The sequence below is a fragment of the Amblyomma maculatum genome, chromosome 3 (genome assembly GCF_055883805.1).
Source record: "Amblyomma maculatum isolate TAMU_Amacu chromosome 3, ASM5588380v1, whole genome shotgun sequence".
In the NCBI taxonomy this organism is placed as follows: Eukaryota; Metazoa; Arthropoda; class Arachnida; order Ixodida; family Ixodidae; genus Amblyomma; species Amblyomma maculatum.
The window spans coordinates 158634231-158706319 of NC_139346.1; the positions used below are offsets into that span (position 1 = coordinate 158634231).

The window sequence follows — 72089 nt, forward strand, 5'->3', positions numbered from 1 at the left end:
CACCAGGTCTTAATATAGGATGTAGTACGTAAAACCTTTACGTACAGAAGCGAGCGTACTACAAGAGGTACACATTTCTAACCTCTTTGATCACGCATGAATGGTCTCTTCTTGTGCTATCGGAGTTTCCGGGTCTAATTATTTTGGAACACGTCTCGTTACAGTTTAATTATTAACAACTGTCATCGTTTCGTTGTGTTTGCTTTGATTTTCTGGCGTGAAAGGTGCAACTTCGAGTTGTGTTTTCATTTTACTTATATTTATAGTTGCTTTAACTGTGTTTGACTCTAAACTGCCTTAGGCTCGCGCAGGGGCTGAAACGATATAAAAAAACAGAAGTTTTTCACTCAGTACGTTGGGAAAGGAGAACTCTTTCTAGATCTCCTTTTGCCACGTGGGCGTTAGATTTATGCTGTTTATATATATATATATATATATATATATATATATATATATATATATATATATATATATATATATATATATATATATATATATATATATATATATATATATATATATATACATTTTCTTCTTTTTTCATCTTAGTTGATTATGATTACCTCAAAATTAGCGCAACCTGCCCGTCTGTGCCTCGGCAGTGTTTTTGCGCACTTTTACAGGCTTAAATACTGGTAATGTTTCCCATAAGAACAGATGGGAAAACGGCGCAAACTGGGAAGGCCGAAGGCTAGAATATTGACTTTTTCCTGCGACCAGAGGTAGCAGCGCGCCCTGCCGTCGCAGCAACAGCTGCTGCTAGGACGCGTAGGCGGGCGATATTCTCGCAACGTGTGCACCGCGAGATTCAAAAGGCGGGCTTACTTTATATCTGAACTCCGCCTAAGTTCTTCCCTCGACTTATTCGGTCTTGAATTCTTCTACGTGAGCGCGCGCCCTTCTCCATTTACTGTTCCGCTTCTGCCTATATTGGTTGCGAAGCTGTTGAACTTGGAGAGCTGACTTTGACGGGGATGGGAAGCATTCATTTAGTTGGTTACTTGGGTGCCGCGAGCGAACTGCGCCGATAGTTTGCGTTCGTTACAGGGGACAGCGCTGAGGAACAAGTGCTAGTGCGGCATTAGCAGGTAGAAAAGAAAACAACTACCTTGCACTTCTTTGTTTTGTCTGTAGCTTTATTGAGTCAGTGGGCGATCTGTAAACAAAATAGGGTAAGAAATAGGATACAAGTTTTAAGGATTATAGCCACTCACTAACACGCAAAAAAAAAAAAATAATGAGGAAAGTGCGACGACGAATTTTCACAGCCTATCACGTAACCCCAGCAAGGAATAGCAATATATAAATAGGGAGGAAAGGAAAAGCAGTATTGGAAGGGTGGAGGGGAGCAAAGCGTTTTTGAGCTATTCCGGATTCGGCACCTGGGAGGTTTAGATAGGTTTCTTTCGCATTACTGGATTCAATATATACGATGCCTCCTACTAGAGATTTCTGCGTTGACTAAAGCCTTCGTGAAAAGCGAAATAAAGACGGTGATGTTGAGAAAAGGCAAACAAGTTTAAAAAAAAAAAAAAACAGCGCGTTTTCTATAGTCATGTCCTTTCTTCGTCCCGTGTTCTGCGCTGGTTTACCTTTCTATATTATAATGTACCGACTTGCCCAAGCCTCCGCCCTTAGCAAGATTAATAGAATCCAGAATGAACACGAAGAAAGTATACAAATGAAGAATAGAATAAAAAAGAAAAAAAAATGTGACATTTTAAGCTCTGAAGCTATATATGCTTCGGAATCGACATCCTGCTAAACAAGTAAGCGTATACTTGAACTAAGCAACCATGCATCCTTTCAAGAAAAAGTCAGAGCTTGTTTTGGGAAGAGAGGAACCACTGCAAATAAGAAAAAGCCGGAGTACTGCTGCGCAGATTGCAGTTTGGCAAGCGCAGAAACCGAAACGCAATTTAAAAAGTGAGTTCCTACCTGTTAGCTTCTCCAGCCCACGCAAGAGAGAGAGAGAGAGAGAGAGAGATAGGCTGGTGTGTGTGTGTGACTTGACACCAACGCCGTGGAGTGAGATTAGTTTGTCGACGCCGGGCTGAAGACTGGCACTTTTCGAAAAGAGCGGGCAAATGCCTAAATTTGCTTAGTCACAGCGCCAAAAGATGTCGTGTTTTAGAATTTCTAAAGAGAAAGTGGCAAAAGCATTTCAAAAGGCAGGCTACAAATTACCAACTGCAATAAGACAAGTACCTGTGATATCTAAAAAGTCAGAAACTGCCCAGTGACTGGAAAATGGCCATTGAAACACCCATGCATGCAGATGGTGACCGTTTAAACTTATGTAATTATCGACCAGTGACCCAACATCGGTTGTTTGTAAAACAATAAAACACATCATATATCCTTTTCTTGTGAAGCACCTTACTGATAACTTTTTTTTTTTTCGTTCATGGTTTTCATCCTTATCTGTCTTGCGCGACTCATCTCGTGGAATTCATGACACAGCAGTAGGCATTGACAGTGATGTTCGAATAGACGCGGTTTTTCTTGACTTTCGCGACAACAGTACTGCGATTGAAGTTCTTGGATGATGTCAACAACAATCATACCAGATTTGATAAAACCGTCTACTTAAAGGATCCTGACTATGTTTCAAGTGTAAATTAGAAGCTATAACTGCTGGATTAATATTCTGAAACGCTCATTTTTCTCCAGTACAATAAATGTGTGAAACGTGTTGCCGCATGAGGCGCTTGCAAGTTTGAACTTCCAAGCCGCCTTAGAAAATGTAGTATGCGTTTGATACCTACTGTTCTTGGACCAAGGATGCAGCCTGTTCCTTTGTTTGCAAGTGCAACTAGAACTGTTATTGCCTTCTGTTCTGTTCGGTTGTGTTGCATTTTATTTGTGCTTTTGATGTAATAACCCGCTACAATAATTCACCTCGGGGCGATCTACGTAGGTGTCTTGAATAAAGGAACAAACTATATAGTTTAGTCAAACAGCTTACCGTGAAACAGATCACCTGTTTTCCGATGTCTGTCGGCGCTGTTATATAACGCCGCAGAAGCTGCATCGATATCTCAAACAGCTGATTTCTGCAAATTCTGGTTAACTTCCGTTCCAACAACAGGCATATCCGAATGCGTTAGTCCAACCTTTGTTTAGCTTACTGCAGTAACGTTCCCGCTAGATTAACTTAGTTACGACCTTTCGTTGGGCGTCGTGTTTTCAATAGCGGTTTTTTGCGAGCTTACAATGCGCTATCCGCATTAGTTAAACAGCTTTGAGACGCCGACAGGAGCAAGAAAAGCTGCCTTTAATTGTGATGGAAATGAGGCATTGTTCGCGGTTGTGTACCAGTAAGAAAAGCAGGGCACGTTGCCGCTTGCGCAAAGGTCGAGTCATGGACTTTACCGTTGCAGTATCCCGGAAATAATGCTATGCAAGATGTATTGTTCTGTGCACACTTGTCTCTTTACGCGAAGGAATTCACCGCCTGTTTATAAAGAAGCCTATTATTTTTTATCTCATCCACCCCCGAGCGACTTCAGACTTACCGCCTGACATTCATGCTCCCTGTTGCTACCAACGGCCGAATTGTATTTCGTAGTCGGCTTTGAGAGCTCTAATATGAAAAGCGGCGATACACCGGGCTGCGCCAACGCGGAATCTTCGCTATCAGGTTTACGACCGCTCAAATTTCGAACGCACTAACTTCTCTGGATTTGGGATTGCGGGCTCTTCTAATCCGCCCTGACAACTGCTTGCAAATGTCGTCTAACCGCAGAGGTCAACTTTTGTGAAGGCGGTTGCGTAGCGCAGTGCTCAAAAAGCGTGTGGCAGTTTCCGCGAGTCAGCTTTAAAAAAGTCCACGTGCAAGCCGTCGTGGGTGGTGCACTGAACGATTCCCTGACGTCGTCCGTGCATTATATTCTTCAACTTTTCGTAGGCCGTGCTATTGTCGACGACATCGCTGCCCGTAACGACTCTTTTTCTTCCCCCATTGCCCAACGCAGAGTTGTAGGCCAGACAGACAACTTTCCGACCGACCTGTTCGCCTAGCAATAAACTCACGTTCCTTTCAAAGCGACGGAAAACGCTGCTGAAAGGGATATGAAAGCTTTTAACGGATTGTGTCACCTTCACATAACAGCATATTTCTAGCTTGCGCAATCCAGGAGACTTAATTTCTCTCTGCTTTATTGAACCCAACGCTTATTTACTTAGCTACCCAGTTCTTTATCTGCACCGCCGGTCATCCACTAAAAATAACAGCGGAGTTTAATGCTGATAAACATTATTTTGTCAGGCAAGAATCCTCGGAGCACGCATGGTTAAAATAAAAAAAAAAGAGGCAAATTGTTGAGCGATAATCATCTGGCCTGATAACCATAAACTGAGGGAGGGGTAGAAGTATAGAAAAACGGCTGTGGAGGATGAAGATAGGGATGGGGACACAAGGGAGATTGGAATATCTGTAAGCGCACGAGGAGCCCGCCTAATTACTACAGCCTCGAAAAACTCATGTTGCGCGTGCGGAGCCAAGGAGCGTCCGCGCTGCTCGGATAACTCTCTAAGTCTCCGGCCAAGCGCAAAGCGGGAGGTTCCGCGAAAGTAGCCTGTTCTCGAAACGCGCCCAAGGAAGCGGCCATAACGACAGCATTTCGCGCTCATATACAAGGCATACTGCAGGTACATGCTCGAAAGTCTTAGTGGCGTAGTAATAAGAGCACTTTGAAGAGTCCGCATGTCCAATTATATGCAGGCGCCACCGAGTGAACGCCACACTCAACCTCGCTGTACCCAAGAGGCATCCCTTGTTACGGTAAATATAACGCAGAAAGATAAAGGCCATGTTGGGATCCAGCCGTTAAAGGCTGCTGCGTCGAATTCCTGGTTGACTCCGCTTTTTGACTGCAGTAGTCCTCGGCATGCCCTGTAGAATTATTCGTAAGGCCGTCCCTCTGATGCACACATGCAAGATCTTTAGAATAGGGGCGTGGCGTATGGGGACCGCGACCACATCTTATTTTGCTCGTCGCTCGCAGCGCAGCGCCATTTCGACTAAAAACTGAAACGCGAGGTGGTAAGTTTTGCGATGATTTCTACTTTATTTATGCGAAGTCAGATGGTAAATGAGCACAACTGGCCGCAATTCGTGCTGCTGTAAAGTATATCTCTGAACCAGCTCCTCAAAAATGGGCTGTGTTCTGTGATTCCAAACCTGCCCTAAAATGTCTTCAATCGGTCTTAAGCCATGGCGACCATGGGCAAGTTGTAGCGGAGGTTCGACATCTTCGGAGCGGAGGTTCGAAAAGGGTCACGAAATAATATACCAGTGGATTCCAGGCTATAGTGGAATTGTTGGCAACAACTTAGCTGATGATGCTGCTCGATCGGCTCGCGATACAACCAACATTGTTGAGAAACCATGCATTGACAAGAGCCGACGCAGCAAGGCGCCTTCGACTGATCGCCCGAAACCTGACTAGAAAATCATGGTCTACGCCTGAAAACTGGACGCGCACCACTTTGACCAGTTACTTCTTTTGCAGGTACCATTCAGCCTCCCCCACTGTGATGCTACAATGTTGCGTCGCCTGTGGCTAAGAGTGGCGTTTGCATACGCCTATTCCATCTCATCGGAATGGTAGTCTCCAACTGTGAGCAGTGCGGGTGTGTTGTAACTATTGCGCACATACTTTGTGACTGCCCTCAGTTTGAGCGTGAGCGTGCCAATTTCTGGCTGCTAAACTCTGCCGCTTAGACTCTCGCGCTCTTACTAAGGCTAAGATTCTGGGCCCTTGGACGATGCTTTCATCACAAAGGAAATCAGCGAAGGCGCTGCTTAGGTTTATAATGGACTCGGGGTTGAGTTCAAGACTTTAAGTGTGCGCTCTCCAACACCTTTCACTATAGATCTATGGATGCATGACGGACTCCTTTCCTAGGCGCTCTTTCTTTCCTTTTTCTCCCTTTATTCCCCTCCCTACGTGTAGGGTAGCCTACTGAGCATCGCCTGGTTAACCTCCCTGCCTTTCTATTCTATTTCTCTCTTTCTGTCTACTTTTATTATCACCCGGTCGCTTAATAAGGGGGAAAATATAAACAAATTTTAAGAGAATGAAAAAATGGAAACTTCGTCCGTAAGCACTTGCTATCGCGTCATACCGGTAACAGCGCAGCTAAGTGTCGCCCAAATTTTTAACGGCTTTTGTTTTTGTATTTCTTTTTGGTTCTGCCAACCTTGCATGCCGATATACCATGACATTTGGAACGAAAGCTTAACTACGCCATGTATTGCCCAGTTCACCGCGTTGAGTTGGAGTCGCTAGCGCGCATGCGCCGAGCAACAGGCGCGCCGCCGCACATGACGTCAGAGTTTCACCCCCGCCGCTGTCGCCTTTGTCTCCGCAGCCTCGCTGCGCCGAACACTGCGCCACTCAGCCGCCGCCGAGTCCACAGCCTCGCGGAGCGCGTTGCGCATGCGCAATAAGTATACAGATGCGGTGTGCTTGACGTCAGAGTTGAGCCGCCGCCGACTCTACATGCTCGCTGTGCGCATCGCGCATGCGCAGTACCTATTTATGACGTCATTACACGGCCACTTATAGAGGATTAGAAGCTTTCGTTCTTCAGATAAGGAGGGATAATAAAGATTTTTACCTAAGTTTAACCGTGCTAGCCGTGCGTACAAGTTTTCGTGGCACACTAGGTTTATCCGGAGCTAAACCACTGCAATTTGTGTCAGCCATGGTGGTCGTATTTAGGTAACTTTCAGTCTCCGGCCAATTTTATTTATTTGCTTGAATCTAATAACAAAGGTCACCCTTAAGTGCTACACGATTCGGTTGCTGTTGTTGCGTGGCGACGTTCTGGAGCTGGCAATTAACGAATCTGCTATTCCTGGTGGCGCTGTAAGCGTTAGGAATGCTATAGTTCTTCACGCGCGCTATGCCTGCACGTGCGGCGGTTGGTGACGCACGGTGACATTACACAGTTGGAATTATTGAACGGTACTTGCTAATTACTTAGAATTCAGTTCGATTCTTCCACTTTTTTCATTTTTATTCGATTTGACAAGCAAGTTACACTGCCTGCGGTCGGTTCTGTTCTTCAGCAGTGGTCTTCGGGCCTGGTGTTGGTCGCTGTACGGATTGCTGGAATATAGCTACCACCCATTAAGCAAGAGGTATAAATTCGTGTACCTTTTAGGCCAGGCCTGCCGACACCAATCCACTGTTATGCCGTTGTCATCTACGATCATCTCGTCTACGGCAAGGCAAAGCCCTGTCTCAGTGATTGGTTTGGTTTGGTTTATGGTGTTTAACTGTCCCGAAGCGACTCAGGTTATGAGAGATGCCGTAATGGAGGACTGTGTTTCGAGACTTTTTTTCGTGTCATGTTGTTCATGAAAATCCGTCAAAGACGCTTAATACGTACATGTAAAAAGTTTCTTCGCTCTGGAGAACAATGTGCAGCATTCAGAACCAAGATCATGGAGATCAAGGAGATCATGGTTAACCAAGATCAAGGAGATCATGGTTAAAACTGCCTAATTTTAGTCAGTATTTATCTTTTTACCATGCGACCCTTTTCGCAAAGGGTTCTATGTGCAATCGGATGCATGCAAGGGTTTTATTCCGGCAAACGAAAGCCGGCTATCATTTTAAGGCGTAAGACTGATTTCACTAGTTTGGAAAAAGCGAAAGACCTTACATTTTAACTTTTTCACGGTGTCCACTTCATCATCACCACACCAGCCACCACCAACACCACCTGAATCTGTCGCGCTCCCCATGTGATCTTGTTCATTCGGTATGCTAACCATACTGAAATAAATAAATATTTCGAATGGGAACTGATCTACTTTTTAAATGGCGCCTGTTCAATCGCACATCACCGTACCTAATTCAACGAATTAGAGGAAGTATTGCAATGGTAATTAAATATTTCAATTTGGCATAATTTCAGTTGTAACTGACACAGTAGAGTCTGCTCTCATACTTTTATTAGTAGGTGCTTTTTATTTTTTTTTATTTTGTCCTTTTCAGTAACATCTCATATCTCATGCATCAGAGAGCCTGTAAACAAAATAAACTTTTGGATTTTAACTTTTCTTTCTAAATCTGTCAGTTCGTAATCGCTTATTGAAGCACATATAACCCCCAGCCTCTAATTTAATAACTTAAAGAAAAAAAGCGTCAAGGGTGTACCTGTCTCTCGTAATCTATTTTGCATAGGAGGTATATTTCCAAGTCAGAAATGAGCACCAAAAGAGACTAAGACTACGTATTTTACCGAACGTGTTCTTTCGTGGGCTTCCTCAATAGGCGAGTTCTAAAGCCACACGAACACGACAAGGAATGTTGGCACAGGCGGTTATGCGAAATGTTGCTTCTGTGCCTTCCACGTCTATAGTGAGAAACGACACTCCCCCACGCCTTTCGTCTCTGGTGTAGCGACGGCCACACAAGCGGCAGGCAACATCTCCGGTTGCGCTTGTTTTATGGCCTCCGTTGATGTTCTTCGCGGCCGCTTCTTGCAAGAAGCGGCGCTGTGGAAGAGGAAACGGGCGACGATATCTTGTGTAGACAGGTTGAATAACGGTTTCCTCGTCGCTCTGAAATGCGAGCCGCCGCTATTAATGTTTGCGAGGCCATTACGTTGCGAAGGAGTGTCATTTGTGCGTGCACTTCTACACTGCTTTATACTGAATGCGGGCGGACGTTCTGCACGCGTGCACATTAGATCATACGCTGCAGTGAAACCGCGGGGTCGCGTGCGAGACTCTGACGTCACAGCAGAGCGGAGGAAAGCGCTGTTGGGGACAGTTTAATTACGGGACATTCAAAGTCGTCGGGCGAAAGCGCATCGCGTTCTTTGTCGACAGCTTGTTCTCAGAGATGGCAATGGTATTCAGAGAATAGCTGTCGCCGTCATCCTCATAGCCCGCTAAGTTCAAACTGCTTAGTCACTAAAGCCAACGCGCAGTTTTGAATTGCGACCTTCATCCCATGGAGGAGGTCGTTGATTGTTTTAGGGGGTTTAACGTCCCAAAGCGACTCAGGCTATGAGAGACGCCGTAGTGGAGGGCTCCAGAAATTTCGACCAACTGGGGATCTTTAACGTGCACTGACATCGCACAGCACACAGGCTTCTTGATTTTCGCCTTCATTGAAAAGCGGCCGGCGCGACCGGGATTCGAACGAGCGTGCTTGGGCTCACCAGTCGAGCGCCTTAACCACTCATCCACCGCGACGAGGTTGAAGGAGGCGGTCAGACTCCTACATGATTCAATTGCTTGGATTACCGCAGCATGTCGCATTTGTTTTTGTTTTTCGAGACATTCGCCTCGGCGCTTCGAAGCCACATCCAAGTAATTACGCATGCAAGGCGATGGCTGTAGGCACAAAGCTCTTTCTTTGGTATCTGCCAACAGCGCAGTGGAATAGGTGGGCTGCTCACTGCAGCACACACACACACACACACACACACACACACACACACACACACACACACACACACACACACACACACACACACACACACACACACACACACACACACACACACACACACACACACACACACACACACACACACACACACACACACACACACACATATATATATATATATATATATATATATATATATAATGAGCCTGCCATGGATCTTCTTTCATTTGTACATACCATAATCTTCTTTCTTTTGTACATACCATCATCATCGTCCCACGGCGCCGGCTCCAGCACGCGCCTGGGTTCACCATCAGATTAAAACGCTGACACGGCGTACCTTGCCTTGCCGTCACGACTTTGGCGTCTCGACCTGGCCTTCTTTCACAAGTGGTGGAGGTTGATCCCCTACCTCTCTCCGATGGGGGTAACCATTGGATTATAACAGCTGTCGAACACCTAACACGCTACGCTGAGACAGCACCTGTACCGACTGGTTCCGCCGAAGAGGTAGCTATTTTTTTTTTTTTGCGATCAATTGTCCTGCGTCATGGCGCACCTCGGGTGCTTCTAAGTGACCGCGGGACGGCCTTCTTATCGACAGTCGTTGCCGAAGATCTTCATGCGTCATCTACTCTTCCTCAAGCTACTATCCACAGACTAACGGTCTGACTGAGCGATTTCATCGCACTCTATCCGATATGATATCTATGTACATCACACCGGATTACCGAAATTGGGACACTATTCTACCATTCGTCACATTCGCCTATAATACAGCAGTACAGCGGACAACCGGTTACTCTCCGTATTTCCTCGTTTTTGGCCGTCCTCCCACTACAATGCTCGACACTTCCTTCTTCTCTACGCCCGACTACTCCTCATCAGTACCAGCCCAGTTCTTATCCCGTGTGGCCACATGCCGTCATCTTGCCCGCCTCAATACAGGAACGCGCCAGGAACACCGCAAGATTCGCTACGATTCTACGCATCTTGCGGTCTCTTTTCGTCCCGGTGACGAAGTCCTGCTTTAACACCACTGCGCGCCCCTGGCCTTAGTGATAAATTTCAGCGCCGCTATCTTGGTCCCTACAAGGTCGTCAACGAAACTTCCCCCGTGAACTACCAAGGTACACCTGTTGATCCCCCAGCCGATCGACGCCACCGTGGAACTGAAATTGTTCATGTCTCTCGCTTGAAGCCGTTTGTGCGCCGCGGTGCATCGGTTGGTTAGGAGCGGCCAGGCTGGCTGCTTCCGACCCCCCGGGAAGATTGTGTGAGCCTTCCACGGATCTTTCATTTGTACATACCATAATCTTCTTCTTTCTTTCGTACATACCGTCATCATCGTCCCGCGGCGCCGGCTCCAGCACGCGCCTGGGTTCACCATCAGATTAAAACGCTGACACGGCGTACCTTGCCTTGCCGTCACGACCTTGGCGTCTCGACCTGGCCTTCTTTCACAATATATATATATATATATATATATATATATATATATATATATATATATATATATATATATATATATATATATATATATATATATATATATATATATATATATATATATATATATATATATATATATATATATATATATGTATGTATATATTTAGACTGGCGAAATAGAGGCAGCGGCAAACGAAATTATTGCCATGGGAATACAGCGCTTTAAAAACAAGGACAAAACAAAGAATGGATACTCAGTTTTATTCAATACATCATAGGTTTTCATACACTGTAGGAGCATAGACAAAACATGGTATTGGCATGCTATCGCGAAGGCCGTCACTGTTGCGTCTGGTCGAGAAGGAATGCTCCAGGAATCCTCCCAAATGGAGCCCTGTCGGGTCAAAGTTCCGAATAATAACAGAACAGCTCACTGCAGCCATCAAACGATTAATTCTTTGCTCTCAATTAAAATTTAGCAATATATTGACGGCACGAATAATCATCTCGCAATGTACCCGCCTATTTATGCGACCTACCGGCACTTGCAGAAAGCTACAAATTGCCGAATACTAGGACGCTTCGCAATTACTTACCTTGAAAGTATTGTACGCTTTCGAGCAATTGTTTTAGGGTTTTTGACTCTGCTAGATTTGGTCTGCCCTGCTGTGGACCAATCCAGAGTGAAGGCAGAAAATGCTAAAGAGGAGAACAGCCTCACCTGTACGGTTCCATGCACGTAAGCACGGAAAAAAATATCGACACTGCCAACATTCCATACGATACTGACATCGATTGAGTCATTGTTCTGGAACATTGCGTTAATACGCCCACTCTCGATCAGCTGTCTACTGAAGGCAAAAAAAAACGGCTCCCATAGCGCCTCATAAGGACCACAAATAATACAATTTTGTTTTTCGTAAAATTCTGTTATTTCAGTTTTCATGGCTATATTGACATTAAATCTGAGGCAAATTAGGTAATTTATTATTGTTGAGAAATTGAGATCTTGAAATCGAATACTTCCCTCCCTCCCTGTATCCTACCGCTTTCCCCTCACCCGAAAAAACCCCCAAGGTGGTAATTATATAGTGTGACATGGACTCTGTGATAACTGAATTGTATCAGATGGCCGTGCACTCTATATCCTCGAAAAATTTCACATTGAAAAATTGTTTACGTCATTATAATTTGCTTTTTAAATCACCTGGAGGCGACGATATCTGCATTCGATATTATATCTTTTTCTTGCTTATGATTTTCTTTTTTTTTTCCGAGATTAACACGGCAGACAAGCGATTCACCAAGTGTTACAGCAAAGCCCGTCATTATTTTCTTTTTGTTTCTTTAAATATAGCCTTTTTGAGTTAAACAAAAAGCAAGACAGTTTTTTCAGCAAAATATCTGTGTTGACGGATTTCAGAAAACTGGTGAATCACATTAATTATAGAGGGCTATCTAAATGTTAATAACTTAATTTTCCTTAGCGTAGATGTTACATTCGTCGCAGATGATAAAGGGAGAGCCCGGGGCCCACGTAATGCATCTGTTCACATTCACGTGGTTCATAAAAGCTGGGACCAAGAAATCTGATGTGTCCTTTTGACCGGTGTTTGGCGGAATGTATATACACGCTATCGCCACGTCTCGTCCATTCTTGAAGTAATACCTACTAAAACAAGACACAATTTTCGAAACTCCTCTGAGCCTTACCAGGACACTTATGGTTGTCGTCTTGGTGGACGTAACGGTGACAGACATTGAGAATTGAAAATGCAGCCGTCAAATGCATTCCTTAGTTGAAACTTGTAGCTTGCTTGGCTTCGCCTGTAAGGCCGTGACGAAGTAGAAGTAATGGTTCACGTCTGCCGGCTCGAGCCCCTTGCCAGTCCCCCTTCGAGTACACGCACTGTGACCATCGCTTAATCACTAATTCCTTAATTTGTGCCTCCGTTATATCATACATCATCTTAGCATACATTCCTAAGCTACCAACGTATCTGAAAGTCCCACCCGACAGGTTTAAATCACCACTTTACCAAGCCTTACGAATGTTTTTACGCCGAAGTAGTTTGCATGGCTCGAGATCCAAAGGTCCCAGGGATTCGATTCTTCATCTCAGCCTCCCATTTCAGAGGGGAATTCTGCGTTGACAGCATCTGCCAAATCGGCCTGCCAAGTCGACCAGCTGTCAGTGACATGCCCGTGGTGTTTCGGTCACTACGCTATTAACAGTCCCGAGGCCAGATTTTCCAGGGAATGAGGCCTTCAGCTCTGTCGGGTTAAATGCGCATTACGTGAAAACCAAATGAATTTGTTTTTCAAAGCATATTTTTGACGTTCTAAACTTGAGTCATCTTGACGACTAAGAAAAAAATTAAAAAGGGGGCTTACCTTTAACGCCGACACTATTTATTATCGCTATATGATATTAACCCTTAAATTAAAGAAAGAAAACGTTGAATAGATAGGAGACAACCGAAAGAAAAGAGAAGTTGCTAAATATGGGTCACGGTATGCGACATATGCATTACGCCGCTGAAAATCAGTGTATATTTTTTTTTTAATTTCAGGCTATCAAAGAAGTCGGGGGAAGCTAATTCCTTAAGCTTGTAGACTGGTCTGATGATTAGGCTTTTATTTTAGTAACAGAAAAATAGTAGACTGCATTATGTCATGAAGAAATTGTGCGTGGAAGTTACCGCAGACTAGAATTGGATCCGAGTGCAGTAAATTTACTGACATAATCAAATAATCATTAAGCTCTGTAACGAACGCAATGCCCACCTATAACTGTTCAACCTAGCTACATATGCCGAGTCGAGGATTCTCTCATAGTTCTAAGGCGATAGCCTTTCTTGGTTTATGCGTGACGTCAGCGGAAATTGTGATCAGAAAGCGTGCTTCACACTGGCACTTAAAGAAAAAATTGTCTTCGCCGGAAATCCAACCATACCCCTCCGATCCTAAGCCGAAAGCGCCAAACACTACTCCCCGCCAGGCTTGTGAGAAGTACACATCGTAATTCGGCTCGGATGACCGTAGCGATGCTAATGACAGTGCAGTTAGTCATGACGATAATGATTATGTACCGATGACAATGACGATGTTATTAATGAAAATAGTGCTTTAAAGTTGTTTTCGCCATTTCTGCTTTTAAACAAACTAAGCCAGTATTAAACTTTTCAAATACAAATATGTAAATACTAAAAAAATTACCCGGTATTCAGTTTTTTCTCTGTGTATTAACGCACTGAACTCGATACTGGCATTCCCGTCGAGGCTGGGCGAGAAAAAAAAAAAAAAAAAAAAAAAAACGAGGTGAAGTTCGCTGGATTTGTACGAAGTACAAGGAAAAGTCATGCTCGGCTCGAAAGCCCACGCCTGCATACCACTGTTCTTTCAGAGCTTTCACCAATTTACTTAGCTCGACGAATCCTGCATTAATCTTCGGAAAACTGGAGGCAAAAAAGCAAATGCTCTCTCTTTCTTCGTGTGAAGCCGGGGGCGAATAATGTGGGGACGTATATGCATCACAAAGTGCCTTCTTCGAGCGAGATTTTCGCCGGACAAGAAAAGCTTTGTTACCGGAGAGCTGCGACTCCACGAACACTGACGAGGTTGACTAAGCTCCGTTCCTCTTTTGTCTCAACAGCCCCTCCCATTCCCTCGCAGGTTTCTTGCGATTCCGCGGGCTCGAAAGAATGGTTTCGTGGGTGGTTTTTCAGCCTCGCTTCGTCTTTGTCTACTCTTACTATGAACTTTAATATATGCACTGCTGAGCAGATAATTCCAGGAACTAAGCGAGCAAGCGAAAATCGCACATATGATGAAGTTAAGTGAATAGTAGAAAACGGAGAAACATAAACAGAAAACCGTCGCTTTTGTGAAATTTTTGATTAGCTTTTATCATTGTACGCAAATTAACACGTAAATGTGAACCGCAATCAACCTCACTTGCGAAAAAGAAGCAAGGAAATTGCCGTTTGTCAGAGCTCGTGAGAAGTTAACCATTTCCCTTCTGACGGAGTTGGTGGGTTTCATGAAATCTTTAGTTCGCCCTTGCATGTTCTAAACTTCGGCGATTATGCTTTAAATGCATTTAGTCGTCGTTTTCCAATTTATCTCCGTTTCGTTATCTAGCTCTATCCGGCTCCTTTGTTCAGTTTTTTGGTTTTGTTTTTTTCGTCGCTCATACAGGGTGTGAGGTTTGTTTAGAAATAAAAGTCCTGCTAAATGCCGACCGTCATCAATTCTTTGCTGCGGTCCTTGTTTTCGGTAGTGCTGCACATTTGCATGCAATATCCCGATCTCCGAAGACAGTTGGTTTTGTCCGACCGCGTTTGAAATGCTGTTCCAGATATTCGAGAAGCGAAAGCGCTCGCGAAGCTTCCACGTTCTATACTAACGCTTGCATCACGGAGCGATACCTTTTGTAGCTCGCGTACAGTCGGGCAGTGCGCCGTCATTACTTCCGATTCTGAAGAATGAGACTCGAGACGTAGTTAAGAACCTCCTGTCCTCGATCGCCGCTCTGCGCTCCCTCCACTACGCTTCGCAGAAGAGAACCGTCTTTCTTTGAAAGCGATCTTTTTCTGGTGAGATCAATCAGTCGTCAAGTCAAGTTGAATGCTTTTTTTTTTTTTTTTTTTTTGTGGGTGGGTCGACGAGCGAGTGAGCGTGAATGTATAATAGGCAGGCCAGCGATCGGGACAGAATCAAAAGAAAGCGCAAAACAGCCTTCAACGTTAGAGAGACGCTCGGTTCGAACTGCTAGCAGTACGTTGAAAACTAAATAAGGGTCGAAGGAGAGATGGAAAGAGATAAGAGAAGATAGTGCTCGTTTTGGGGCTCTGTAGCGACCGAGAGGGGCTGAATGACGCCACTTTATAACTGTTTTAAGGCAGTACCATAGACATTACCACTCTTTTCTGTATTAGCTGCGGTAGTATTTCACCGCGAGGTGATTGTATCTCGTCGGGGAAGAATATCGCTAGAATACCACCGTCGCAAACCTTTTAGCGATTTGCGACCGTAAGAAAGTGTGCCCTCTACACGGAATTGAAGTCGCTAGGGGCGGGGCTGGAAAATGATGCAAGCCTTGGCTCAATCTCAGAGAAGTAGATGGAAAATGCGCCTTCTGTTCCAAAAAAAGTGTGCAGCGTCCTGAGAGATGTGGCTTGTATCAGCTAGTCAGGAGCGGAATCAACAAAGCTGTTGTCGTTTAATAGCGGTCCCTGATTGGTCGGTGTTTAGAACACTATGTGCTTCACGCTGCGATTGGTCCTTACGCGTGAGAACGCCTGCCGATCACAAATGGTGCTCTCGTGTCAGAACGCGTTTATAAATGCGGACTTCGGTTGGGTGGCACGTCCTACAGGATCCAGGACGGTGCAGGGTTTTTCGCTAGGCACGTGTGGTAGAGAACAAGCTATGGGAAATAGGAAATATGAAAAAAAAAAAAAATAAGAGGATAAAGTGCGAACGGCAGCAAGTTGAATTCATTTCCTTCATGCGTGGCTTTCCCCGCAACATCCACTCCTTTGCTGGTGAAGCAACTTTTATGAGCTGCGGTGGGGTAACGTATACTTGCCTCTTCAACGAGGACATATGCTTATAGCAAAGACAAAATTTCTTTATTGCTTATCGAACGTAAAACGAGGCAACTCCATTCGGAAGAGCCGGCGATGCAAGGCTATCCTCTTTTAGTTTCTAATTATTTATTTTTAAAACGAATTTACAGCCTTCGTCGCGTGCCTATATTTATGGTTTATTCGGCGCGAAGAATTGAGGAGCCCACTCCTCTCTCGCTCCCAGGCATAGAGCGTATTTCATGGTACGGGGACTTCAGCGTTGCGCCACAGTGAAGTAAACTGAGTACATTAAATCATGAGTATATTCGCTCCTTCGAGTTCAAGTAGAGACTAATGCAATCCTCCGTTTCTCCATACGCTTCTCCACCTACGCCGATGACGTGGCTTTCACACAGACGCACGCTAGCACCTGGGGTGTCTGCTCTGCCAAAGCCTCCTAGAATTTTTCAGTGTAGAAGCGTTCTAGGAGGCTTTGGCTCTGCTCCGGACACAAGTTTTGGGAATCACTTGACTCTCATGCGTCTCTTCTGGGCTGCAAAGCATCATCGATCCATGAGAGCAGCTGCCTCAGCATGCCTAGGTCTACATACACCGTTAGAATTAAAGAAAAAACACAACCGCAATAAGGAAACTTCTGTCGGCATGGTAGTACATACATACATACATACATACATACATACATACATACATACATACATACATACATACATACATACATACATACATACATACATACATACATACATACATACATACATACATACATACATACATACATACATACATACATACATACATACATACATACATACATACATAAATACATACATACATACATACATACATACATACATACATACATACATACATACATACATACATACATACATGCATGCATGCATGCATACATGCATACATACATACATACATACATACATACATACATACATGCATGCATGCATGCATACATACATACATACATACATACATACATACATACATACATACATACATGCATGCATGCATGCATACATGCATACATACATACATACATACATACATACATACATACATACATACATACATACATACATACATACATACATACATACATACATACATACATACATACATACATACATACATACATACATACATACATACATACATACATACATACATACATACATACATATAGTTCGCCGATTCTTTATTTTGTCTCTTCACTTAGAATAATCATTTTCTTGTATAGGAACTGCCTATTGACTCTTGTTTAAATTAGATCACAGCAGTGAAGTAGACGAAACTTCTAAAAGTGTCGGGCAAGGCCAAGTGGTGCTACAGTAGTAGTTTTGACGAAGCTACTTGAATCATCTGCTGCTGATATTACTTCTCTCAAGGTTGTGTATTAGTCAAATTTACCACATATACCCAGAAATCTCGGACATTTCCTTCGAAAGATTTTATGAAAATACTTTTTTTTAATATTAACGTGAATAAAAACAATCAATATATCCGCAGATAATCTCTAGGCAGGTTTCTAGTATATTACCGTTGAATTTCGAAAACATGCCCCACTGGTTTTCTTTTGAAGTCTGACTTGTTTGTTGTGAGCGAAAGAACAAACTCGAGAAGTAAAATTTTGGCAAACATCCAAGTTCACATCATACATGTCACTACGGTCGTAAAATTGTCTTACAATATTCCTCTATTGTGTCGAGATTGTTTAAAAATGCACCCTCCCTCCCTCGCCCCCACCTGGTTTTCTGTGGAAGCACTTAACTACTCGTTATGAGCGCAAGACAAACTTCAAAATAGCCGAAATTGCGCTACCTATCGGGCGCTTGGACTATTTCCATCAATATGTTCATAAATATATCTTACAATATTCCACAGTTGGCTCACAATTATTTTCAAAAACGCAGTCCCACAATTGGCTCAAAATTATTTTCAAAAACGCAGTCCGTTGATTTTCTGTGGCAGTTTAAACTACTCGCTGTGATAGCAGCAAGAAGTTGAATTGCAAATTTATGTCGCCCGTCGGAGCGTAGACCATTCCCATCAACGTATTATAACAGTGCCTTATAATATACCTCAGTAGGCTCAAAATTAAAAGGTGTTCCAGAATGCTGATTTATTGCAACTGCTATGCGTATAATCTATACTAAGCGTACCTGACACTGCTCTGAGATATGGGTGATAAAAACGAGAAGCAACAGAGGCGCTGTTTGCTGCGGCGTAATCTCCAGAAAGCCAGTCGTGTTTCTGGAGATTACGGAGTATATAGTAAGAGACGGAACGCAAAATGCTGTATGCAAAAAGGGAACTTCTATTATCAACCAGTACCACACTCAGCCGCCCGATAAATCTCTTCCAAAGGGCCACACACACATAAGCTTTGCACTCTCTCTCCTCACTTTGTGTCCTACTGGAAACTTTTGCCTCGCGTTTTGTCGAAATGCATGCAAATGGGAATATTCGTGTCACTTCAGTCGAAAATTTTTGTCGCTTACAAAAAAGCTTACTAATTGGTGACAATGAATTAGGATGGCCGCAGCCGTTTATGGCCCTTGTGCTGAAATGTGGTTGACTATTGCGCGTTATTGTGCACATGGTGATGTCACCAGGCAGGCCACAGCAATGTGAATCAAACGCGGACCTTAACTAACTACAAAGCGTCCCTACAGTGGAGCAATAGCAGACATGAAAACTGCAAGGCTAATCCCACCATAGCTAGCAAAAACATCAGCTTAAAACGCTCTCATTGTAAGCGACAAAGCTTTAAAAAAGCGCAGAAACGGTCGACCGCGCTCACCAGCGCTGCTAGTTTCTAGTTACCGTAACCCATCATTTTACATGTTTACAAGAGGCTATCACTGGCTTCTGTTGGGGTCGGCGGTTTCGGAGGCTCCGTCGTAGGCTTACACGGCTCGGTTAATACGCAACGTGATGACTGTCTTGCATGTAGAAATGTCTAGTTTGTGCGAATGTGAGGCCATGAACGCTAGTGAAAGCATGCATGATTTGATTTATGTATTTATTATTTCTTAAAGGTTCAAGAGTGACAGTACACGAGGTCTGGGCTGATGGTATTTTTTCAGACATACTTGATCTTCGACGGCAAATCTGAAGTGAACGGAATTGACGATGGTCGCCACCTTAGACGGAAAGCCATTCCAACTGTTGGCCTAAAAAAAAAAAAGAAAAAAAAAAGAGGGAGACTGCTGATATTTCACAGTGTGAGATTGCTCGGAGGAGACAGCATTAGGGTGGGGCTCGCGGGATATACGAGGAGCGCGTATCATATATTGGGAAGCGTCGTGGTTAACGGTGCGACAAAATATGATACAAGGAAAGAAAGCTAATTTGTTGACGACAATTAAGCTAGCGAGCGTGTAGGTTGAAACAGGGCCACATTCATGGGTGCAACGTGAAATTAGATACCAATATACATATTTCCATCCGGAAATAAAGATGTCAAAATGACTGCTCTCTGGACTGCCGCAAAACCGGTACCGCAGCTGCTTCCATCACGCTAGTGTTGAGTGGACAAAGCAGTCCAGCAAACAATATGGCGGCACCCAGCGACCACTTATTAGAAAGGTGCACAGCTAGAATGCATCTTATTTCATAGCCCGTGCAACCACTAGTCAAAATCTCTCCCCCTCCCCCCCTCCCTTCCTTTGTGTTTAATTCGCCGCGTACTTACCATTGCGTTTTAAAAGTACAGAATATTTAAATTACCTAAAAGATTTTCTCATTTCGCTGTATGATGTACTGGACTTTTTATAACAATGAGCCGACCTTTTAGGTGTTCTGTATTTTTAGAAAGCTAGGTACGAACAAAAAAAAAAGCGGGGTATGGCGCTGCCCTCTAACAGTTTTCACGCGATGTCTAATCTAGAGTGCCAGCCACGGTACATGCCGGCTAGCAGTGGACACTAGACCATTTTCTGTAAACAGCAATGTATCTCTGTGTCTAATAGGAAAGGCATCATCGCACATGGAAGAAAACAGCATTCTTAGTCCTGATGTCCGCACCTGCAAAACTACATCTAAAGCTTTCGTTTACACGTGGCTCTATGGGTCTTACTCCAAATTTCTACCTCCTGGTGACATCAGCGGCACCACATCCGCTTACATCACCAATTAGTTTTCATCAATGTGGCAACGCTGGATCAGTACGTATAAATAGCTCTATACAATCATCGGCAACAATCAGCAGGTGAATATCCGTCATCGGCGTACCGTTCTGATATACTGATTATGGCCAGTATGTTTGTGACGGTCGATGTGTTTGACTGTGGTCAATGGCTGACAAAGAACGAGACTTTGCCACCAATGGCCGTACACTGAAGGTTGATCAGCACGGGATGTCAGGAGGACCATGGTCAATACCTTGAATAAGCAGATGAAGTCCATCGAGTTTATAGTCGATGTCGATACGTTGAAGTCATTCTGGGTAATCTGATAGCGAATTTAGATGAAATGGAGATAAATCTTTATGGTGTACAGGGATATAGAAGTTGGCGGGAGTAACGCGTCTCAGGCCTGCAACTGTGAACTAGAAGAAAGGGACAACAAATATAAAAGAATTAAGATGAGTGTGGAGACGAAGGGTATAATGATGGTCAATTATATGATAGTGGTCGGTACGTTGATGATGTCCGATGTTTTCACTGTGGGCTGTCACAACTGGAGGGATGATACCAGGTGGCGGCTATAACTTACTCAATGTTGCCTTCCCTTGGCGCAGGGAGGCACGTCCTGGGCGGACGAAGAGCTCGAGTACGCGGCCAGCGGCATCGAGACGTCGGGAGGCGACGAAGACGGCGGTGCGGACCTGGGCGTTGCCGGCCCGCAGCAGCCGGGTCTGCTGGCAAGCAAGCGCAACTTGGCGGCCCTGGCTCGCAGCGGACGGCTGCCCCGGTTCCACTACAACAAAAAGCTCGGCCCGGCCGCCTCGCCCCTGCAGCCCGCATCGCGGATGCTCATGACTGGCAGCCGCACCAGGCTGCTGCCCGCGGCCGCCATGGCACCCCCCCTGCTGCGACAGGGGACCGGCTGGCGCCCTGACGGCTGGACGCCGGCCGCGGGTGACCAGGCGCTTCAGGGCGACGCGCCCGAGAAGATGGGCGTCGTCGAGGCGCTGGGCCGCCTGTCCGAGGCCGCCATCTTCCCCTACATCGGGCCGCATAGGTGGATAAAGCCGTGGTGCATACACCCCGCTGCTACTCTATCCTGCCTGCTCGCTAGCCCGCCTCCCCGCGCTCGCATTGTGCTGCACCCGCTGCCCGCGCTCAGGGCTAGACACCGCTGATAGCTTCTGTGGCCGAGTCTCGATGTAACGAAATCGTACGGGCTGCTAAGGAATGACCCATGCTACTGTTGTACGCTGCGGGATTATACACCTGCATGCGGTGAGGAAAGTGTCGGTTGTGGCTTGGGCCTCATTTTTCCTGTAACAACATCAGGTGATCTGCCTGCTCGACTGGGCTAGCCCTTTATAAGAGATCAGAAAAAAGTCCCCAGCTTGTCTGGTTCAAACGACGGCTCCTTCACACTTGACCTCCGTTCGAACAGTTTTTCAAGGCAGTTGTCCACATACAGTGTGGTCTTGAATAGACTTTTAAGGATACAGCAGTATAATGCTAGGTATACCTTTCTCTCCTGAGGTTTCTTTTTTTTTTTTTTGCTTCACCTAGAACTTGTTTATTTCCTTCAAACTTTGCCCCTCCTATACATTCCAGTTGTTTTATTATTTTTTCATGTTCTAGGCGTTTTGGGTAAAAATGATGGAGCAGTTAAGAGTTACTATTTTCACACAGTTTGATGCAAAATCACTGACAGACTACAAGCGGACCAGGCACGAAAATTATGCCTGAGTGTCAGCTTTGTCTATTGGTCGACAGCAGCATCAAATAATGGACATGTACCTCAGGAAGAACACATACTACGAATTTTCTACGAACTGTAGCGAAACGTTTGTCTTCCTTTGAGCGCTTCGAACATGATACAGATTTTTCGAATAATAATAGAAGGAAACATTAATTAGACATCGTTTGTATCAGTTAGTCGACATGGTTTCTTCTTAATTACTCCTAGTATTTTGAGCACTTGGTCCTTTGACATTTGTATTCCAGTTAAAGAAAAGAAACCTGTCTGGATTGAACTTATCTTGTTATGCGCTGAAAGTAGTAGGTTTATGTGGGAGCTAATCACCAAGGCTAGTGGAGGCATGCATGTTGTGCCTCCTTTTCAGCAATGACGGCCTCTGTAGCAAATCCCATTGATGAAACGTTGATCCGGCTTTCAGCCAGCACTGACATTATATTACTTCACGTGCATATGCTTTGCACGCTAGTGCTAGATGCTCTTTGTGTGCCTTTCCAATGCCTCCTTTCAATGTGGCTTCTCGCTTATGCTGTCACGTCGCTTTGTATTAGACGCTGTGGTGTCGATAGACAAACATGCATGTCGTTCATCGCTTCACTGCGAAAGACACCTTGTTACAGCAGTGTCCCGACCGCACATTTGCATTTCACACACCTGGCCTGCCTTACCTGTTTTCCTGTGTTTGCTGTATTCACCACCAAAGAGGGCAGCGCAGCAAATAACAGCGTTATAGCTAAGTAAAATTGATAAGTATCCTTAATGACATATGCGAAATATTGGCTAGGCGTGGCAGAAGATCTATAAATAAAAATAAGTATCACTTTAGACAAGGGCTACAGAATACCCCGCCCCCTCCCCCCTCCCAAATATGTTCTTTTTATATTTATTCCTGTATATGAAGCATCCTAATGCTATTGCATTTGTGAAATGACAATCGATTTGAAATTATGACAATCGTGAAATGGCGTGAGCCGTTTAATGGGCATAAGGTTCAATTTAAAGTCAACTAAAAAAATTTCATGGTATCGGAAACGTCACTACGTGAGCTGTCGTGCTGTTTGTCTTTGAGGCTGCCAAAGCAATTGTTGATGTGGCTGTTTGTGAGCCATCCGCGTGCACGCCGATGCTAATGCGCGAAACCTCATGCCTTGTATTTTTAAGCAAATTAATAAAAACGCCATACGGACTGAATGAATTTGTCTTATTTTTCGTCACATTTTTATGAATTGAAAAGCCCCTCAAATGAGGGGTGTGGAACTATTCTAAATGTTTGGAAATCGAAACGAGTATACTCTTGTTCGGTTCACTGAACGAAACAAAGAAAGCATATTCAAAATTACTTCAAAGAAATCGAATGCGCTTTCAGATTTTTGATCAGTTTCGAATAATTGGCATGAAGTTTGAACAAGGCGCGCCACAGTTGCCTCCGACAAATATTCTTCAATAATAAGGCTCACTGGGACACTGCACTACATCTACCGACGTTGGCCGACGTCGGCCGACGAAGACACCCAGGACGGGACGGGCGCTGACGAAAACCAATGAACTAACTAGCCCAGACCAAGATCCTAATTGAAATCCTCAGGGAGTAAAGGAATACTTGTCCTTTTTCTTCAGTTCTTCCGCGCTTTAGGGCTATCATTGGAGGCATATTGCGAGACACGGGATTTACTCTTCTGACACGCTCCGTAAATGCGAAAGCTGTTCCGAGTGAATGAAGGTGGAGCTTCTGTAGACGTAGACTTCCTTATACACGTTAGGTCTTTTGCGAGAAATGAATAATGTATCGTCTAAAGCTAACTCTTGGTTCCAGTTACCCGTTAAGATGCTTATCCACAGAAAAGGACAGCAGACTTTTCGCTCGTAAACACTTACACATCACATTCTCCTCTGGGACCGCATCCTTGTGCCCCCAAAGGCTTTCAGCACACCAGTGATGTGAAGCACATCTGCTCTACATAAATAACGCTATCATGTTCTAGTACGGTATCTAGCATATCTGCTACAGGATTCAAATGACTTTTAGAACATCAGCATATAATTGTCATTAGCAACAGCCTAACCTGCACACCATTTCCCTTAGTAAAGTTTCAAGTCAGATTGTTTTCTTGCTCCTCGGAGTTTCGCACCAGTCTGTACCACCCGAGTGAAAATCCAGAAAAAGCGGCCCTTTGAAGAAACAAACACACAGACATCACGCTATAGCCTCAGGCAGCTAGCCGTCAGTCTCACCACAAGTGATTGGGTTTGTTTCGTAGCAAACAGTGTGACTATAAGGTCGACACTGCACAGCAGCAGGACTCTTCCTCCTCTCACCACATAGACGCTTTTTCCTATGCTCGAGCTGCACAAAGAACTTGAGGTAAGCCGCATAGCATGAAAGCATGTTTTCAGCTCGCATTCAAACCGAAAAGAAACACAACATACTGAATGTTCGAGGTTCCGTAGCCGACGAAGAAAGACGCATGGTCCAACAACTTTGACCTGTCCTTATCTATTTGAAACCTCTTTCAAATTCCACCCACACGCCAGGCATTTTAATTATTCCACTCCCCTCGGCAAATACTCGCACTCCGCCACCAAACAATGTATCCTTGTTTGTTAAGAATACTACCAAAATATTATGTTAGCCTTGACAGACGACTTCAGATGGCGAAAGCGAAGCACGGGACAATATAAACCTTCGTTCGCAAGAAATTCGCTTTCTGTCTTCGTAACGCCCTAAAAATGCACGTGGGATATGATGAGGGTCGCAGTGGAGTGCTCCGTAAAGTATCGACCACCTGGTGCCCTTTGCCGTTCACTGACAACGCACAGAAAAAGGAGCGTGTTTTCATTTCGCCTCCACAGAAATGTGACAGGCGCAGCCGGGATTCGATCCCGCGACATTGACCTCTGCAGTCGAGACGGCAGTCACTGAACCGCATCGGCGTACACTTCGCCTCCTAAAGATAGAACCCCCCCCCCCCCCCCCCACCCCCGCCATTCTTCCAGAGACTCACTTCCAACATTCCTTATGTCCGGTGCACTCAGCCTGGTTGCGGGACGGCATTCGTGTTATTTTAACCCCATAAAATTCTAAAGTAAAAGAGAGCACGTTGACGACCATACACTGGAGTAACCAATACATGGACTACATCGTGCTCACTACGGTTCCCCAAGAAGGCAATCATGGGGTACCAAGTATAGGCTCGGCGTGCAATACGCTATGATGACATGGAGCGCATGAAAACAGGCACCTGCTGACTGGGCTCCAGAGCATGGGAATGAGTTCCAAATGTTCGTAATGCTAGCGTAAAATCACCTCCATCGTTATCTCATGCATGGCATGGTGCGTGCCACCCAAGCTGCTTAATGTGTAAATGTATGTGCCAATGTAACTGTATGTGTAATGTGTATCCAGCAGATGCAATCACATCTAGTGTTAAGAAAAAAACCCTAACCTTTCTATGAAAGCAAGATTTCTTCTTAAAACCTAACTGTCATACGTAGCAGTGCACAATGTGCATCTGATGCAGGGATCTGGAAAGTATGCGAGAGAAATATTTACCAAAGAAAACAATAAAGAATAGGGGAGGCGGAATCTAGTAATGACGCAAGACATCTTAAAACACAGATGCGAATGCAACCAAGACAAAAAGGACAAATGTTAGAACTTTCGAGAAAACTCCACGGGTGCACTTTAGTGTGCTTAGGGATAGTAAGGCGAAAGCATTTGTCTTACTTCTGCTGAATATATTGTTGCAAATTTGTATTGCTGCATTTGCTGCTCCCTGGCGAGAGCCGCATGAGACTGCTGTGCCTACTACTGCAACCGATTTGACGCGTCACGCCTCCAGCAACGTGATACGCAGTTACAGCATGCGTGAAGTCTCACAACAGACAACGCTATTACGTCCACTCTCAGTACACGTGTCATGTGACAAATGTAACCCCCTGGTGACGTCTACTATACGACAACGCCTATGAAGAGGGAGGAATAAATTTGAATGCTAAGTATTTGGCTGCAAAGCATGACCACTATGAGGAGCCAAGATCTAGACCGAGTTACAGAGGGTGCGGGTACTAAAACATTGCTTCCAGTCAAAAAATTATAAAATATGTTTTGGGTGCCTAGACTGCGACCAGTCAAAGATCCTGCATTGGTCGGTGCACAATTTATTCTATTTTACCCTATCACTCCCTGCCACTTCTTGTGGCCCTGTAGGGATTGTAGCCCCTAACATCTGAAGGCTCTGCTTACTCTTCAAAATTGAATGTAAGCGCATTTTTCCTGATAAGAAGCAGCCAATACATTGCGCCATAGTTCAGGTGTGGCTTTGGAGCAATTCTAATGAACAATCTCTCTGCCCGCCCGTTCGGTAGTGTCCACGGACCATACGCGTCCGCGGTTAATACACTTCCGTCGTGTAGGTTCGCACATAACGCATGTTCCCTTCTGTCGACATCTCGCAGGTTCTCGTTCGTGCCTTCAATGCGCATGCGTAGAGACGTCTCTAGCGGCCCAGGGCGGCAGCAGCGGCGTGAGGGAGCAGAGCGCGAAGAGCGGTCCGGAGAGCAGCAGCACAGCCGCGCCAAGCGCAACGTAGCCGCCCTGGCGCGCAACGGCTGGCTGCCTCCGGCCGCGGTGGCGGCGCCATCAGCGGAGCGGGGAACCAGGGCCGAGTTTTTGCGTCGCTTCTCGGGCTCTCAGGCCCACGAGGCCAGTGCGGACGAGGAACAGTTCGAGCCAGAGGACGAGGCCTCCGACACACCCGACTGCGTCGACCAAGACGACGAGGTATGAACGCCTTCCTTCGCGTCCTGTGTGGGACGTTTTTTGGGATGAGGAGGCATATGTCGGCTCCTGAGAAGATTCCCGAGAGATCCTTGTAGAAATATGTCTCATGGGCCACGCATATACAGGCGCATATTTCCATATGTTTACAGGGTCATGTGATATCCTTCTGAATTTTAAATTTTCTGTATGCAGTGTGCACATAGTTATAGACTGAAAATGTTGCACATGGTTTCCGCATGAATAATATGGGAAAATACAGGAAATGTTTGAAGTCGCAGTAAGAAACGCTCCTGCATGGCAGTTGGGATTAGCAAATCACGGTAAAATGCAGGCAGGAGCCCTGAAAATCAGCTTATTCAGCAACCTGTAGTAATGCGATGCATAGTTATAGAAATGGCGGTAGTGAGAAAAGCTCAGGTCCATGTCCGTCAAACGACCAATCGAGTCATTGTCAGTTTTGGACATAAATATGTATTTTTTCCCCCTTCATGGATCACTGCCTTGTCGTGGCGGAGGGGCTTGCGAAACTCGATGAAGTCGTGAGCTCTGCTGTGTAGGGCCACCCAAGATAGACAGGTCACGGCAGAGAGTTCTGACGAAATGTGATTCACTGGAGAAGGTAATGGCAACCCACTCCAGTATTTCCTGCCAAGAAAACCCTATGGCCAGTCACAATACCATTAATGATATGGCGCCGGAAGATGAGCCCCCCAGGTTGGAAGGCGTCCCACATGTTACTGGGGATGAACAAAGGGCGATTCCTAGTAGCTCCAGGACGAATGAAGCGGCTGGGCTAAAGCCAAAAGGACGCTCAGTTGTGGATGTGTCGGGAAGCGACCGGAAAGTCCGATGTTGCAAGGAGATGTATCACATAGCAACATGGAATGTAAGATCTATGACGCAAGGTAAACTGGATATCGTCAAGCGAGAAATGGACAGATTGAACATTGATATCTTGGGTATCAGCGAGCTCAAGTGGACCGGAATAGGAGAATTTAACTCCGGCGACCATTATGTCTTTTATTGTGGGCACGAATCCAAGAGAAGGAATGGGGTCGCTCTCATAGTAAACAGAAGAATGGGCAAAGCAGTGCTAGGGTACAACCCCAAAAACGACCGAATGATTTCACTTCGGATCCAAGGTCACCCTTTCAACATAACAGTTATCCAAGTCTATGCACCGACCACTACTGCTGAAGAAGCTGACGTTGAGAGATTTTATGCGGACCTACAATGCCTTTTAGACCGCACCCCATCATCAGACGTCATTTTTCTCATAGGAGACTGGAATGCTAAGGTAGGGAGTGAAGAAATATCCGGAATTACAGGCAAGTTCGGTCTTGGTGAGCCAAATGAAGCCGGGCAGAGGCTAGTAGAGTTTTGTCAAGAAAACAACCTGACCATAGCGAATACTCATTTTCAACAGCACAAGAGGCGCCTGTACACATGGACTTCACCGGACGGTCTGTACAGGAATCAGATCGATTATATTATTTGCCGGCAGAGATGGAGAAGCGCTATACAAGCAGTAAAAACAAGGCCTGGGGCCGATTGTGGCACCGATCATCAGCTTCTTGTTGCCAAGATTAAGCTTCGATTGAGGAAAACGCAGAAAACTAGAAGGCCTTTCAGGTATAATCTGGATCAAGTTCCATTAGAATATGCTGTGGAAGTGAGGAATCGATTTCAAGAATTAGACCTAGAAGACAAAGAGCCCGAAGAGATGTGGACTGATGTTCGCGATATAGTACAAGAAGTTGCTACTAAGGTAGTTCCAAAGCAAAAGAAGTGCAAGAAAGCAATCTGGTTATCTGAGGAGGCTTTGCAAATAGCTGAGGAAAGGAGGATGGCAAAAGTTATAGGGGAAAGAGAAAGATACAAGGTTCTCAATGCGGATTTTCAGAAAATAGCAAGGAGAGATAAGAATGCCTTCCTGAACATACAGTGCCAAGCAGTTGAGGACAACAGCCAATTAAGGAACACAAGAGCTCTGTATAAGACAATCAAAGATATCAAAGGAAGCTTCTGTGCTAAGCTGGGCGTGATAAAGGACAAACAAGGCAAGGACCTCACTGAAGCCGCAGAGATAAATAAGAGGTGGCAAGAATACTGTCACGTAGCCGTTTAGGCCCGTAACCAGAAGGTTGGTTTTAATAGGGGGGTTGACCTAGAAGGCACAGAAGAGTAGGTCCAGAGAGCACTGAGAGACAGCAGCCGACTTCAGCTTCTTCTCAAAACGCCACGAGACCACTTCTTCCAGTCCGCGCACGAGACTCTCGATGAGCTGCCGCCTAGCGGCTGCTGTTGCACACGCTACAATACACAGAAGAACTGTACAAGAAGGACCCGAATGTGAAAACCCAACATAAGACTGTTGTGATCACTGATCTCGAGCCGGGCATCCTGAAGAGTGAAGTTGAATGGGCCTTAGCCAGCCTTGCTAAGAACAAAGCTAGCGGAATTGATGGCATTCCAGCTGAGTTGCTTCAAAACCTCAACCATGACGCTGTTAACATTCTGCATACATTATGTCAGAAGATTTGGACAACCCTGCAGTGGCCACAGGATTGGAGGAGGTCAGTTTACATCCCCATTCCAAAGAAAGGCAGTGCCAAAGATTGTTCCAACTACCGCACGATCGCGCTTATTTCGCATGCTAGCAAGGTGATGTTGAAAATCCTCCAAGGTAGGCTGCAGCAGTATGTGGATCGGGAGCTTCCGGACGTGCAAGCTGGGTTTCGCAAGGGCAGAGGAACTAGAGACCAAGTTGCCAACCTTCGCTGGATCATGGAAAAAGCAAGAGAGTTCCAGAAACTCATCTACTTCTGCTTTATTGATTATGCGAAAGCGTTTGACTGCGTAGATCACAGCAGATTGTGGCAAGCTCTCCAAGAGATGGGAATTCCAATTCACCTCATCTGTCTCCTCAGGAACCTGTATGAAAGGCAAGAGGCCGCAGTCAGAACTGGGCATGGTCTTACTGATTGGTTTCCGATTGAGAAAGGAGTGAGGCAAGGCTGCATACTGTCGCCCTGCCTATTTAACCTATATGCAGAGTGCATCATGAGGAAAGCCGGTCTGGACGAGTCTTCAGCTGGAGTGAAGATTGCTGGAAAATGTATCAACAACCTTAGATATGCGGATGATACCACTTTAATGGCAGAAAGTGAAGCGGAACTCAAGAGACTTCTGATGCGCGTACAAGAAGAGAGTGAGAAGTTTGGGCTTAAACTGAACATTAAAAAGACAAAGATCATGGCGTCTTGCCCTATCAAGTCCTGCAGCATCAAGGGACAAGAAGTGGAAGCTGTGACAGATTTTCTTTTCTTGGGCTCCAAGATTACCTCGGAAGGAGACTGCAGCCATGAAATTAGGAGACGCCTGCTTCTGGGAAAGAGAGCAATGGTTAGCCTTGACCGCCTAGTAAAGAGCAGAGACATTAGTCTGTCAACCAAGATCCGTATAACTCGTGCTATGGTCTTTCCAGTTGTGATGTATGGATGCGAGAGTTGGACTGTGAAAAAGGCTGACCGCCGAAGAATTGACGCGTTTGAATTGTGGTGCTGGCGAAGACTCTTGAGAGTTCCTTGGACTGCCAGAAGATCAAATCAGTCGATACTGTCGACCATAAACCCTGACTGCTCATTGGAGGGTCAAATTCTAAAGTTAAAGCTCAGCTACTTTGGTCATCTGATGAGAAGAGAGGAGTCGCTGGAGAAAGATTTGATGTTGGGAAAGGTTGAGGGTCGCCGGAGAAGGGGTAGGCAGCGAACGCGATGGTTAGATGGCATCCTCGAGGCACTGCAGACTAAGTTATGTGATGTTAGGAAGATAGTGAGAGACCGGAAAGCGTGGCGTGACATGGTCAATAGGGTCACGAAGAGTCGGACACGACTGAACGACTGAACTGAACTGATGTATTTTTTCAGCCTTCGTAGGACAAGTAAGCAGTGCTTGTATCATGACGCAGGATGTGGACGATATTCTGCTGGTGCCGTCACTGGAAGAAGTCAAACGGAACTTGGGCCACCTGGCAAGGATGGGCAGGCTCCCACCTTTCAACTACCGTCGGCCCCTACTTGGTGCTGGTGAGTGGCTGTTCCGCTAGGAAGCACCAGCATCGTACTGACTGCAGTGGAGACCAAGAGATAAAAGTAATAGGAGTTCTTCACTCGTACAACTTTTTATCGGCGTCAAGCACCGCATAGTTTGAGCGTAGGATTACAACAAAAGTTAAGGATTAAGTAGCGCATAGTTTTGCTCTAATGTTCTCTTCATTATCGCGAGGTTCTGTGCAATAAAGAATTGATGATTGGAGGGCATTAAATCACACTCATTTTTTTTCTTCCTGATTCAGTATGATTCAGGTGTGGCTTTCGTAGTTAGTTATAGGAGTTTAATTAAAACTAAAGTGGATACTTTATATCTACTATAAGGTCACACGATGAGAAACTTTGTCGGTATTGATCATGAAGTGCTCGCCTTGTTGGCTTCATCGTCTGTGGTCATGTTTGCGCTGAATACCCATCCACTTGACCAACTTGTCACGTTAGTGCATTTAGTGTCTTGTACGTCAGACGATTATTTCTTTCACTGCGCCTCAAGCATCCTCAACCGCACCTCTTCCACCCCCACCCCCCCACCCCCACCCTTCTCAATAAAAAAAGACCGTCTGTGCTCTCTTCGTCTCTCATCGTCTCATTTCCATCCTCTCATGGTGAATACGTCGCGTTATTTTAAACAGCAGCTGAAAAGCAATCTGTTTCATTGTTAACGCATTCTGTGTTTTGAATGCTGTGTATTTCTTAAGTCGATGTTTCCAGCATGCACCTTATAAAAGAGCACTGAACAAGGGTTGAGAGGGAGCCATAGCTCGGAAGCCGAGCCAACGTTTCTTCGAGAGGTCTTCGTCTGGGCAGAGTCATCGTCTGGACAGCGTGATCACCACCGCAAGCCTCAGTGATGATCGCGCTGTCCAGAAGGAGAGACAAGTCCCCTTGTCGAAATGTTGGCTCGGCTTGTGAACGGAGGCTTCCCCTCTACCCTTGTTCAGTGCCTCCTCCTTCATACCGCGTAGCCATCTTCTTTCTCTCGTTGTACACGTTGTATGCATCTTGCGTTTCTAGAGCTTTGTGGTGGTTGTGGCTTCTCTGGAACGCAATTCATTAAACTGTGATCTGTGTTTCGCGTGCCTGATTTGGGTAGCGTACCTTAAGGGCAACTTCGAATGATTTTATCATATCTTCAGTTGACTGTCGCTTTGCCCATCTTGGACCAGCCCGTCTTAGTCATGGTTAACGCTTTTTTTTTTCATACTAATGGGTAAAGATCTAGACACAATTAAGAACCCTGAAACCAAAACAGAAATTAGGATTCGAATAAAATACGACATCATGAATGCTGGCAAGAAAGCATTTCGCGCGCCTGTTGATTGCTTAAATTAGCGACTATAGTGGAATGAACAAACAGTTAACGCACAGTATCAACGGGCTGGTAGCTCGTGACGTCGCACGTGCATTATTACCCGTGTACATTGCCCATTTCGTTAGTTAATTAGTTAACCTCTGCCTTTCTTATCCGTTTTGCCTGTGCGTTTACCAATCGAGAAATTTTTCCATTACCTTGTGCCAAAGCAGTGCGCTTTCTGGCTGCGAAATTTTAGCAATCAAAAAATAATAATAAACGCCGGAGTTGGCCCTTAAGCTTCCCGTAGTTATGCATACTTTGCAGAAAAGAGTATACAGCCCACTTTTCTTCCGATCAATGCTCTGTTTACGCATTTCAATTCCCTCTAAAGCTAGGGCATTGTTTTCCTGATTTTTACGGAGCCTTGTACTTGCTGTGGAGTTAAGAATGACCCACTGCGAAGACTATAGCTGATGGAGCTGCACGTTTCTTTACGCGATAGCGTTAAAGGCCTCGTTACACAGCAAATCCGGCGTTGTCGGCGTCGGCATTAAGGGCGAAAAGCCACGGGCATGGCACCGGCAGGCGACAGCTCCCAGCTGACATGGCCGAGCACTAATTCGTCGATGGTTTGTGCTACTTAAGAAGACCGCATGGTGTCAGAAAGTGGGGAGAAGCTTCCGACTTCGGTTGCTCATTTGAGGTGGGGAGGTGGAATGTGAATGAGCCTTCCAGTGTTCTTAGATGCCGATTACATGAACTCGAATGAGGGACTGTTATCGCGACACCATCCCCCGTAGCCATCCTCCGTAGCATATGCGCGCAACGCCACAACTAGTCTCGTTACTTTCAGGACAGACCCCCTGTACACGCTTTGCGTTTTCTTTTATGCTTTAAGCCTCTTGGCTTACGGACGACACTATAACCGCTTTTTAGAGAGTTAGAGCTGCACTGCTGCTATTCCTGAAGGTCAAATGACGCCGGAATTTGACCTTTAACAAAGGAATGCAGTCGTTAGTCAGGTACGTCATCGCCGTAGCAGGGGTGCCTACCCGGGCTCCTCGCCGTGTGCAAACCATCGATGTCCCGCCTAATTCGGTTATGGCGAACACGACGGTGACCCTTGAATTTAGCCCGGTGCACTCCAAAATGGTCCGGGACACTCCCGAAATTCGGCCTCGGCTGATTTGTATCAAAATCAACGTCCAGCCTAATTCTATGGCGAATGTGATGATGACCTCCAAATTTAGCCGGGGCGACCTCCAAATTTCACCTCGCTGATTGTGATTAAAATTGTACTTCACAGTGTGTAAACGTTGTCATTATTAATAATTTACGCAGCCACATGCAATTCACACAACTTCCCACATTGCTAAGTACATCAGAGCTAAAGTTCGAAATTCAGGTTTTTCTTCTGCTCTAGGAGGACTTTGCTTTGTGCTAGTTCGTAGCCATGTTTGAAACAGAAAACGGCGCGAATGGGACGAGGACAAGAAGGAACATAAACCAAAAGGACTAGCACGACTGAAAGGTGGCATCAGGCATCTACTTATAACATACATATCATCTATCTATCTATCTATCTATCTATCTATCTATCTATCTATCTATCTATCTATCTATCTATCTATCTATCTATCTATCTATCTATCTATCTATCTATCTATCTATCTATCTATCTATCTATCTATCTATCTATCTATCTATCTATCTATCTATCTATCTATCTATTTATCTATCTATATATATATATATATATATATATATATATATATATATATATATATATATATATATATATATATATATATATATATATCTGTCTGTCTGTCTGTCTGTCTGTCTGTCTGTCTGTCTTCCTAAACAGGAAAGCGTTGCACAAAACGACCTATCTCCTCTCTCCGCCCCTTCCCCCCTTCCTATTCCGCAGACGTGTCCCAGGCGACGTCTCCGTGGCCCCAGGCCAGGCCTAAGCGCCTCGCGAAGCGCTGCCGGCCCCGCGGCGAGAACAAGCGCAACGTGGCCGCCATGGCTCGCAAGGGGGCGCTGCCGCGCTCATGAGCGGCTGAGCCCTCTATCTGTTCTCCCCTCCACCCGACCTGCGCCGGGCCACGTACCCCTCTCTATCGTGTCTTCCCAGCGGTCATCTCGCGCTGCCCAGGGGACGCAGGAATGTCGTCTCGCCCGTATAAGCCGTGGCACGCGCAGATTCCCGTCATAACCCGCTGCCACTACCACCACCACCACCACTCGTAGCTGTCAACCCGCAGCTCGGATACTGTCCATTCGCTCGTAGCTTGGCCAGTGTTGCTTCTACTCCCCCAGTCCTCTGTTGTGCACGCTACTCTTTGCAAGAAAACTGGTGCAAATAATTCAGGGCAAGCTCTGTGCGATTGTGTTTTAACCTTTGAGCGAGCTGGCTGACTCCTTCTGCGATGTTTTCACATTGGAGAGCTGGGGTAACCATGGCTTTTTATTGCGTAATGTTTTTATTTGTGTTTATTAGAACGGTCGGGCAGCGGAGCACCTTGTCATCGCTATATAGAGTAATGAACATGGAGCATGACAGCATAAAATTCGGGTCGATAAAATGTGGTGCTGGTTTCTGTAAGTGTACACAGTGACCAAGGGAACTAAGCAACAGTTGTAGCAGTTCGCCCTTGATATGACTCACTACATCTTGCGTCAGGTCTTCCAACGTGTACGCTGCGTTATGTTGTGTATACCATTTTTTTCTTCTTTTTGACACGTTATTCGGTTGACACATTCTAATATATTGCGAAAATTAAGTTGTCCGGCAGCATTTCCGCACCGTTAATTATGATCAAGCGACAGAGTCCCCCTTTATTCAGCCTGCCTTAGTGTGAAAGTTAAAGCTAGAGCAAGCGAGAGACGCAAGTATTGCGTCCCAAAAGATTAGGAAGAAAAGAGGAATTATTTTTTGCCCCAGTAGACCGAGCAGTGGAGTGAAGGTCGCACCAAACGGAGACTTGCGTATCTTAAGCTGTCTCGTCGCTTCGAGATCCGCTTATAGGGATAAGCACCGATTGCATCTTTTCTCTTATTAATAACACAAACATCAAATACCCAATTTCGTGATTCTATACAACGCTCAGAAGTTCCGACCTAATACTTCTTCCGCCCCATCGCCAGCTGCCTAGCCACTTAACTCTTAGGGATATTTCAAATTGGCTGCGCTTTTGACAGGCTTATTAAGCTTCTTCTCTATATTCGGGTATGCTGCCCTGAAACTTACATCCATTAACGTCCAGTAAATTGAGTCATATCAATCGATGCTAGTTGAAAACCTAATTTCTCATAACATCTTTTTTGACGACGACCTAGGTTTCATTTGCTCCGTGATTGACTGGATGAAAACTTACGAGTATCGTCGCTCGGCCAACAATTCGGGGAAAATTCTGTTAACAAAAATTGAGCGTTTTCATTATTTCTTAGCGATTGTTTTTCTCGATGTTTTCCATTGTCTCCTGGCGTCTCTTTCCTTTTGAATTACCATTTATTAGTCATGTTTACTATTCGGCTGTGTTGTCGCATTGTCGCATTGTCGCATTGTGAACCTTAGTTCAGAGAAAAACTGTTTCGCCTTCAAGACGTAATGTTTCTGCACCACCGCACAGAGCTCCGCCCAGAAAAGAGAAAAAAAAAAAAGACCAATATCTACAAGTTTCAGGCGTCGCATGTAGTGGCGCGATGTCATCTATTGTTGCTAGAACTTTGCTGTGTGTTACTGTGCCGCGCGATGTCTCTGTTGCGATTCACTGTTGTAGACTGCTGTACACAAGCTCCAGTGCTTCCTCCATTTTGTTACTAGCGTCTGTAGTTAGGGCGTACGCCTACGTTACTTTGGCATAATACTTGAACAATGCAACCTTCTGTCTCTCTCTCTCTTTTTGTGGCTGTGTGCTTGTTTGCAAGTTGTTTTGCGTCGCCATGTAAAAAAAAAAAAAAAAAAAAGAAAAGATACTGTTTTGAAGAAAACCATACTGCCATGCAGTGCTTTCAAATGGACAAAGAAATTACCTAGCAGAAGCGCCACTCCGGTTTTTGAGCACAAAAATTCTGTGCTCGGAGTATCAAGGTTAAATCTATTATTTTCGACGAGCAGATGCTGGTCGTCAAGTGGGTCTAAAGATACGTTAACTATGCATCAATGGAAAACTTGACTCAGGCGACTACGTCATGCATCTGGAAAAATCTAAACAACTAGTCGCTTGGTGGAGCATGCTGGGAGAAATAAGGCGAAATGAAAAAAAAAAAAACGCACTTCACGAAAAAAGTGAGCAGAAAACTCCAGCTGGACTAGCAATTCCACTGACAACAAATAGTGAGTTATTAGCCAAAATTTTTTCTGCTGTTTCCTCTATGTCGAATTCCGGCTTTTTGGTTCATTTATAATTTACATAATTTTAAAAGATAATTCGCAAATTCTCTATAGCCTGCCTACTAACTTTTCATTTAAATTTTAGTGCTTCTCAAGAATTTGCTTTAGTTTGGCAGCCCTTGTAGGTGTAGAGAAAAGCTTGTAGCAGTCATCCACATCATTGGTGGGAGTCAGGCAGTTCTCTTATTTGCTACGTACTCCGGCGAACGTGTACCCTGATGTTTAATAAAAGAGAACTGCCCGCGCTGGCTTTGATGGTTTTTGTTTAAATTTGCTACCAATAGGTAATGACGGATCTGACGCAAATTTCTGAATACCATTGTGCTATCATGTCATTCTGGCTAGGCTCTAGGCAACTGTGGATACAAGGTAGAGGGGAGCGCAATTCAGAAAAATCTTAGGCAGCCGAATACGCATGGCGTGAATCGATGAGCTTCGACATATTTGGTTTTTGTATATACCTGCCAGGGTTTGCGCAGCTAGACTTTAAAGAGTAGCGGAAGACCAGTTTTAGTAAACTTGCGTGGTTACGCTTTACATTACGCACAGTACTTGTCAAAGAGTTTAAATCTTCGTATCTGTCTCCGACTTTTAACAGATTCATTAATAGTAAACACAACAGTTTGTACCTTGGACTTAATTTGCTCTACTCTGCTACCTGGGAAAAGGAAAAGCATTTCGCAGCTTGTCCTGGCATAAGTTTCAGTCATGATTAGTGTTCGTTTTTATGAAAGTTGAAATCGTGAGATCAGAAAAGGAGGTGGACACTGCTTGATTAGCATAGTAACGCACGCAGTTGTGACGACTTGGGGGGTCTAATATTTTATTAATTCAATTGACCGCATTATTTCGTTCTCTCAATACATTTCGCTTCAGAGCTCTGTATCAGTAAGGATCCTCTGTAAACAGGAAATGCAAAATATTTTCCTTAATATCGGGAAACTATGCAGAAAGCCATGCAGAACAACATCGTTTAGTTTCGTCAATGAAAATTTGTGTCTCACCGTTCAATGTCAAGGTCAGCTCCTGTAGAAGACAGTAGTGCAGTAATGACTTGTACTATAACAAAAATCAGAATCAGAAACTAATCTGTTTTCGTCTATAAAGGAATGTATTTTTGTTTTTTTTAAAAAGGAGATGTCTTTCCGATGCAAGCGTCTTTTGGCTACAAGACCTCCACCAGGTTTGACCAACCAACCTCGCTGCACTCTTCGCACTTTGTCTCCTTTAATGTCGCGCTGCTCAAGCCTAACGAAAACCACTACTTCTACGCGTTATGTGAGCATGCCTGTCAAGTTGATATCAAAGTCCTATCAAACAGGGAACACCTCCTTGGCGCTACAACTCTGTAATTACCCTGTCTCCTTCCATATATGATCTGCATATGTCTTGCTATGTCGTCACTCGCATAAAAGGGGGTTTGTGGAACATGACGTTTGCATGCTTTGTTCTTGTTATGTACTCTCATTTACTCTTTTGTTTTGATTTTTTTTTACTCTATGCTTATATGTAAGCTCTTCTTTCCAACCTGTCTATCTTGCTTTCAGCCTTGTTGTGACGCCTGAAGCTGGTTGTTGCATAAAAGTAATCTGGAGAAAACAAAAAAAAAGCGCGTACAACGTTGTGCTATCGGGCGCCTCATGTACTGACGAACAAAGCGTCCCGAACTTGTAGTTGTTAGTCGATACAATAAACACTGTTATTCCTTAGAACGCACTTAGTATTCAGATGTTGTTGTCCGTAATTTACGCAAAAATGCTGTTTACAGACAGCAGCATTGGCTCTTGCTGCATTCTCTGGGAACTCAAGAGGGGCACCACAAGGGAAGGCATCGGGTTCATTTAGACCGCCTGGAGTTTGTAACGTGCAGTAAGACTGAACAGAACACGGGTATTTTTGTATTTCTGTCGCATTGATATATTGCATTGAAAAACCATCATGGCGGGGCTTGCGAACAAATAAACATTAGTGACAACTCTGTGTTGTGAACACGGGAAGTAAGACTAAGTGTCACTACTTAGCCGGAACCAATTTCTTGGCAACAAAACTTTTCATCTTTTAAAGTGAGAGCTTTTAAAAGCGCCATTCATCGAAAATCCGACATCGACGTTGACGTTGTCAGCGAAACATCACGAGCGTCGCGCCGGCAGGCGGCAGCTGGCAACCGCCATGGCCACGCACTGACTGGACGTAGGGTTGCCTGACGTTATATTTGACAAAAGCTGCCAACTCGGGTCTCCTGTTTCATATGGGAGGCTGATATCAGAATCAGTCTGCCAGGACCCTTTTTACGAAGCGAAAGAATCGAGGAATAGGTCTCGGCGAAGCTACTCTTAAAGACGTGTGTTTAGGACGAAAAAATACAGACATTCTCGCTTTACATCCAACCTGCTCAGATGCTAAAGTGGACTAAAGTATGTACTATGACCGCAGGTTTAAGCCTGTGGCCAATTAGTCACGTATCCTAGGCCTCGCCCCCGTTAAGCTACTGGTTGGTTGGTTGGTTTGTGGGGTTTAACGTCCCAAAGCAACTCAGGCTATGAGAGACGCCGTAGTGGAGGACTCCGGAAATTTCGACCACCTGGGGTTCTTTAACGTGCACTGACATCGCACAGCACACGGGCGCTTTTTGCTTTTCGCCTCCATCGAAAAGCGGCCGCCGAGGCCGGGATTCGATCCCGCATCCTTGGGAACAGTAGTCGAGCGCCGTATTGGTGGGAGTCCGTAAACAACTCACTCTGGCAGGAAGGGAAGGATGAATGAATTATTTATTTGTGTTCAGTAAAGTCATCGTTAGGAACAGAAAAATAAAGCTGCCTTTCTCGTCGGCTTCTCTTTCCGGTGTGACAACTGAGCGGCCGATAAAGTATCAAACGGCGGTGCATACAGTGCACAAAGTTCGGTAAGTCATCTTCGGGCGCGTTTCTCCGACACTGTGAAACATAATTTTTAACCTCTTAGATAGAATTTGGCATAGCCATGTCTCTATAGTACACGCCTTTAAAGCCATTGGTAGTATCTAGTGTGATGTCATGTCAGTGCTAATTCCAAGTCAGTTTCACACAGCACACGACAGATTGGTGCCCAGTGGAAGTACATAAAAATGTTTAGGCACTTAGATTTATTTGATTGATTTGTGGGGTTTAACGTCCTAAAGCGACTCAGACTATGAGAGACGCCGTGGAGGGCTCCAGAAATTCCGACCACCTGGGGTTCTTTAACGTGCGTTGACATCGCACAGCCCACGGGCGCCTTGCTTCTCGCCGCCACCGAAAAGCTGCCGTCAAGGCCGGGATTCGATCCTGCATCCTTGGGAATAGTAGTCGAGCGGCGTAACCACTGCGCCACCCCGGCGGGGCTTAAACACTTGGAGTTCTTCCTCAGAATTGATTTAAAGATCAAGAAATAGCACACGTCAATGCTTTCAACAGGCTTCGCTCAGACTATTTTGGGTCGGCTGTGTAAAAAGGGTTAGGAATAAGACACCGACGTTAGATTTCTTATTAGCTTGCGTGGGAAAAAGCGGTTGCTAAAAACATTTAAGCAATTGCTTTCTTTGGTTTGACGTCCCAAAGCGACTCACGCTTTGAGAGACTCTGTAGTAGAGGGCTCTAGAAATTTCTACCACCTGGGGTTCTTTAACGTACACTGACATCGCACAGCACACGGGCGCCACACACGGGAGCAAAGTGACCGCGCGGCCTGGATTTGATCCCGCATCCTTGGGCACAGAAGTCGAGCCCCCTAACCACTGCACTACCGCAGCGGGGGCATCAAATAAATAAAAGCCATCTGTTTTAACGACGATATCGAGCAGTTTGCTAACTTGTGCTTTGCAAACTTAGTTGAATCGTCCATTTTTATTCAGTATATTTTCGCATAATATTTCCCCACAGAGCCCCTGCTGTTTCAGTAAGATGTATGAAAACTGGCGAGACGCACAGGAGACCACGGCAAGCTACAAGCGTTGCGTAACTGCTCATTTTCTGAACCTCTTTCGTGAGGGAATCGAACTTCACCGGGCCACGAACTAATTACCAGGATTTCCGCTACACCATCACACTACACCTGCATCAGCTTCAAGCTATACGAGGCCTCCCTCTGTTTTCATATGAGTGGCCAGGCACAACCTTCTATATTGGCCAGAATATGCATATCGGTGGTTTCCTGATTCTGCGCAACAGCACACGGCCATATTTCACCGCACGTTCACACCATTTTCTGGATTACTCCTTCCTCTTGTTACGACATAGCCAACAATTTCTACATTACTGGCAGTACTGAATATCATGAATTTCAGCTCGAACTTTGTGTTACCTGCAATGCGTAAATGGCGCCGCTCAAGTCAACAACTGCTAAGCGGGAGCATTTCATTATAACCCGAGTGGGCAAAGAATTGAAGCATTATTGCTTAAAGCTAAAAACACGGGTGAGTGAGCCTAAATGGTGCCTAAGCTGGATGCTCTCAAGCCCAATACTTCCGACGCATCCAGTGCTAGATGCAAGAGTGTAAATTCGATTATTATTGTCTCGGTAGGATTGAAAGCGTTGGTTGTACACTGCATATAGGCAGTGTACAACAATCGAAGACATGCATTGCGACGCAAAGCTTATCACAAAACGAAAAATGTATATCTTGACGCATAAATTCTGGGTTTTAGTTTAAAAAATCTATGACCTCCGAGTGATGCAGCTTCCTCCCAACCTGTGTGCGTAGAACCCGGAAATATAGAGTTTCACTCGCAACTCTTGCACTTCCACTGGCTCCAGTGGCGCAAATATGCTGGGTGCTTTACACAACCTGCAACCATGGAGGCTCCACTATCTCCCAGGCTCGGCAATGCCACTCGCAGCTACCGAGTATCGAAACGTATCAACTCAAGCGCAACCTGCGTAAAACGTTGCGTTTGAACTAAAGACCCTCAAGAGGTCTGGTGTTAGTCGAGAATTCACCGCCCTGCCTCCAACCGCACCACAGATTTACAGCTTCAAGACCTCTGGGGCATCCGATCTTCAATTAACAACCCATGGTCCAACGGACGAGCCGATGAACGCGCAGCCCTGGGATAACAAGGCAACAAGAGAGAGAGAAAGATAGTGAGGGGGGGATTTTGAAACCAAGCTCAACTCGCTGCGCGGGAGCGGACCGTGGCCGGCAAAGACGTTTAAACCGTGTTAAAGTGGTCGCCATACATCGTTACACGTACGGACGGCTATAAGCGGCAGGAGCTGCGAAAACTCTGCAGTGTAGAGAAGGGGCTGTTGGGCCGAGGAACGGCAATGCACGAACACGCAGCGGCAGTTCGCTCTGCTGGGCGGAGTCTTCGAAGAGGAGGCTACATGAGCTCACTCTAATTTGTGCCGGGTCACGTCAGGTTTCTCAAAAGGCAAAGTAATCACTCAGGGTGAGTTTAATGTGGCCTGTAATTAAAGCGAGAGGTCGCAACACCCATTTCCCGCCTTTTACTTATTTTATTTTCGCGGTCGATTTGCGTACTACTTCAGCACGAAGGGGTGGGGAGGAGTGGGGGTTGAGGACATAGGCACTGCTTCGCACTAGCCACTTCACGCGTCGCCAGTTTTAATAGCCCTGCTTCAGGAGACACTGGTCTGCCAAGAGTAGACGGCGAGACGAGGCGCTCAAATTAAATTTCGTTCCAAGCACGACGACACGAGGCTTCCCACATAACACGTTTTAGGTTGGGCTGCAATAAAATCAAGCGCCGGAGTTTGGCTCTTTTAGAGTGAACAAGCGATACACTTTATAAACACGTGGACTTCGTGAGTGCGCGAATGTTATTACGGAAAAGAAAAAAAGATGAAATGAGGACGGAATTTTGAGGTAATGAGGCGATGAAAGTTTCAGCCTGAAAACGCCATTAAGAAGCGCACACTTTTAACAAATCGGCCGTCTACTACTAAATTCGAAATAATGCGACGGCGTATTATTTTGAACCAAGTTGAGTATTTTGTAGGAATGAGCGATGGGCTCGACGGAGAGCGGTCATGTCTCCATAGAGAGCTCGGTTATCTCTTCTCTGCAATTTGTGCCATCACAACGTCAGATTATGGCCTCAATGTGCCATAACAAATGACCGACTTGTGGAGTCTGTGCACTTCTTGACATTATATTAGATCTCAGTGTGCCAGGAATGTGCAAGCAAGAACTGGCTGAAATTTTGTTCCTTACAAAGAAGTCGGCACTAAAATATTCTGCGAACATTTGACGAACGCCTCCTGCTCCTTTTATGTCATAGTAAAGAATTTGAGGGAACGCCTCCTGCTCCTTTTATGTCATGGTAAGGAATTTGAGGGTTACCTCGAGGCGAAACGAAGTGGTGTCTGTGAAATTCCTCCGGGGCTTCCACTATGGCACTCCATTCCCTCTTTCCGCTTTCACGTCCCTTCCTCCCTTCCCCTACAAAAAATAACCAGTCGGTTGCGTACGTAGATGCGGCCGAATATGAAGAGACGAACCGAGATTTCGCGATTTGTGCGGTGACTGGGGCCCGTGAGTCCACGGCTTCCAAAATCTTAGCTTCAGCTACTGTACGCACCAGAGCCTCTGAGGCTGCAGAGGAAGCAGCCATCGCGCTGACCGTCGCTTCTGCCGAAGCAGATGTTATAGTGACTCCAAAACAGCCGTACGAAATTTCGGGAGGGGCCGTCTGTCGGCTGCCGCCAGGAATCCCTGGTAGGACGATAGAACTGGTATGGGTTCCGGCTCACTCTGACAATCCCAGGAACGAGAAGGCCCACGAATATGCCCGAGGTTTCGTCGGCCGGGCGGTGATTATCTCGTTTCCCGCGGGCACGAGGGAGGGCTTGCTCTCGTTCCATGATATAACTCGCCATTTTAGCCTGGGAAAGCGCATTTTTCCTCCCCCGCATAATTCATTAATCAAGGCCCAGAAGATACTCTGGCGTTAGCTACAAGCCCGATCATTCCCCTGCCCCAAAGTATATTTATATATATATTCAAAAAGCAGTTTGGGGACCCTAAATGCTAAGTGTGTGGCGTCAACGCCACTTTAGACCACATTACTTGGGTGTGCGTGGCCTATCCGTCACCCGCCGATTTGCTGCCAGCTCCATCTTTGGAGGAGTGAGAGGCCGTGCTGCGCTGCTCAGACCCGGCCATCCAGGCTCGGATCACTGAGTGGGCCGAAGAGATCGCCGACAGGACGCAACTGGCGGCCATCTGGCGCGGCCAACAATCAAGTTGAACACTCACCTCTTAAAGCCGATGATAATAAACGTTTTCCCATTCATCCATCCACAGCACGATGACAGGTACTGCGCCTTTGCTTTCATGTGAACCTATTATTATTATTATTATTATTATTATTATTATTATTATTATTATTATTATTATTATTATTATTATTATTATTATTATTATTATTATTATTATTATTATTATTATTATTGTTGTTGTTGTTGTTGTTGTTGTTGTTGTTGTTGTTGTTGTTGTTGTTGTTGTTGTTGTTGTTGTTGTTGCCGTTGTTGCTGTTCCGCATTACTTCAGATTACAAATTTACAAATACAGCAAAACCGCCTACAAATTCAGCCTACAACTAAATAAGCCAATTTTGTTCACATGACTTCCCCCCCCCCCCCCCCCATTTAATATCTGAAAGGGCCTTTAGGGGTATGTGAATAAATAAACAAACAAATAAAGGAATAGTGCACATCATGAAGTAGCAGAACAAAAGGAAATCACATGCGCGCGTATTCCGAACTGTAAACCGCACAGCCAAGCAATGAAATCACATCCAAAACAGAACAAAAGCTGGCGTCCTAAACGCAGTCAGTTGTACAGTTTATTTCAAACACTAGAACCTGAATTTGAATTAGCCCCGCCGTGGTGGTGCAGTGGTAAGACGCCCGGCTACTGTGCCAGAGTACCCGGGTTCGATACCGACCGTCAGCGGCTGCGTTTCGATGGAGGGGAAACGAATTGGCATCCGTGTGCTGTGCGATATGTCAGTTGTGGTTGTGGCTGTAGGAAGAAGCAAAAGAAAATGCACGGGGCTGCTACTGGCTCTGTAGCTGAGCCACCTCCGCTGCCTCGTGCGGACAGAGGAGAAAATTTAGGCTCGATTAATTGTTATAGTTCGTTCCCCTATTACCTTACGAATACATTTGCAGCTAACGCATTATGTGAAATACCACCCGACAGAGGTGTAGAGTACTGCTTGACAAAGCCGTGTGAACGTGCATATGCGTAGTAGCGGGTCTGACCCGGAATCTGACCCGAATCTGACGGGTCTGACCCGGGTCTAAGTGACCCGGAGGGCTCGATTCCTCACAGCGCCTACTAATGCGGCCATCTCATGTGGTTTCGTGATGTCACAAAACCACATGGTCAGTGTGCGTTCGTCCACGTCGCTGCCAACTACCATCTGCCGTAGGCACGCCCGTGAATTGTGAACAGATTTTATAAAGAACGGCGCCTTGACGCGTTCGCGTAAATATCCAAAGATGAACAAATAAAAATAAGGTAAGTTAAGGTAAATAATGCTAAATGGGCCAATCCACCTAAATCGCATTTATCTTAGCCAAGTAAATCGGGGCTGCTTTTAATGTGAAAGAGTTATTAGGCCCATTAAAGGAAATTTCGTTAACGACAAAGCCCGCTATAGGAGGATCGCATCCGAGAAGAATGACCCATCAAGACCAAATGCGCTGCAGAGAGGAGAGGCTGCAACGATGTGAACGCGGAGTATAGCGCGTCGGCTGCACAGGCTGCACACGGCCGTCATCTCACGTACGAGACACGCAAACGGATGAAGGAAACTCGTCGTCTTCAAAGTCTTCCTGAGTTTCGGTCCATCATCTCAGGGTGCGTCCTTGCGTTGAGTTTATTCAAGGAGGGTGAAAGCAACTATACGACGAAAAGAGGTCATTGCATAGATGGCTTCGACTGACATTGACAGGTTGCCACGCAATGAGGGTCTTCATAGAGCACGTTTATTTGATCATGCACTGGCTCCTTCCCACGTAGCCATACAAGACAAGGTAAAGTAACACAAGAGTCGGGTCAGCTAATTTCATTGGAGTCGCAATGCCAGAAACCTGCGAGTGCGTTCATTTTCCACAAAGCTTGTACTGCTAGCAAGTCTTCAGGCAATTAAGTCGCGGAAGATATATTTAGCTAGGGTCAGTGCCAAACCCGGCGTCAGCGTAACGCCATTTCGCTCGTAATTGTCCGGAAACTGAGAAAACTGAGGTAACTGCCGTAACTGAGGCAAGTATACAACAGTTGCATCTTACCTGTGCTCACCTATGGGGCTGAAACGTGGAGGCTAACCAAGAGGGTTCTACTTAAGTTGAGGACAACTCAGAGGGCTATGGAACGAAAAATGGTAGGAGTAACATTAAGAGATAGGAAGCGTGCAAAGTGGGTGAGAGAAATAACTCAAGTTACTGACATTCTAGTGGAAATCAAGAAGAAGAAATGGGCATGGGCAGGACATGTAGTGCGGAGAGAGGATAACCGATGGTCGCTTAGGGTAACAAACTGGATTCCAAGGGAAGGAAAGCGTAGCAGGGGGCGGCAGAAAGTTACGTGGGCGGATGAGGTTAAGACGTCCGCAGGGGTCAAGCGGATGTAGCTAGCACAGAACCGGGTTAATTGGAGAAATATGGGAGAGGCCATCGCCCTGCAGTGCGTATAGTCAGGCTGATGATGATGATCATGATGTCCGCGGCACCTGAGTGGCTACAGAATTATGCTGTTGATTCCAAATTCATGGCGTCGAACCTCAGCTGCTGTGGTGGCATCTGACAGGTGCAAACGCTCCCGTATGTTCTACGATGGCCATGCATATGAGTGATCTCAATCTGCCGTGTGTATGTGGCATGATTATCAATTCATGCCATCATTCCACGTTAGGTTATGTCATGCTACGCCGTACGGAACGGCGCGAGGGAACGGCAGAACTCTGACTGCAAGGGTAAATCGGTCTTGCATTGGAATGGAATGAAAGTTTTGCTGTTACTCGGGGCGGAGGATGGAGGACAGCGGTTTTGTGGAGTCGCTGCATCAGCAGGCGCACAAGACAAAAATAAGTGGAACGTCAAGGAACCGTAAATGTGCCCAAGAAGCGCATACCAAACGGCACGTGAAGATGCTTGCCGACAGCAGCGACCGCCGAAAGGGGCTGTCAAAATTTTGGAAAGGTTCCGACTGCCTGTCAGAACAAGCTTCTCGACTCCAAGCTGAACCTTGTATGCTTTCGGGAAACCTTCGAACCTTCGCCTTAGCTCCGTGAGATTAAAATTCAAGTTTCAGCATTTAAGTTTGCTAGCCGGAGCAGCGAATACATCGACCTGTCATGAAGGCAAAAAAAAAAAAAAAAAAAAAATTACGAAAACAATTCTGGATTTGCAAGCAAACCTCAGTTTGTGTGTGTGTGTGTGTTCAAGTCTGCGCGTGCTTGCCATCATGGCTCGTGTGTACAGGCTCGAGTTCAACGTCATATATGGTTTGGTTTGTGGGTTTTACCGCCTCAAAGCGACTAAAGCTATTAGTGTCGCCGTAGTGGAAGGCTCCGGAAATTTCGATCACTTGGGGTTCTTTAACGTGCACTGACATCGCACAGCACACGGGTGCCTTACTTTTCGCTTCCGTCGAAAAGCGGTCGCCACGGCCGGGATTCGATCCCGCATCCTTGGGTACAGCTGTCGAGCGCTCTAACCACTGCGTTACTGCGGCTGTGAGCGCGATGAGAAAATTTAATAACCCTAAAGATCCAAACTAACTCCGAGTCATCTAATACCGTGCGCCTCACAGCCTCTGCAATGCATCGTTTCGGGAAGTTAAGCCAGTTCAGCCGCACTAACCTCGCGTACTGCTACCGCAAATAAAAGTCACTCGAACTCTCGTTGTATTTTCCTCGCTTGCTCGCTTTGCTTGCGAAGAGGCGCCGAATTTTGAAGTTGCGCTCACGCAGCTTGCGGCATCTGTCGGGAGGCAAGAACTGCGAACGCATAGCTAGTGTCCGGGCTTTCGGTGGGATGGCGCTAGCGTCGCTTTTATATCTAGACGAATTTAAGATAGATGGAGTTATTGGAAGGAAAAGGCAGAGAAGTTGGCCCGAATAATTCAAATCTGGCCTGCTACTCTGCACTGGGTAAAGGGAAGGAGAGAATAAAGAAGGTCATGATGGGTGACGATGTGGGAGAAGGCATATGAAATCATATACATACACAGCAGCTTGCTTTACAAGCGCGAATCAAGTCCGCTGGCGCTCAAAAAACGGCAAAGAGCGAGCACTGCCTGGACACCCTTCCCCTTGTCCTTCCAAGCGCCCAGCAGCAGTTCCTCCGACAGACGCCTCTTGTCCAAACGCTTCAAGGAAGCGGCTAGCACACTTCTTTCGCTCGCATACACTGGACACACCAATAATACATGGTCCACAGTCTCTGGGATGCCACATGTTGAACATTCCGGTGAGTCCAAGTACTTGCGCGTGAAAGCCACGTTTAAACGAAGTCTATGTATCAAGCATGCCTGATGACGCGGAATATCACGCGGAACATAAAATTTAAATGTTCGATCGAGCCTTCTTAGACGGATGTGTCGGGCGTCTGGTTGGGCCCAGTAAGCTGATGTAGCAATATTCATACAACTCGTAAGAAGGCACGTCGTATCCGCTCTTGAAAAAGGCACAGCTGTTTGGAAGCCATTGATGAGTGCGCTTTTCGCTTCAACATCGGCCTGTTCATTCCCATGGAGCCCGCAGGGGGCAGAGATCCATTGAAACATTATCATGTGACCTTGCAGCTGGGCAGATGTGATGAGCTCCATAATGTTTAGTGCCAGGGACTGATAGGCAGTGTGGCGTAAAAAGTTATCCAAAATTTGTAATGCAGTCTTCGAGTCCGTGAATATACACCATTTTTGAGGTGGTTCCCCACATATGTAGCGAATAGATTCCCGAATGGCTACAAGTTCAGCAGCGGTTGATGTAGAGGTATGTCCCAAAAGGAAATGCAGAGTCGTTTTCTGAGCTGGTAGCTGCAGCGGATGCCTGTGTTGACACAGATCCATCGGTGTATATGTGAATATAATTAGGATATTCTGACCAGATGTATGCCAGGGTAAGTTGTTTGATACCACTAATTGGTACCATTGATTTCTTTAGTATTCCGGGAACACGAAGGTGCACCAAAGGTTTATCCATCGTCCATGGTGGTTGGGCGGGACGATATGGGAGGGCATATCCTGTCGGTACTTGCGACTGATGGCAGCGGAGTGCACTTGTAAAACTGCAGTCCGGCCTCTCATCCGGAATCTTGCTGAGTGGGTGAAAACGGTGTCTTGTAAGTGCTCGTAAAGCCGATAACAACTGCGCAGCGCTGCGGTATTTAGTTGCTTGTGCAAGCAGATCACTGACTCACAGTGGACGAAAACGACTGAAACCTTTTAAGTAGGCAGAGAATCTGTATGGAGAAATAAAGTGCTATAACGAAGAGTCAAAACACAGAATAAAACGATCTATACAACGAAACAAAAAAGTTTGGATAGTTCGAAAGCACTGTCATGCACACCGTAACCACAACAGCAATGTTTTAAAAAGCTAAGCTACAGTAAGAAATTTAGCCAGGAAGGTGGCGCATGTACAGTGTGAAGTATATCCGCAAGGCCAATTGAACACACTTTTTAAAGTATGGCAACATTCATCCGAATGTCGATAGAAGCGCATTAACTCTCCATGAGGCCCTAGAACTTAGAGGCGAAGGTAGAGGGCGTAAATCTGCTTCATGCACAACGTAAAGCTACAAGTTGAGGTTTAAAAGTTGGTCAGGTTAAATGTCTAGACATTTATATATGAGAGATAAAGGGCGAATTTCCAGACCACACTGGTTACTTGTTCATGTTGTGTACAGAGATATTTAGAAATAAATACTGTGGATAGCGGTGCGTACACAACCCCCTTTCTAACGCGGGCACTCCTAACATTCATCAGTTTTTAAAGTGCTATGAATGATCTTATTAGGGCGCTAGAATTAGAACCCTAATTGGGGGAAAACCAAACGTCAGCGAACTTTATGTGGCCAGCCACTTGCCAATGATGGCAGGTGGCAAAAGGGAGAGGAAGAAATCCCTTACCAATTTTTAGGGAAAGAGAAGGAAAAGGATAGAAGGTAGCTGCCATGAAACGAGCTTCCTTTCCCATCCCGTCCATACAACGTCCATACAATATGACGTTGTATAATTGATAAGAAATGCAAAACTAAAAGCTAGAAGACCTAATGCTATTGCATTCCTGTCGCATAATGATAATCAAGCGTGGTCGTTAATTATCTATATGTGCTGATATATAAAAAGGGATTTCGCAGTGTGGGGATACGCATGATAAATAATAGCGCACATAAGAATTTAAAGAAAAAATCAGTAGTCTAAAATAATAACAAAAATAGAGGCCATGAAGTCAGCAAAACTTCGGCAGGCACTCTTACAACTGCTCACGTATATGCATGCAAAAGAATTCTGTTGATGTGGGTGGAATGTTTTGGAGTGTGGTTTTTGACAAGTATTTAAGTTTTCTTTCTGCTGAAATTGTATTCGGTGTGTGTGTGTGTGTGTGTGTGTGTGTGTGTGTGTGTGTGTGTGTGTGTGTGTGTGTGTGTGTGTGTGTGTGTGTGTGTGTGTGTGTGTGTGTGTGTGTGTGTGTGTGTGTGTGTGTGTGTGTGTGTGTGTGTGTGTGTGTGTGTGTGTGTGTGTGTGTGTGTGTGTGTGTGTGTGTGTGTGTGTGTGTGTGTGTGTGTGTGTGTGTGTGTGTGTGTGTGTGTGTGTGTGTGTGTGTGTGTGTGTGTGTGTGTGTGTGTGTGTGTGTGTGTGTGTGTGTGTGTGTGTGTGTGTGTGTGCGTGCGTGCGTGCGTGTCATGCTTCGTGCGTAGAGTGTCATGCTTCACGCGGCCTCTGGAAGCCACATCCATCGAAACCATCGGGGGGAGGGAGAAAATAAAATAGAATAAAAAGGCAGAGAGCTTAATTAGGCGATGCCCAGTAGGTTATCCTACACGTGGGGAGGGGAACAAAAGAAGGAAAGAATGAGCGGCAAGGAAAGGAGGGCCTTCACTGCTTTCCTTTCTGATGAAGGTGTTGTGAAAGGTATGCATCCAAGGGCCCAGAAACTTAGCTTGTGTAAGAGGGCGAGAGTCCAAGCGGCGGAGTGTATCAGCCAGGAGCTCTCAGTGTCACTCCTCCTCCTCTCTGGTATGTGGGGACGCGGTGATAGCAGTGGGGGTGCCAGGGCATTCTATGCAGAAAGCGCCAGCCCTATACAGCCTTACGCGCACAAAGCGTTTTGAACAGCCAAAAAGCGTGGTAAGTGCTCAGCTCGTACGGGCGGTGCCCAATTTTATTTTTTTTTTACATATATATTTTGTACGCTTTTTTACATACACTTCTTTCGTTTCCTTCGTTTCTTTCCGCCGGCCGTAGATCAGTTGCTAACAAGTACCGCAGCTAGCAAAATCGTTTTCGCTACTTTGCTGCTCGAATTAAGAAGAGAATAGCAGCCGAAAACAGATCAAAAACAGAAAACAGAAGATAAAAAGAATAGCGCTGGTATGCGTGCGTGTCGCTGTACGCTGTTCCAATTCTAATTCTTCCAATCGGGCGAAAACCGAGAGGACCCTAAATTTCAAGAAATGACCTCGGAAGCCTTCCGTGCGTGTTCCGAACGCTGTTTCTGTAGAGAAGGGATAGGAAAAAAATTAATACGCGTGCAATAAGCGGATGATATTCTTCGCTTCAAAAATTTACGACATTCCGTCTGGCGAAGAAAAACTATTTCTGCGCAGTCACCTGACATTTGTGAAAGAATGAAAGAACATGCATGTCCCGCTTGAAGACAACGATACTAATAAATTGGTTTTCAACTTATTACTGAGTGAAAAAGCGCTACAACGTATTAAAAAAAAAAAACGCATCTCGCAAGCTTTTGCTGCCGGTAATAAATGTGAATGCGGTCGTGCGAACAACAGCCATTTCTTAAGGTAAGTAAATATCGAAAATAAATTTATTTATTTATTTATTTATTTATTTATTTATTTATTTATTTATTTATTTATTTATTTATACATTTATTTATTTATTTATTTATTTATTTATTTATTTATTTATTTATTTATTTATCATAGCCACAGCGCCATTGTCTGGCATACCAGAAGGGTTGAAAAAAGAAAAAGAATCCAAATGCAAGAATACACCGCGGGTCCATGTGGTTACAAAAAAAAAGTGATAACATTGAAATAGAAAGAACGCAGAATTATTATGCATAGAAAATGTCACAGCATAGAAGAAAATGAATCATTTGATAATATGGACACTATTTCCTCGGGCAGCCTGTTCCACTCCGAAATTGTTTAGGGGAAAAAAGACATTTTGAAAAGGTCAGTCCGGCATCTGTATTATTTACTGTAAGTTAATGATTTATCCGTAAATACACGTAATCAGTGTTGACTATATATTTGGTTCTGTCTATTCCAGTTCTTGAATGAAATTGGTTATGAAATTGTCGTGTTTGCGCGTCGTCGATGTAGTAAAGACGTACGCGCTACTGTTAAACTGTTAACTTCGTTTATTCACCAGACAAGAGGGTGCGACCAGAGTCGGCCGAAGGGTAAGCCGAACTGCAGGGCGAAGAACGGATGGAAAGGAGGCCGGAGATGGGGATCGGGCTTGCTTCCCAGAAGTAGAGGAGAGTGAGGGAGCCCGCAGTGGGGAGCGTCCCGCCGAGCGCAGGCAGGCGGCGAGTCCTCCCGGCGAAGCGCGAAGAAGGGTGTGGGCCTGTCCATTAGCGCGCACTGCTCCAGTCACAACAGAACGGACGAGGACACAGCACTTCGAACACAACAGAAATAATTTTAAACACAGAACTTTCCTACGCTTTTGAAGTGTGTCTCAACCTAAAGCTTTTTTCGACCTCGTTACACTAAAATATCGCCCATAGTTATTCAAAAAATAAAAAAAAAAAACGAACAGCCAAATTATGGACTTTTTCTAGGTTTGGAATGTCAAGCAAGGATTTCGGGTCCCAGACTGTGCATGAATACTCAAGTAGGCATCTATCGTTTGTATTATACAGCAGTTTTTTTTTTTTTTTTATTGATACTCTTAACCGTCGCTTGAGGGTCCATACTGGGAGGGTACACAATACAATTCATAACAGATTAATAAACGTTAAGTTAAACGCACTCGACAAAGAACATCAATGGATCGTTCGAATTTTTGTGCATCCGTTTGCTCAACAACATCAGCTGGCAAAGCATTCCAAGATTCTCTAACATCAGGAAAAAAAAGAGTTGCGAAAAGCATCAACACGTGTGTCATACGGCTTGATTGCTCTAGTGTGATTTGTTCTGATGTTTCGTTTTCCCGGGGAGTGAATATATCTATCTTTTCTTATCTTTACATGCCCTTGGAGTATCTGAAATAAAAACTTTAATCTGGATAATTTGCCTTCGAATTTCAAGTTACTCGAGTTCACGAGTATTTAGTATTTCCGTCACTGAGTCCATTCTTCTGTATTTGAATACGTTCCAGTTTATCTTTCAAACCTTTTTATTTATCTTTTTTTTTGGGGGGGGGGGGGGAGGGGAAGGGGGGGAAGGGGGGGGGGGATCCAGACAACATAGGCGTACACCAAGGTTGGGCATATGAATGTTTTGTAGGCGACTAATTTCACATCTTTTGTAGCATATTCTAATTTCTTTCTCAGAAAATAAAGTTTTTGTAAAGCTGTTGAGCACACGTTATTAATATATTTATGTCAGCTGGACATTATGTGTAATTGTGACTCCTAAACATTTGAAGGTATCAACATTTTTTAGCGCCTTGTTTCCAACGTTATAACTAAATAACCTAACACTCTTTTTATTTGTAATATGCGTAAAAATTGATTTTGTGTAATTAATTTCCATGTTCTTAAAAGGGAAAAGTTTAGCGTTACGTCACAGGAAGCCCAAAACACGACAGGCTTCGACAGTACAAAAAAAAAAAAAAAAAAAAAAAAGACACGTGACGATGTCGAGAAATTGCACTGGTTAATTATACTCGAAGATATTTAAATTCCAATACGGAAAGCAATCTACTTTATTATTACCATAAATGAAATTATGGGGAACCTTCTTTATAGTGAAACACATACGTACAGATTTTGGTAAATTAACATGCATTCCCAAATTCTCATACCACTGGGCTACTTTACACAAGTCCTGTTGTAATACATCGCAGTCACTTCGATTATTAATCTATACAATACACAATCGTCCGCAAAAAGACGCATACATGAAGAAATACCACAAAAGATGTCATTAATGTAAATTATGAGCAGTACTGGGCCCAAGACGGGTCCCTGAGACACCCCTGATGTTGCCGCCAGCTCATGCGACTCTTGCCCAACAACACGTTGATGCCTAAGGTTCAAGTATTACTTCATCCACCTAATAACGTTTTCATTTATGTTGTACTAGTAAAATTTTTGTATTAATAAGGAAAGCGATACAACGTCAAAGGGCCTTCCCTAAAATCTAGACATATATATATAGTCGACAGCGAAATAACTGGGAAAATACCAATGGGTTGTAGCGCATTGCGCAGCTACTCTCAGGTCACGAATGGTATAGTTTATCCGTGCATTAACAGCACTTAGCCACTTACTATCCAGGGAGCCGAAACATGGAGAATAACGAAAAAGGGATAATAAACACTGCGGAAGAGAAATGGTACGAAGAAAGCAGTGTGTGTCAAGAAATAATTGCGAGTTGGTAATAATCTAGCCAGTCGAAATAGGAAGAAATGGGCGCGGGCAGAGCATGTAAAGCGAAGCAATACTCGTGTAACCGGTAGTCGTTAATACTAATGAACCCGATTCGACAAGTCGGCGAGCGCAATCGGCAACGGCAGAAAAAAGGGGAAGTGCATAAGATCAGGACGTTTGCGCGATTAGAAGGCCGTACCTAGTACAAGGCATTGTTAATTGCGGAGATATGGTTGAGACGTTTCTCCTGCAGTGATCGCAGTTAGGCTGGTTGTGATGATATTGATGATGCGCATGTTGGATGTGTTTCCTCAGGACAACCATCGGCCTGCGCCGAGGCATTCAAGAATTCCAGAATTGGTGGATGGAGTGTGCTTGTGCACAACAGCTCTCAAGCTATTATTTATGTTGCAGCTCGTCCCTGAAAGTTTAATCTCTTTGTTATCTGAGACAATCGTAAAATAAATTGCACTCTCATAGGAGTTTGTTGCTGCCGCCTTACAGTTATCGACTGAAAAGAGTCCGCGGGCTGGGTGCCTGTGCGTGGGTCCTAGAATTTGATTCCGCCACTTTATCCCATTGGTGTTCCTCAGCAGGCAGTCTGGCACGTAACTTACAAAACGAAACAAAGAGGACGCCTTATTCGTTTAGGCAATCTGCCGAGAAAGTATAGACTTCTACAGCCAGGTAAGTTGTCCCCGTGACCACGCAAATCAGGATCCACAAAAGCAGTACTCACCCATTAAGTTGCCGGTGATGTCACACTCATCTAAACTGGGTTCTTTTCTTTGTTATTGGGGCCAGTAAATATCTAAGCACATGTGATTTCCTTATAATTCCAACGTTAAAGGGACGCGCGAATAGCTTCATCTACTTTTTGCCTTCAATAAAAATAATTTGTCTAGCTCTGATGACGTCTATCTGTCTGCGGGAGACGTATACTTGTAGAAGACAAAACTGGGTTTGAAATCTTTCCGCTAGTTGATTAATCCTGCAGTCTTTACAGAAAAGAATTAAGTTGCCATCGTTGAAGTGCATGGAGGTGCTGCCGGGCCCGAATCCGCGTCCAGTAATCGGTGTCGCCCCGCCAGTGTGGTGCAGTGGTAAGACGCCCGACTACTGTGCCGGAGTACCCCGGTTCGATCCCGACCGCGGCGGCTACGTTTTGATGGAGGCGAAACGACGAGGCGTCTGTGTACTGTGCGATGTCTAAAGATCCCCAGGTGGTCGAAATTACTCCGTAGCCCTCCACTACGGCTCATCTCTCTCTCTCTCTCTCTCTCTCTCTCTCTCTCTCTCTCTCTCTCTATATATATATATATATATATATATATATATATATATATATATATATATATATATATATATATATATATATATATATATATATATATATCCACTTTCACTCCCGCCTTCCTTCCCTTACGGCGCCGTTCAGGTGTCCACAGAAACAAGTGTCATAGATATTGCGCCTTTCCCTTCCTGTGAACCAATTATTATTATTATCGGTGTCGGTTTCTACATATGCGTTTCATTTGCCTATTCCGGTGATGATGACGCTCGATACATATATATATATATATATATATATATATATATATATATATATATATTGCTTTTCTACATTTAAAATCTTCATTTATTTGGGAAAGTGATGTCTTCGTGATTACAATACGGTCCCCTATCCATACAGGCTGCTCTTCTACTTGTCCTGAATATGTGTTTAACCGCTCTGCTCCCTACACCACCTAGCCAATATCCATGCATATCCGAATGCAAAAGCTGATATTCTCGGCAATGTCAACCAATCGTAATGCAGGCTTCTGATAACATGTTACTTGATGATAACCGGATGCCTACCAACTGCATTATGATACTGCGCCAATCAATATCGAGATCAATTAGGAAAACTTCATCGCTGCTCTGTCTGAAAATGGATTTCTCCAACCACAGTTTTTCTGTGTGCTATTTCTGCCATTTTTCTTTATTTTTTTTCGGTATCACTGATAGTCTCAATAATATCACTTATCTTTTGTTGCTTCATTATGTCTATTATTTCTCCAACAGTTAGGAAAAGCCATGAAAATAAATTCGTCTTCTTGGTGGAGAATATATTGTTACTTTACATATTGTAGTCGCGAATAATTTTGAAGTGGGCGCCCACAATGCACCTTAATAATTCCGAACATATAGAAAAACTTCTAGATCAGAAAATTTCGATATTTATCTAATGTCTGTGTTTATGTGGGTTTTTTTCAGCCGTTTATATTTCAACAGCGGGGCCCAGCATAAATCGTGCAATCCGCCAGATGCATGCATCAGCTTTGTCAACTTGCAAGTTTGCGAGGTCCCTGCAGGATTCTACTCGCCTCTCAATAATGAATACTTAATAAACAAAAGCAAGGCGCCCGTGTGCTGTGCAATGTCAGTGCACGTTAAGGAACCCCAGGTGGTCGAAATTTCCGGAGTCCTCCACTACGGCGTCTCTCATAGCCTGAGTTGCTTTGGGACGTTAAACCCCACAAACCAACCAACCATAATGGTCTAACCTGGTTTGAGTATCGGCTGCGCGTTTGTGTCCCCATCTGGCGAAGGCTGCAAGCAATGCGTCGCAGCAACGTTCTGAGTACTGTTTATAGATGGCGCGGCATTTCCAAGCAGCAGTTTTGGTCCGATTTTTTTTATCATTCCGTTACACTTGAGTCACCAGGCGAAATATGTTCCATTCATAATAGAAAATTTATTTGATCTCTGACAGTTTACTACCAGCTTCTTTTAGCAGCGGTCATTATAGCGATGACAGCCTTTGGTACGTAGAGAACATGATTTCTGTGCTGCGTAAATACAAGAGCGAAGGTTTGGCGTGCTGCAAACTTCTTGTGAGATCTTTGGTTTGAATATAGTAAATGATACTCCCGCACACCCACAGATATATTGCTCCTGTAAAGGCACGATGTAACTAATATCATTATTTCCCGTTCCGGCGCTGTATTTTATCATGTTGAGTTTTGATGTTATGAACTGATGTTATGAACTGCAAAACAATCTTAATAGATTGTTTTTAGGCTGTTAATAATGTGTTTACTGTCCCTGCGTTTCTTTGGTGAATAATTATATGCCTAATTCTAAACGTTTACAGTTGTTACCTCCTTTACTTTATGCTTTGAACTGGGGCCTGCAAGGTATTCTGAAGAAGATAGGTAATATTCCCAAGAAAGAGCATTATCTATAATTGTCATGGGTAATCGCTATCGTTGCGCAGAGTTCTTTTTTTCCTAAACTGTTTCACTGCTCACCAAAAAAAAATGTAAAAGAAAAGATCTACAGCAAAACCTAATGCAACTCTCGAGCTCGCTACCAAAACTGAGGGGGATGGGACTCCTATAAAATTCTTATTTAAAGTTAGGAAGCGATAACGTTAATGCCTTCTATCTGCGGTTCCTCTTGCTGATCATTGGTGCATATCCACTTGGCTACCCAGTTATGAAAAAAGGCCAGTTGGTATATAGGTCTGTAAAGCCCCGCTTTACATAAGCCGCCCAGGTAACGCAAAATGTCACTGGAACGTTATCTGAATGGCCACAAATGTCAGAGAGCAACGTTGCCTGATTGTTGCTAATGTCACTATTTTTGATCACCAGATAACGTTATGCACTAATGTTTCTACAACGTTCTGAAAACGTTGACATTATGTTATTTCAACGTTATACCAACAAAAAATGACGAAAGAAACGTTGCCTGTACATTGCCTTAATGTATTCTAAACAATGCATGCGGTACCTTCCTCAAGGAGCTTCTAGGCAAAAGCTACATAAACCGCACCATCTGTTCCTACTAGACAAGGTGCAGCCATAGCTGATGAATTGTGCATGAGTGCGTTCTGCCTTCCTGAAGTGACTAATGTATGCTTATATGTCGACAAGGCACACACCAAAAGGCAGTTACGCAGTAATCGTGGTCTGCTGACTGCTGACCGGTCACTTGAATGACACAGCCAGTGCAAAAATTACGTCAGGTGCACATGTGAGATCATTTACACAATTTATTTGGCATGATTGTACATCTGTTGAGTCAGCAATTCCATGAAGAAACAAGCAATCACATAGCTGCCAGGTCATCCATTCCATGAATTAGGCCACTAAATTAAAAGAACAAAAACACAAAAAAGATTATTATTCAGCCAAAATTCAAGACAGCACTTACAAAGTAATCAGACATCTAAAACTAAATTTGCAGGACCAGAATTACTTGTGTGTGGAGCGTGCCAATATTTATTGGACAGGTAGTACAAAAATAAAGAACACCAGGACACCCACTGAATTTCTGCTTTTAAAACCATCAAAATTACAGCTGATGCAACAGTGATGGCCTTACACTATATCCTAGAAGTTTACTTTTATGTCCCATAGGTTTTGCCTATGCTGTTCCATATGATATGCTGGTAAGCTAAGTGACTGTGACAAGTCCAGTTTTTGCACAGCTTGATGCACAAGTAGACTAAATGATAGTCCAGCTTCCGTACACAGCATAACAGACCTACCGCTTTTTTTGCAGCGTGCTGGTGCGTAGCGAAAATGGTCGCCAATGTCATGTCTCATGTCAACTTCCTTGCCCAACAGGCAAGACTGCCGGAGGGCCACTGCGCAAACAAAACAATATCACAGACTTAGGGCAGTAAACCTAGACACACACTTATATTTACTACAAATTAACAAAACCCATTACATATGTTATGAACTGTGAACACGCTTATGAATACATTGAATTGTGCATCTCAATCTATTATACGACTCAATGAATCCACACCTTTTGCACAAGGTTCTTCAGAAGCCCTTAAATGAGCAAAAGAAAAAAAATTAGAAAATACATTAGAACGCAGCAGCAAAAATGGACTGCTGGCCAGAATTTAAAAACTAGCCAAATATATATTTGTGCTAGAATAAAACCACAAATATAGAGCTATAACATGCACTGCACAGTAAAATGTTGCTTACAACACCCACTACAGGCACAAGGCAAGTTTTTACCTTGGATGCCGCTTTCTGCTTGTGCTGGTCTCGGTGGAGGACGGCCAACGAATGGTAGTTGCTTGGCTTGTTGTGTAGGAACTGTAGATGGTAGGCGATGATTATCGCAGCTTTCATCACTTTCACTTTCCTCACAAACAAAAAGAGCCTTCTGTTTCCTTTTTTTTTTGTTGGGACGTTGCTGCCGTCTTCATCCGACACTGCAGTTAAAAATGTTTCAATTCAGTTATTTCAATAGTGGCTTGCTAAAGTAACATTCACAAATATAGCAGCAAAGCAAATGGAATATGCATGATTAATATAGAAAGTGTAAACATATCAGGCAAAAACATTTTAGCAGCAAAACTGGACTCGTACTTCCATACAACGTCTTCTTGGTGGGCTTTCTCGGCCTTTTTGTCAGCCGTTCCTCATCAGCTGTCAAATCTGACACCTCTTCAGCTTTCTTCTCTCTTCTTTTTGCGTCAGCATATGTTGCTGCAAGCAAAGAGTTCAGTGTAGAAAGATTGAATGACACGGCTAAAGGGAAACTGAATTAAAATAGTAAGCAGACCCGTGAAAAGGCAACGTTCACAACTGCTTAGCAACAATATTACTGAAATAAGAGCATAACAATATCACTATAACAGGAACCTTGAGCCAATGAGCAACAAACACGATTACTGATAAGAGTCATTGAATTAAGATGATGTGTGATTATTTCACCATTTTGGCTCAAAAGTTCTCCCCTCTGGCAGTGCTTAACTTATGTGCATCGTTGCCTTTGTACACTGCCACAACCAAGAACCTAAAGCTCCAACAGTACCCTATAATCACAATACTATCTTGTGACAAAAAAAAAATGACGTACTAGTCTCGCCTAAGATTCGGCATTTGTGTGCAATCCATTCTTTTCCAGGCTCCTCGCAGTCTTTTATAGTGCTTGGGCAACGAGACGGGGTTCGGTATGGCAGCCATAATGCTTCCCCATTCCACACCCAGAATTTTGGGGACGGCAGCAACTCCGTCCGCACTGCTGAATTCGACGATGTAGAACATCCTGCAAGAATATAGCGCAGTTAGCATAACAAGCACTAGTGCCAGGTCAAAGGCATTATTTTCTAAGTGCCTCTGTTGAAGAGACACTAATGAGTTGCACTTGACTGCTCAAGTTTCCAATCAATGAGGGTCAATTTATGGTCAGTGTGTATTTTGCCAGCAGCTGAGCGAGATGCATGTCATTGAAACTAGTTTTCTTTGCACACTTTTGCTGGCGTTTCAGGAAATTAAATCGCTGCAAACACTATCTCCTACTCGGCATGTGCAAGAAATTTTCATCAACAAGAAGTTTACTGCTGACCTCTAAAGTAAAAACAGCGAAGAATTTCAGCATACTTAACTTCCAACTATGTGCAGTCCACGCAGATGACACACAAACACACACACACACACACACACACACACACACACACACACACACACACACACACACACACACACACACACACACACACACACACACACACACACACACACACACACACACACACACACACACACACACACACACACACACACACACACACACACACACACAAAGCGCCAAAATGCTAAACCGGAATGGCAAAGGGCGCATACATACACTGAGCAAGTTAGTTAGCGAGATGGCTGGCTGGTGGCCCCAACCGGCGGCCTGTGGGCTATTAAACTAGATGAATTTTCAGTCACACTTCGAGCAAACGATTAATGACACTAATCGGTCACACAGACCTAATGATGCGGCTCTTGCCACGGGCGTGACAACTTAGGCGTTAGCGTGACACTGTCACGGTGACCACACCGCCAAAGAGGCAAAATAATTTCAGCATTTGTCTCCTGATCAGAACACAAGCAGCTCTGCTGAACATCTGTGATGCGGGGCAGCGCAGCACTGTTCTGCTGCGAAAATGCATGGCCAGTCGTTAATGACAAAGAAATTCATGATTAACAAAGCAGCAAGGAATAAACAGAAAACGCGTGGCGCATCCAATGTGGTTCCAGATGCGGCAGTCTGAGAAGGGAGGTCACCAAAGCAATAGCAACTCACCTGTGAGCGATGAACAGTGCATGCAGTCGGAAGATTGAGTTCGCACGTGAAATGCGGCTGCGAAGTCTGCACGAAGGCACTCAAAGTCAAAATGCACACGAGCACAGGCAAGTGGCAAGACAAGGCATAACGTGCAAAAAAGCTCCATAAAGCCCCACAAGAGCCATGCCGTCGTGTTTCTTTTGTCCCGCCATATTGAATGTGGTGCCGCCTGAACCAGCGTTGCCAGATTGGAAAGTGGCCGCGACACCAGAACCTCGGATGAAATTTCCCCAGATTTCCCCAGAATCCAAAATTGCTATAAAATGCTTAAACATGACCAAGAATTAGCTGTCATCACTCATTTTATTAAAATAAAAGCATGTCATGCAGCCCCTAATCATCACTTTGGGCGTCATATATGTAGAATCCGCGTATCACATCATTGGTGATAACGAATTTCACGCAACACATTATCACCTTGGCACATCTGCCTGGATGCCTATGTTGAGCGAATCCGTACAATGGCATCCAGAGTTTTCAGCAGCCCTTGCTTCAGTACATTGTCTTCACACATGTAACTTGACTAAAGACCCGCTTCATTGCTGCATTTGACAGGGCATGAGAGACAGGCCAGTGCATACAATGCCAGTTCCTTGTAGGGCTTTCACCCATGGCGTTTTCGTCTTTGAAAACTTCGACCCATAATGTTGCAGAGTCCTCTGGAAGTTTGCCGTCGAAGCCAGCTTCCTCACTCCAAAGATGCATAAAAATTCACCTGCATTGCACTTCAGTCACTTCAATACCATCCAGGTTTTCTTCTCTTGGGATTGAGCGGCCGCTTGCGCATCCTAGTGCTAAACGTTTGGATCAGCAGCGCCGCTGAGTGGTTTTCCCCAGATATCACCAGATTTTGTCTGGTGTAGTAGTTCGTGTACTTGGACACCAGGAGCTCCAACAATTCACCAGATTTCCGAAATCTGGTGGCGAATTTCACCAGATGGCAACGCTCTGAACCAAGCCTGAACTGCCTGAACGCAGCAAAATAATATGAAATAAATATTTGTTAATTTATGCTAATGTTCAAGCTTAGTAATTTACTGCGTGAAAGTTTTTTATTTGCAAAAAATTGTTTATTTATGGTTATTTATTACATAAACGCTTTCGTTGGCCAAGACAAGCAATGTATGGCACACAAACGAGGTGTAGTCGAGCCAAGCTCAAGCCCAGCCAGTGTGTGTTCACATCTCATGGGTAATGCTTGTGTAGCAGCGCGGAAAAGTGGCTTTTTCTCCTGAACACGCCTTATCATGTTGTATCAGCTTTGCGCTGTTATAACCCCGATACTTGTGCGTAGCTGAAGCAAGTGATCATACTGCTCATTCGTCGATGACCTTCAGTGCACCATGATGCGTACCGCTCGTGTTTGCGAGTAAAGCTGTGTCTATCGGCGATGGAGAGGACATAGTGGTGTGTCATTGATGTTGGAAGAAGACAGAAATTCTGACGCAGGGCAACCAAAATAGCAGCACTTTGCCAATCTGATAGCCCTACTGTACAGCAGTCCCTTAGAAGCTGAAACTTAGCTACTGCCGAGGAACATTTTGAGAGGGTGGTGTTTCACAGCAGTGAGTCCAGTTATCATAGCAATGACGATGAAGAATTGGTTTCTCCATTGTGCCCCGTTGATCCACCGCCAACTGGCGAAGTTGCCGAGTCTCAAGAACAAATTCTACAGCAGTATTCATGCAGCAGTGAGCTCCGCGATTTTTCGTCAAGCGAGAGTGAGGTGGATTTAGCTCCGGCTTTGCACGACCCACTTCGTTCATGGGCTGTAGATAACAACATTTTTGCCGCCCACATCACTAAGCTTCTGAAAATTCTGCAGCTGCACCACCCAGACCTCCCTTCTGATGCCAGAACACTGCTGCGGACGCCTCATGCCAGTAGTCACCAGCATGGGAAGTGGCACTTACTGCTTTTTTGGCGTCACTGGAAACCTCATTCAGCAACTAGAAAGTGGAGCCATATCAGTGAGCGCTTCAGTGATTTCCCTGACGATGAACGTCGATGGTGTGCCCTTATCTAGGAGTTCGTCGAAACAGTTCTGGCCTGTGGTTGTGCGGGCCGAAGAAAGCTCGCGAAATGAACCTTTCCTTGCAGCTCTCTACATGGGGGACTCAAAACCCGAGAGTGTTCACTTTTAGAGCTTGGACTGCACCATGGTGAAGCTGTGTTCCCTAGTGATTGTTCATGCATTTTTTTGCGACATGCCTGCGCAGGCATTCCTTAAATGTACCAAGAGACATGCAGCATACTATGCATGTGAAAAGTACATGCAAAAAGGCATGTACTCTGTAGAGCATAGGAAAGGTATATTTCCTGATGTGTTGGCCCCTCCGCGTACAGGTGAAAACTTCAACACGACACAGCCTGATCATCACAATTGCACATCACCATTGCTCAAGCTGGGCATCAGACTGGTTCCCACTAGACTATATGCGTTTGGTTTGCTTAAGAGTTATGAAAAGACTTCTAGTGCAGTATTGGACATCAACTGCCCCATCAGTGTCAATGCTGCCTTTGAATGCACGTAGGGCCATTTCTGAGAACTTAGTTACTTTGGCTGTCAACACTCCACAGGAGCTTCAGCGCATTCCAAGGACCCTGAGTGTTCTAGAATTTTGGAAGGCATCCGAGTATAGAAACTTCCTTGTTTACTTTGGCCCCTTTGTTCTGAAGCAACACCTTGCTCATCCATTTTACACGCACTTTTTGAAGCTAAGTTCTACCATCACAATACTGGCCTCACCCGATCTTTGTATGACTTTGTGTGAATATGCTGAGCAGCTGCTACTTAGCTTCGTTACAGAGGCAGGTAAGCTTTATGGCAGTGGCATCTAAAATGTTAGCATACATAGCCTCTCGCATCTGGAAGATGATGTGCGACGGTTTTGCCACATTGCCATATTTTCAGCCTTTCCTTTTGAAGCTTTTCTAGGAAAGCTGAAGCGACTGGCCAGAGGCCATGCCCTTCTTACGGAACAAATTTTTATGCGAGCAGCTGAACTAAAGCAGTTCAAGCAACCAGTGACTCCTAGAAGTGATGGCATCAAGCTGTCCAATATTCACATGAATGGACTAGTCCCTGAAACATTCCGGGGGCAGCGATTCAGTAAGACTACGATTGGGAAAAAAGTGTTTTCTACAAAGCCAAAAAACAGCTGTGTGAGGATAACGGGTGGAAATTTTGTCCTAATAAGAAATTTTATAGCAGCTGAAGGTGACGTCCTTATTTGCGGGCAGCACTATGCCGATGTTACTTTCATGATGCAACGATGTGGTCTGTTGACATAGGTGTTTACAGAGCCCGAGGACTTTCACGGGGTCTGAGTACGTGGAGCATCAATGAAATTGGTACAAAATGTGTGTGCTTACCGGTCAAGAAAAATGCAGATGCTATTTTTTGTGCGCTCCCATTGTAAAAACCATACCTTTGCTTGGTACTCTCTGACAATGACAAAACCATTCCCACAACACGGTGTTTGTTTGCACTTATGTCCATGATATAATTTTCACTGTCTGTTGGGCTCTCAACAGTATTGTAAATTAATAAAAGTATAGTTTGTGATATTTTTGACCGTTGTGATCTGATGATTTGTTGGAAAATAATTACTATCTAAAATTGTTTCCATGTTATAAAGCTGCCATTTATCACTTGAGCATATATTCTTGTCCAACCAGGAATTTCGCATTTCACTTTTGCAGCTTTATTAGTTTCGCCAGTAATATCTAACTCGGCCTGTTTATAAATGTTGCAATAGCAATGTTATCAAAACGTTGGTGAGATGTGTACACCCAACGTCAGTGCTGTGTATGCCTATAAACGTTATGATGACGTAAACTCTAAACGTCAGGGCAACGTATGTCTTGCAACGTCGCAGCAATGCGAGATTTTGTCGCATTACGTTGTGTGGAAGTTCATACATACAGGCAACGTTTAGGCAATGTTTTGCGTTACCTGGGCGTACGGACATGCCTGCGTGGTCTAAGAGTAGCGTGGCTTAATTATTGTTCAAGGGTCGTAGAAGGTTCGATTTGCATGTCATCCATACACCTGAAAGTATAGGGAGCTTGCATGAAGCGATGCATGCTGGGTAATCCGCCATGATGATGTCGCTGGCAGCAGACGGCAGGCAGGGCAGCCAGGCTGAATTGAGCAAGTGCCTTGTCGTTTTCGACGGTCCACCGAGCAAATACGCGGCTTTTCGTGCGCTACCCTTACGTGCGTGCAATTGTCGGCAGATTCTTGAGGAACGTACATGTCGACGCTACGCCCGAAAAATAGGCCGCGCTATGAAGAAATGCAAAGCAGTGCGACGCAAGCCTGTTCAAGCTACGCGAGAACGACTGACTGCACTATGCGTCTGGACCTGGCCACCCGTCGACATAGCCGACATTCATGATTTCTAGTTCTGGCAAGTAGTTTGATACTTGCCCGGATTGGCGTCTATCTCGCGTGTGTTAGAGGAATCCCTTGCCTTCTCGCCCTCGTGCAGACATATTTTTGGAACCGTGAAGAACCCGCAGTCGGCCTGTCCGATCGCGCCAGCATCGTCTGCGTGCACTACACCACCACGTAGACGAGGCTGTGTGGTAGTTCCGTGCTACGTCGTCTGCTGCCAGCGACAACATCATGGCGGATTACCCAGCATGCATCGCTTCATGCAAGCTCCCTATAGAAACCCGAGTTGGCATCTCTCGCCATGTCGTTTGGTGTCGTGACTTCGCACAATCTGCCGACCACCATTGCGCGGTCATGTCACCTGCCAACTACCACTTGTCACAGCCATGCCCATGATTTTTCGCTCACAACGCCACATGAAAGCTCCGAGATCAACCGCGGGATCCTGCTCGACCAATGAATGCGGTTAGGGTCAAAATTGATAGAGGATATAATTTCATTTAAAAGCCGTAATCAAGCGCTCAGTTTTAGGCCTGCTTGAGCATCACCAAGGTGAACAGGTCTTCCAGAGACGACACCCGAACGGCAACTTTTGTCCCGTCTTCATTAACGTATCAGCGTTATCCAAGCTGACTTACTTGATGAAATACAAATTACGCCGGTTACCGGTCCCATCCTCATTTTCCCGACTCTGTTCTGGCCCTTCCTGGGCCACCTTCCCTGCTCCGTGGTCAAATCTTGATCAGTGTACGGTTCTCGTCTCCTGCCTACTGTCTTCGTGAAAGCTGATAGGGTTGCAAATGCAGACCTCATGTCTTCAGTTATCGCCTTCTGTGTTCATACACATGCCTACAACAAAGCTTGTAATGTAAAAGCGTTTCTAGCCCCATTAAGCCAAAATCCGTTCTGTTCGTGCGTTCCGTCCATCCGCACCGCCCCGCCCCGCCCCGTCCCATACTTCCGTCCGTTCGTCCATATAGGCACCCTGCACCCGCTAGGTGCCGCCAGAGTCAATGTTGCGTTCAGCGCCCCACGCGGCCGATTCCTCGTCCCTATCATGAAAGCTCCCTCCACGTCTCCGCCGGGATGTTTGCTAGCGGTGTGCCGCTGGCAGAAACGGGAATTGGAGCTTTAAATGAGATTGAAAAATGATTTCGAGGCGCACACATCAGGAAGGAACGAAGCTTTTTGAAGCAGGCCATGTACACAATGTTAAGGAGATGATTTCGCGTAATGAGGCCCAAGCATTAGGCCCGGTGCATTGCGCAGATAAGCATCAGTGCGCCATCGAAAACCATCAAATTAAAAGTAAGAAATATATTTTTCTGGTGGCTTTTAGCATCCTGACTGATGCACAGCTTTATGCAATGTACCAACCAGCCCGGATCACCGCTTGATTCTTACAACTTAAAGTGATGCCTGTGATAGCGACCAGAACAACCACTTGCACTCTCTTTTGTAGGCTGAGGGGAAAACACTTGGGTGTTATAGGACGGGTGCCCTTCTTCGTGCGATTTAGAAAATGGTTGTTGCGTATCAAGGCACCCAATCCATGCCTTCTTCGCTGCAGAGGTAACCATAAAAACAAATAAGCAGCATACTATGCTACCCATATGCGATGAACGATCTACGGCGCCTTAATTCAACGTCATGTATGCGCAGCATCAAGACAGATGCCAAAACGTCCTTTTTGCAAATTTTAAGACTTCAGCAAGTGCCTACTTCTACAGCACGATGTGCATAAAAAAAAAAAAAAAAAAAAAAAACGAAGCTTAAATTTACTTTTCGCGATGAACGAGGCGAATCCAACGTTGCCGCCGTTCCGTCTCCCAATGCTGCGTTGAGAAGCCGTAAAAATTCGTTCCAGCAAGCGAATTCGTATAAGTATTGCTGCAGCCTACAATACAACAGTGTGTCCGGCTATTTTTATGCGGCATTTGTGATCGAGAAAGAGGCGCAGAGCTCAATAGTGACGGCGGGCACACCACTGCACAGCACTGCGGGCGCCATCGTCTGCTCTAGCTTTCGTGACAGGGACGCGCTCGCCGCAGCGAGTGGCGCGAATGTCGCTTCGTAGTTTTTTATTAAAGGTTCCTGATAATAGAGTTTCGGGGAGTAGATGGTTGAACAGGTTGGTTCTTCGTAACAGTGGAGAAGAGGTAGTAGACGGTGAAGTGTGTGGTTGCATGCACAAGCAGGGAAATGATTTTTCCCGCTGTTTATTGACAGTTGATATTCTTGGATGCCGGCACCGTACAAACTTTAAAGCCTTCCTACTGCTCTCTTTGTGTGTCCTTGTGCCTAAAAAACAAGCTCCGTTATTTTATTTCGTGAGTGTGCATGCATTTGTGTTAGTGTGCCGTATATCTCTATTTGGGACCAAGAAAATACCCTTTACTTTACCTTATGCTTCTCTGGTTGGTGATGCTGCGCGATTTTCAATGGGCCGAGGTCTTCTTTGGAAATCGTCATCCGAGTGCAGCTTTTGTTGTTCTTAATTTATTCGCATGTCGCTGAGCTGTTTCACCACAAAGGATGTCTTCACTTTGTGGTCATCAAGTTGATTCGCCTGGTAAGAGCACAACAATGGCTTGACATTTTCCTGTGGCGTTTAGCCACTCCGTGATATTGAGCGTCTCGGGAAAAATTTGCGCCAAAGGAAATTTTGTGTAGCCGTCGAGAGTCATTGGAGTTCGGATAAACCAGCGACGTAGCGCGCTTGTTCTCTATTTGACGACAAAACGAGAGCGTTATTTTTTTTTTTTTTTCAGAGCTGCGACGAGTAACCGTGAAGGCATCTAGCGTGTAAGAATGAAGCAGGATGCTATAATTTAAAATTTTAGCTTCTGGGACACGATACCCGACCACAAGAGTAATCGCTTGTAAGTTCAGTCCAACGCTTGAGTCGCAACTACATGGCCTCAGCAGGCCTTGTCTATGCGCGCGCACACACAAGGAGGAATCTTGGCGCCTTGCAGTCGCGAGCTGTTTTGCGTTTAGCAGAAGTGCCGTGCAGACCGAAAGAGTTCTATATACTTCCATGCGGCGAACACCGCCGTGAGAAACAAGGGGTCGGACGTGTCCCATCGGAGAATTCTTCAGCTCAGAAAGAAGAGGGCTTTTTTTTTTTTTTTCTATTTTTCTATCCGCGCTTCGTCCTGCGATCAAGGGCAAACAATCGGTGTCTGCACTTGCATCGCAGCCGCCGCTCAGATGACCTCTCTGGAGAACACACTATCCCAAGGACGTGAGCAGAGCCCCAGTCCGCATCGCAGGCGTAAGGGAACACCTGGCTTTGTCGGCACCGTCGTCGGAAGCCGGCACCACACTGTCGACTTTTGAGTCTTCTCCAGTGAGAACGTACAGAATGCCTTGCTCTCTCTGCGTCGGGTAGCCGTTCTTACCAGCCATTGAGTTTCCTAAGACAGATGATCGTAATTTCATTCTAAACCAGGGTGACTGGCGCACGCGCGAGCACGTTTGTTGAATTGTATCATTTCCGCCACTTTCTTTTTAACTCAGGTTATGATGTAGTATAGCTGTCACGGCCAGAAGTTCGCTCGATATATATATGTATAACGTCAACATAAACTGTACACGTAGTGACAAGACGTAAATCATTTGCTTACTCACCGCAAATCTTACCTTGCTTGTCTTCTCACGCAATTTACTAAGCATGCTGATCGTAAAGACACATGCTTGGGCATCACCTTGCATGAGGCGATCGACTTAAATGTGTTACATACCTCTGTTGTCTTCTTTTGTTGTTCCCCTTTTCCTCCCCTCCTTTTGCAATATAGTGGCTACATATGCAGCTATTTCGTGTCAATAAAGTGTCGCAAGCACCGCATGTTTTGTAGCCTCTATCTGTGTGTCGCCTTTCTTGCGTTTGAATTCTTAGAAGCTATCCAGCACCGCGGACACTAGATATATAGGACAAAAAAGAGGGGGGAGGGGGTGGTTATTGCGACCAATGGCTCCAATTATTTGGTGTCCATTTGAGCTTTTGACAGCGACGACTTGCACACTTTTAGTTGACGGAGTCACCTTAGGCACCATCTGTAAAGCGAGAACAGTCGTATAGGGCGTCATCTTTCCCTCATCCACATTTTCTGCGCAAGGTTTGTGTAAAATGAACTCGGAGGTTCAAGCCAGGCGCGGAGACATGAGGCGCACCGTCGTGAAGGCCTCTGGCGCCCTATTAATCGATACTAAGCAGGCACGGATTCCAAACGACTTAAGTTTCGCCAGAAAACATTGCTCCGTGAGGGATAACGAGCGGTTGTTAAATGGCATTCCGTGAGGAATAACGGGCAACTGTTCAACAGCCATTTTCATGACACTATACTAAACGAATTACACAGTAGAAATGCATATCACTATGACATTTCTATACATGTAATTTGTTAGATGAGGAGCTTCTACACGTCTCCACGCCAGCAGGCGGTTTTTTCGTATACGCATGTACACAAACCTGACCAGAACCTTTTCGGTCAGGGCAATAGCCGATCGGCAACCGCGCGGCTGCAAGGAGGTCCCACCGACGTGGCAGTAAGGTCTCAACCAACTTCAACGAACTCAACAAAAAAGGCTCGGCGTTATGACCTAGCGTGCGCTGGCGTCGCAGTGCTCTCAAAAAGCCAGTTGAAAACCAACAGCCAAACCAGAAAGCGCGGAAGCCAGGGCCAGGTTCGGAGATATATCCCCCGGGGTCCGGTCAGGGATTAGAGAGGGCAGGCCGCCATGAAGCGGTCAAGGCCTCCGAGCCTCATTACTTACCTCACCGTGCTGGCAGCCAACCTGTCCGTGAGTAAAGTGCACGACACGGCCGGGCACCGCGTTTCGTGGAAGGGCCGCCGGAGAGGACCGCCGCCTCCTTAAGACGACGTAAGTCACGGTGACATCTGATAAACGGGTCGTGAACCCGCGTCGTCTTCCTCGGCCTTCCTCTTCGCGGCTTCTGGCACGGCTGTCCCTCACCGAGTTTCTGCGATCGACCCCTGAAAAGCAATGGAGACAAAAACGAGAGGAGAAACCGATCACCCGCGAGAAAGAAAGAAGAAAAGATAGAGGGGAGCAGGTGGCTGACCTTATCAGGAAAGAGCCACGTACCTCCGGTGACCTCTGACCCCCGTTTGGCTGACTTTGGAGCGATGCGCATCGCAGTGCCATTCCCACGGCGACATCTAGACGCTCTTTCTTATTCTTGTCTCTTTCTCGTGTACACCCGGAGGCTGCAAGCTCCGCGGTCTGCGAGAGAGGATACTACGGCGGCGACGTTGAAATGGAAAGAGAAGAAGCAGCCAGGCGGGGGACATAAAAAGGTCCCATTTGACCCCTGAACCCGCGCTGTCTCCTGAGAAGAGACGAGGCAGGTCTTGCTCACTGCACGCGATTTCGAGCGGACGACCACGACGAGGGCGACGCGCGCACACTCTGCACCGGCATTCCTGAGCTGCGAGGAAGAAGGCAGCAATTCAGCAACCGAAGAAGTCAAGGATGGACAATTTAAAAAGCTGCCGCTTCTCGTAGTGGCGTCGTCTTCTTAAAACCGACATACCTGCCGGACGGTTATCTCCGCAGTGAGGCGCATGAGAGAGGAGTCCCATTCGCGAAGAAGCCGTTTTCGATTTCAGTCGTTCTCCCAGACCGCTCTGACAGAGAGGGTGGAAGCCGTGCGAACGTGGTTCCGCCAACTTGGACTCCTGTTGGTGATAAGGAGAAGGGTCATCTGCAGCAGGCACAAGTCCTGCATGGCTGAGTCTCGTGATTTACACATTCGCGACACAATGGAAAGAGTTCTTTCCTAAAGGATGCGTACT

The 72089-nt window shown here is 45.2% G+C and overlaps 2 protein-coding genes across 3 annotated transcripts; one reads left to right on the forward strand and one right to left on the reverse strand.

Annotated features, from left to right (window-relative positions):
- Positions 1 to 20778: 20778 nt before the first annotated feature.
- On the forward strand, positions 20779 to 34610 carry LOC146196627 (uncharacterized). The gene is made up of 5 exons (XM_084597045.1): positions 20779 to 20826; positions 21225 to 21667; positions 26819 to 27143; positions 31114 to 31231; positions 34480 to 34610. The coding sequence occupies exons 1-5, from the start codon at positions 20779 to 20781 to the stop codon at positions 34608 to 34610; spliced, it is 1065 nt and encodes a 354-aa protein (XP_084453171.1).
- Positions 34611 to 58648: 24038 nt separating this feature from the next.
- Positions 58649 to 62029, reverse strand: LOC146196628 (uncharacterized). Of its 2 annotated transcripts, XM_084598394.1 has the most exons (6): positions 61824 to 62029; positions 60609 to 60797; positions 60116 to 60235; positions 59759 to 59958; positions 59272 to 59370; positions 58651 to 58869 (listed from the first exon to the last, which is right to left on the reverse strand). In XM_084598394.1, the coding sequence occupies exons 1-5, from the start codon at positions 61969 to 61971 to the stop codon at positions 59326 to 59328; spliced, it is 702 nt and encodes a 233-aa protein (XP_084454520.1). In that variant the 5' UTR covers positions 61972 to 62029; the 3' UTR covers positions 58651 to 58869; positions 59272 to 59325. The 2 variants fall into 2 exon arrangements, with proteins under 2 accessions (XP_084454521.1, XP_084454520.1); XM_084598395.1 differs by lacking the exon at positions 60116 to 60235 and having other exon boundaries at positions 58649 to 58869.
- Positions 62030 to 72089: the final 10060 nt, after the last annotated feature.

What these genes read in the sequence shown, in the direction of transcription:
- LOC146196628 (XM_084598394.1), bottom strand. Translation starts at nt 61,971, where the DNA reads ATGGAGCTTTTTTGCACGTTATGCCTTGTCTTGCCACTTGCCTGTGCT. An exon ending in CCGAATCTTAGGCGAGACTA is followed by an intron (nt 60,236 to 60,608) that starts GTACGTCATTTT and finishes CTTTGCTTGCAG; the next exon opens with CAACATATGCTGACGCAAAA. An exon ending in AGCAGAAAGCGGCATCCAAG is followed by an intron (nt 59,371 to 59,758) that starts GTAAAAACTTGC and finishes TTGTTTGCGCAG; the next exon opens with TGGCCCTCCGGCAGTCTTGC.
- LOC146196627 (XM_084597045.1), top strand. Translation starts at nt 20,779, where the DNA reads ATGGCTGACAAAGAACGAGACTTTGCCACCAATGGCCGTACACTGAAG. An exon ending in CCCTACATCGGGCCGCATAG is followed by an intron (nt 21,668 to 26,818) that starts GTGGATAAAGCC and finishes GACATCTCGCAG; the next exon opens with GTTCTCGTTCGTGCCTTCAA. An exon ending in GCGTCGACCAAGACGACGAG is followed by an intron (nt 27,144 to 31,113) that starts GTATGAACGCCT and finishes ATCATGACGCAG; the next exon opens with GATGTGGACGATATTCTGCT.